The sequence below is a fragment of the Ictidomys tridecemlineatus genome, chromosome 2 (genome assembly GCF_052094955.1).
Source record: "Ictidomys tridecemlineatus isolate mIctTri1 chromosome 2, mIctTri1.hap1, whole genome shotgun sequence".
Lineage (NCBI taxonomy): Eukaryota > Metazoa > Chordata > Mammalia > Rodentia > Sciuridae > Ictidomys > Ictidomys tridecemlineatus.
Window position 1 is genome coordinate 73,390,935 of NC_135478.1, and position 71,862 is coordinate 73,462,796.

General features: G+C 44.7%; 1 protein-coding gene and 2 long non-coding RNA genes across 10 annotated transcripts; 2 read left to right on the forward strand and 1 right to left on the reverse strand.

Annotated features, from left to right (window-relative positions):
• Positions 1 to 28,073: 28,073 nt before the first annotated feature.
• Positions 28,074 to 59,561, reverse strand: LOC144375158 (uncharacterized). 7 transcript variants are annotated; one of them, XR_013434635.1, is made up of 4 exons: positions 58,418 to 59,561; positions 34,323 to 45,220; positions 32,407 to 33,244; positions 28,074 to 31,661 (listed from the first exon to the last, which is right to left on the reverse strand). It is a non-coding gene; the product is annotated as an uncharacterized LOC144375158 (long non-coding RNA). The 7 variants fall into 7 exon arrangements; XR_013434633.1 differs by having other exon boundaries at positions 28,074 to 30,630; positions 31,573 to 31,665; positions 32,407 to 34,395; positions 58,418 to 58,884; XR_013434632.1 differs by having other exon boundaries at positions 28,074 to 30,630; positions 31,573 to 31,661; positions 32,407 to 34,395; positions 58,418 to 58,876.
• On the forward strand, positions 30,212 to 33,493 carry LOC101964591 (glutathione S-transferase theta-2B). 2 transcript variants are annotated; one of them, XM_005334467.5, is made up of 5 exons: positions 30,212 to 30,416; positions 31,030 to 31,117; positions 32,388 to 32,538; positions 32,624 to 32,797; positions 33,122 to 33,493. In XM_005334467.5, the coding sequence occupies exons 1-5, from the start codon at positions 30,212 to 30,214 to the stop codon at positions 33,329 to 33,331; spliced, it is 828 nt and encodes a 275-aa protein (XP_005334524.2). In that variant the 3' UTR covers positions 33,332 to 33,493. The 2 variants fall into 2 exon arrangements, with proteins under 2 accessions (XP_005334524.2, XP_077894999.1); XM_078038873.1 differs by lacking the exon at positions 33,122 to 33,493 and having other exon boundaries at positions 32,624 to 33,010.
• Positions 38,685 to 45,595, forward strand: LOC144375160 (uncharacterized). Its single transcript, XR_013434639.1, has 3 exons — positions 38,685 to 38,808; positions 40,527 to 40,716; positions 45,394 to 45,595. It is a non-coding gene; the product is annotated as an uncharacterized LOC144375160 (long non-coding RNA).
• Positions 59,562 to 71,862: the final 12,301 nt, after the last annotated feature.

The following is a 71,862-nucleotide window of genomic DNA, read 5'->3' on the forward strand; positions in this document are numbered from 1 at the left end:
CATTAGGTCATTAGTACCATAAACCACATTATTGTTTAGAGTATCAGTAAGGTTGCTTATTCTGCAGTTACATTTCATAGTTAGCAATAAGCAATGTTAGGAGCTTTGTGCAGTTCTCAAGAAGGTCCATTGTCTGAAGTTACTATTAGGCAGGCAGCTCCAGGAGCACCTGATCTTGGTGAAACATTGTAGTTATTAAGCAAATAATATTCCCAGGAGTCATGTGCCTAAGATTAAGATAGAAGCTGATAAGACTCTAGCAAAGGGGCTGGGGATGTGGCTCAAGCGGTAGCAGGCTAGCCTGGCGTGTGCAGGGCGCTGGGTTCAATCCTTAGCATTACATAAAAATAAAAATAAAGATGTTGTGTCCACCAAAAACTAAAAACTAAATATTAAAATATTCTCTCTCTCTCTCAAAAAAAAAAAAAGAAAAAAAAAGAGTCTAGCAAGGAGGGCACTACCATAGCAACCCGGCATCCTATACCTTTGCACAGAAACTTTCCCAGGCACCAAGCATGCCACAGCCATGAAGTCATCAGGGACCCAAATCCCAAACACAGAACCCCTACAACAAGCCACCATTCTTCAACAATTTATGGAAAGATAAAATGCTCAGGAGTAACTTAAATGACTTGCAAAAGGTAGATTCTTTTTTTTAAACACATCTGATTCAGCATCATGATCGGACTATTACATTCAGTAATCAACAGTATGGTATCAAAAAAACAATCTCATTAAAACCATTATGGTTTGGATCTGGATACTTTTTTTACCCCCAACCCTCACCAATGATTGTGTACATTCCTCTTTACTGGGCTACAAATGTATTCAGAACACAGTGATTATGAAATACAACAGAGACTAAATAATTAACTTTTGGGGCAATCAATGTCCCCCACAAGCTTATATGTTGAAGAATTAGTCAATGCAGCAATTGCTTCCCAATGCAGCAATTTCCAGAGATTGGACATTTGGGAAGTGATTAGATCATGAGGAGGTCTAACTTCATCAGTGGATTAATCCATTTGATAGATTAAATGGACTACTGGGAAGAAGTGGAAAGTGTTGGGAGATGGGCATAATTGAAGGAAGTAGGCAGCTGGTGGCATGTCCTTGGGAATTACACCTTGTCCCACCACCTACCCTCCATCCTGGTTTCATGATCTGATCAGCTTTCCTCCACCATGTCCTTCCTCCATAATGTTCAGGCCCAGAGCAATGGAGCCAGCTGACCATTGACTAAAACTTCTGAAAACGTGATCCAATAAGTCTTTCCTCTTTTAAATTGTTTGTGTTGGGTATTTTGGTCACATTAATGCAAAGCTGACTAACATAAAACCCTCTACAATTTTCCACAGAACAGAAACTAAAATAGCCTGTTGTACAATTAGTCACAAATACAGTTCTCAAGTGTTCTTTTTTGCCCATATACACGAGTATTGTCTAAAGTGCGTCTTCTCTGCTGTAATCAGATCCTGCCACCACTGTACTTGGCTGAGTTCACATATGTGTTGCAACTCCCTTGTCACTTCTCTGGCTCTCCTCTAATGCTAACGTTTCCTGGCAATAATTAAAAATTTCTGGCTACTACTACCGTGGGAACTATCAGAGTCACTGTGGTTTGGCAAAGTATTGGCTTCCACCATCATATAGGCCAGAGCTTCTGCCTCCAAAGTTTCATCCTTTCATGGGTCCAAAATTTGAAAACTGATGTTGTAGTTGCCAAAATCATTGTCGCTTCCACCAACTCCAAATCTGCTTTCATCAATACCAGATCCATTATCACTATCCCCATTGCCACCACATTTACCTCCATATCTTACCACCATCACAGCTGCCATTCAAACCACCACAACCACTGAAGTTTTTCTCCATGACCAAAAGACTGGCTTTGAACTTGCGATCCTCCTGCCTCCGCCTCCTGAGCCACTGGGATGTAGGCATGTGCCAGCACACCCAGCTTCCCTGTCTTTTTGATAGTCTCTTGTTCCTAACTCATGTTTTTGACTCTTATTTCTTTAAACACTTTAGCATATTTATTATATGTTTCATATTTTATAATTTTAATACCTGACACTTTGGGGGTTCTGTTTCTGCCTTTTGTCTTATCCTTAATTCTCAGTCATATTGGCCTGTAGTTTGTGACTTGGTTGAAAGGTTTATGCAAGCATCTGGAGCTTATAGGTATTGAGGCCTGGTTAAGGGGTCGGGTGTGGGAGTCCCTCTAAAAAGGATTTATGCCAGCTTCTGAAAAGTGCCTGACAGGTCTGCCAACCTGGGACCATAGAAAATTAACTTGTTATCTTCGATTGTTCAAGGGGTATATAACTGAATCCCAGACCCAATGAGTGTGGGCTTTGGTTTCAAGTGCTTGGGATGATTTTTGTTTGTTTGTTTGCTTTCACCAAAAGTTCAGACCAAGATGAACAGTTAGTTGCCTTGCATCTGCCTCTGCCAGTGGGAAGTTTCCTGAGTCCTGGATTCTAGGTAGCATCCCAGTCCCGCAGCCCCACATAGCTCACACCTAAGATTCTAGATGGGAGAAGTACCCTCAAGGACACTGCAGCTGCAGTCTCTGCCACCCCCCATTCAGATGACACTGCTTTCCAGCCTTCTATTAATCTTCATCCCTGGAGAGTCCCTTTATCATTTGTGAGCCCATCTATGTCTTTATGAGCACATACATATATGCTGTCACAATTCATACACACACATATACAGATGCACACGTGCACACATGTATATACATATCTATCTACATTTCCATATACATATACACACATACATACACTCATACACACATGTAAACACACACACACATACCCTCCAACCTTGAGCCTTATTTCCTCACATTGTTTGCAGGTAGGCATCTGCTCTGAACTGAGGGATGGGCATCTCTTCCTCAGAAGTCAGGAACTCTCTTCAGCCTGGCCGCTGCCTAAACTTTCTCTATTCCAGAACACCCCAGGCTCCTGATTCACACCTTATCTTATTATCAATCAGGGTCTGCTCTGCTTGGTTCCTAACAGCTAATATTTGGAGCTAGAAGTTAGTGGGAAGAAAATCAGGTTTTATTATGATAAGCTAGCTGATAAGAAAAATGACTAGACTTAATCTTCATGATCATTTTGAAAGGATTCCAAGTATGCAGATGGGTTTTTATTAAGATTAAGAAAGGAGGGTAGTGGGTTAATGAACAGGAAGGCTGCATTCTGATCTACACATCCAGATGCTTGATAGCCATCCTTATATTCAGAGAATGTTTTCTTTTCTCTTTGTTGGGAATGCCCCCGCTTCCTGACACACACTGATGATGGAAATGAGGGACATTTTACTAAGGAGCCACATCCCTTTGAATTTTGAAACGGGGTTTTGCTAGTTGCCAAGGCTGGTATCAAATTTACAGGGGTGTACTACCTGGCTTCAGTGGGAACATTCCTGCAGTTACAAATTATTTTCCTCTCCTGAGCACATCCCAATATCCTTTATATAAGCACATTCTCTTCAGGCAAGTTAAAATTATTTTTTTTAAGATTAGAAAACAGGATTAATAAACCATTGGCCCACAGTTTGATATTATTTGAATATTACCAGCAGTTCCGGGTTCTGAAAAACTAAAGGAAGATTACTGATTAGGAGATCTGAGGACAATTGTTTTTCTGACATCTTTTTCCTGAGATAGCTAACTCTAGAAGTTAATATCTTAGCCTTTTAAAGGGGGTTTTCTTTAGAAGGTACAGTACTAGGCAAAGGGAAAGGCAAAGAATAACTTTATGACCAGCAATTTTGCAAAATAAATTGAATGTTGAATAGGGTAGTGTAAAACAAAATGATGTATCATTACTGCTGTTGTACCCTCTGCTCCTAGTGTTCCAGAAGCTACAATTTCAGGGGATTCAACCTCCTTTTTTTCCTCTGCTTCTCTGTATTCCCTAGTTGTGGTATAATCATCATCTACTATTACAGCAATTTTTAAATGAACTTAAAGAGTAAAAAGAGACTGTGTAGAAAACAGTTAACATAGCAGACCTCATCACTGCCCCTTGAAAGTCCTCTTTATATAAAGTGGGTCCTTAATAGAGGATTGGTATAAAATCCACAGCCCAATTGTGCTTAAGACAATGGTGATAAGTTGCCAAGAGACCAAGGAAGACACTTGGAGATGGGGTGTGAAACATAAAATTTATTGGGAAATGCTTATGGAGTGGGTCTAATGGCAATGGGTTGGAAAAGAGATTTGGCCAGAGAGTCTAGTGGTCATGGCTGAACCATGAGCACCTCTGTTCTTTCATGCTTCTCCTTCACAATGCTACCCCAGAATATAATACCTCCTCTCCCTCACAGTGTTTTGATCAGTGGCAGACATCTGTATGAGGGACAGGTATTCTTTCCACAGTACCCTCAGTTCTGCAAGGAGAGAGGTATTATAAGTTAAACTATAGAAGCAGTGACATTATCAGCATTAGCTTGTTTTGTTTCTTGTATGACCCGTATCCCAAGGAGTAGCTACCCTTGTATACATGCAAAAAAGCAGCTTTTTATAGATAATACTAACTTTCTAGCATACATTAAGGAAAGACATTATCCTTTTGGTTTATCTAGGCATTTCTGGCCAGGTCTGCTCTCTTTGTTCCCTTAGCCAGGTTAATGGGTACTAAAAGAGCATTCCAGAGACATGGTGTCTTTCTCTCCTCTTTTTTTTTTTTTTTTTTTTAGATTAATACATTGGGAACTTAGACTTGGGGAGGGTTCTCATTAATTGATAGGAGTGACTCAGCATGCCTGAACTGTTTGTACAAACAAAGTAGTTTATGCTGAACACATGCTTTCCTTCTGGGAATGTGGAATTGGGGCACATGCCAGGCAGAGGGTACCTACATGGTTGGGAAGGAACAAGGACTAAAAACCCTGACATCTGGCACCCCAACAGGTACACAAAGAAGTCGGTTCACCAAGAGTGAAAATATCAGCGATACTTTTTTTCCCCCTGAAAATGGGGCAATCTCACACTAAGCATGATGCTCCAGCTCTTAAGGCGATGAGATTCATGCTCAAAAGCCGAGGTTTAGAGACCTTAGATGCCCAGACCCTGCACCCTGGTTGGTGGCTGCCAATCCTTTTGATTGGGCCACCTGGGACCTTGCAGAACAATTGGTGAGGAAGAGGGAGATTAACCTGGGAGAGGACCCCCCTCTGGGGGTCTACCCAACCCTATTTGCCCTCAAAGCCTGTTTCTCCCCTGGCCCCTCAGAAGAAACATCTAGGGGTGGTAAAGACCCTTTTAAGACACCTACTCCTCCTTCAAAGGGCGACCCGGCTTGGGAAACCCTTGAGGAGGAGCGACTTGTGTCACAGCGAGTCAGTCCTCTTGCTGCTCAGGAGGAGAAAGGCTTAAAGCCTCACTCTGACAATGGCCTCCTAAGACCTTTTTTGATCCTTGGCCTGGTCCTCTGAGTTCTGCACCAAGTGTTCCTCTCCCGGAACACATGGTAGACAGTTGGGATGAGGAGCAGCCTCTGCCATATTGTCACCCCCCATCCCCCGGTGGAAATTCTCCACCATCTTGTGCAAACCTGGAAAAGCTGGTTAAGCCACCATCTTATAAGACCACCGATGACTTATCCCCATCCTGTATGGCTTTCCTGGTAAATGCTAACCTTGGGGGCAATAGACTAGCCTTATGGTATCCCTGGGAGGCCCAAGATTTCAAAGAACTCAAAAAGGCTGTCTCCGAGGATGGACCTAATTTGCCCTGGGCCGAAACCATCCTCCAGGGTCTGGTCCACAAACAGTGTACCATCCAAGAATGGAAAAACTTAACCAAGGCTGTGCTTCCTGGTCCCCTGTACCTGAAATGGTGTGCCTTTTTAAATGAGAAGTGCCATGCTCAGGCTGAGAGGAATCAGGCTGTTAATCCCCTGGTTCCTGTAATTTATGGGATGCTGTCAGGGTCCAGTGATCAATTTTCCACAGGCCTTCAGCAGGCTGCTATCCCTGGCCCCTACCAGGAACAGGTACTAGCTTTAGGGCTGGTGGCTTGGAAAAAGTTGGAGGAAGGCTCCTTAAAGCCCCCGGTAGCAGGAATTACTCAGAGGGCTACTGAGGATCTTGCCACCTTCATCCAGAGGGTGGAAAAGAGCCTCCAAAGGAAATTCCCCCCAGGGCCCCTTCAGGACCAGTTTGTCAAGATGCTAGTCTGGGAGGGGATGACCACAGACCATAAACTAGCCTGTGTGAGGATGAAGGACAGATCTATGGAGAGGCGGATAGTGGCCACTAAGGATGTCGGTACTCAGGCCCATCAATCACAGTTGTTGGTCATGGCCTTGCAGGCCCAAACAGCTTCGCTTGTTGAGGCCTTTACTACCACCCTCACTTCTTCCAGTGGCACTGGGAAAGGGGTTTGTTATGGGTGTGGTCAACAGGGCCACTTTAAGAGAGAGTGCCCTACAGGCTGAATAAGAACCAGGCCCAGCTAAGGGGCAAACTCTGCCTAAGACGCCTTGCCCCTGGTGTAGAAAGGGATTCCATTGGCGGAGGGATTATAAGTCCAAATTTGATATTGAGGGGAAGCTTTTAAACTAATAACAGGGCACCCTCCAGCCCCATCACCCAAAGGAGGCACTCTGCCTAGTGGCCCACCTCACTGGACAGTCCCAATAATCCCGGGAATTAGGCCAAAAATGGATATCTTCATAGTGAAAGAGTAAAAGAAACTAAAGTTAAAATGTAAAGGACCACGTATTGTAAAGTTTCTAAGCTGCAAAGCCTGAGTTAAAATGTAAAGGACCAGGTATTGTTAAGTTTCTAAGATACACTCAAAGCCTGAAATTCCTATAGCTGTTAAGACAATTCCCGGGACTGCCCATTAGATATATGTGTAGGAATCCCCCCTGACTACTTAGTTGCTTAACAACTTGGACCCAGTGCAGCTCAGCATGTAGGCACCTCAGGGCCTAAACCAATCAGTTTGTATACCCCGCTTTAGGACTGACCTATCGCCCCCCCCCCACCTGTTCCCGCCAATGAATGTACTAATCATGTTTTAGAGTCGTTGTTCGATTTTCCCGTGCCTCATGATGATTTGCTCTGATGTATGCAAAGCCCCCGCCCTCCCCAAAAAGTGTACTTAAGCACTGCTTAACCCCTGCTCGTGGGCTCTGGGCCACTCTCCCTTCTTGAGTGAGCACGGAGCCCCAGTGCGATGGATCTTCAATAAACCCCTTTTGCTGTTGCATGAGACGGTCTCTTGGTGATCTCTTCCTCTGTCGTTCACCGGTCCCTTATAATAGCAGGGAAAAAGTTCCTCTGCTTGATTGACACTGGAGTGGATTGGACAGTATTAAGGAAAGAGGAGGTTCCCCCACAATGGAAGCTGATTCCCGGACCTCAGATATTGGGGGTGGGGGGTGATACAAGGTCTGAAGAAATCAAGGATTGGTTTACTTGGAAGGATGTAGATGGTAGTCAGGGAGAGGTACACCCCCTGGTGGCATCTGGCCTGACAGCTAATCTGCTGGGACAGGATATTTTGGGGGAAGCTGAGGTGTTCATTATCACAGATCACAAAAGGATATATGATATCCTAGAGGAAGAGGAGTACCACGACAGTTTGGCCTATCAAGTTCACTTAGCAATTACTGGGGGGATCCACTTTTTGAGACATCAAGGCGGAACACTCCTGCACCCCGTGTGAGACCTCACCCCCAATCCTAGAGGCCACTGTTCCTACCGTCCCCACCATTCCATGGCTCCTGGGCCCTCCAGTATGGGTGGAACAGTGGCTGCTTCCCCTAGATAAACTACAAAAGTTAAAAGAGATAATATCAGAACAATTGACCCTAGGGCATACTAGGCCCTCCCTGAGCCCTTGGAATAGTCCTGTATTTGTCATACAAAGGCCACAGGGAAATGGAGAATATTTCAGGACCTAAGAAAGATTAATGAGCGGATGATTCCCATTGGTACCCCCTTGTGAGGGCTACCGTGGATCCCCTCCATCCTTCAGGATTTGACTCTCATTGTGATTGATATCAAGGATTGCTTCTTTTCTATTCCCCTTGATCCCCAGGATGCAAAAAGTTTGCCTTCTCTGTTCCCTCTGTTAACTTCAGGGGCCAGACCAAAGATATGAGTGGGTGGTATTAGCCAAGGGTATGGCTAACAGCCCAGCTTTTTGTCAACATTATGTTTCACAAATCCTGCAACCCCTTTGGAGGCAATCGGACATAATTCTATATGTTTACATGGATGATATCATTATTGGGGCAGCAGAAGCCAAAGCATTGGGCTCCGCCTATAAGGAACTCCAGACTCTCTTACAGAAGGGAGGATTACATATATCTAATGACAAGGTCCAGACCTTACCCCCCTTTTAAAATTCTAGGGGCCAAACTTAGGTTGGACTCTGTCTGTCCCCTTAAGCCTCAATTACTTTTCCAGTCTTCCTACACCTTGGTGAAATTACAAAGTGTTGGGTGAACTCAATTGGTTAAGGCTTTGGCTTCACCTGCCTACAGAAGACCTGCTTCGGCCTTTTGACTCTTTAAGAGATAAAGTCCCCACAGATGTCATCACAATGACTCCACCGCATCAATTGCTATTCCAAAAGATTCAGTCAGCCTTAAATGCGGCACAATTGGCTTGCTAGAGGCCCCAATGCCCCCTCTATCTTTGGATCCTCCCCAGCTCGGAGCTTTCTTCTGCCACCATTACCCAGTTAGGTGAGCCTCTTCAATGGATATATGCGTCTGTGGGAGGGGCCCCAGGGTCTATTCCTGTAAGACTCCGCACCGCACTACAAATAGAGGACACCACACGACACAAATCACCAGAGAGGTTCCACTTTATTACAAAAGGCTGTGGGCTTATATAGATCTAAGGAGAGGTGGCAGGGCTTAGGTAAATGACGGGTCACCCATTTATTGGTAAGTTTTTCCAGATGTCAGTTCCAGAACCCAAGAAGTTAGTTCTTATTGGGGCTAAGGTTTCCCGCCAGTGGGATTTGAATATTGGCCTGGAGGGAAAGGGAGAGGCAGGAAGAGAAGCCCCTCAGGCGCCACGTTGGGGTTTTTGGGGTGTGGCTGCCGTTATATGTTTTCCCAACAATTCCCAGCTTGACCAGTTGGCTGACCTGATAGTTAAGGGTAGGGATATTTCCCTGAGACATTATGGGCAGGATCCTGATGTGCTAGTAATCCCCTACTGGTTGTCTGACTTTGAGTGGGTTAGAAGAAACCATAGTCAGGTATCCAATGCCTTGGAGGGTTTCATGGGAAAGATGGATTGTCATTTTGGTACTTCCAGATGGATGACATCATTTTCGAGGTTACAATGGACCCCCCACCATACTTTTTTCCACCAGACCCCTTATTGTAGGGACAAACTAGGCAAGGCATCGAAGACAGCAGGAAACAGTTTTCTTTGGCTGCAGCCAGGTTCAGAGGGTACAGCCTTTGCTGTAATCAATCAATCCCCTGAACCCCGAGTTCAGGGAGTTTCAGAGTTTTATACCCAGCATGTAAGGGGAGGGGCTCAGAAGTTCACAGTCTGCAGAAGTTCACATAAAAGCAGCTTTTTCTTTCACTGTTCTGGGCACGTTAACTCTTCAAGGACAATACCTGAGAAGGGGGGAGCTTCTTTTTATCCTCCTCCTGCCAGCTGTTACCATGGAGCCCATTTATAACTTATCTTAAAAATGTAGACATCTCTGTGAAGCCCCAGCTCAAGGCCAGAGGCCTTGTTTGCACATTTCTTCAAAGTACTATATTGGATACGTTTGTGAAAAACTAGTAAGGGGGTGTTCAGCACCTGGAGTGCTGGTATCTTCTTGGTCAGTGGCCAAGTAAACAGGGTGACACAAAAATAGGAAGTTTATCTACAATGGACTCTTTTGCTGACAGTCCTAAATTTATCCATGGTGAAGAGGGCTTTTCTGTGGAGAAAGGGGATGCCACTTCACCCTCACTAAAGCGGTAAATGTCTTTACTGATAGGGGGAAAGCGGGATCTGCCACAGTGGTGTTCTCCACCTCTTCCCCTGCCAATGAAGGGGAAAGTACCCACTATTGTGAGCCAGTTATGGGGATCTGCACAATTTAAGAAACTATATGCAGTTGCCCTGGCCTTAACCCATGTCCATGGACCAATGAACTTGTTTTCTGACACTTTATATGTAGTCAACTTGTTACCAACTCTAGTGTCAGCATATATTAAGTTGGACAAAAACCCAATTACTCCTCTAATGATTCAAGCCTGATCCTTGTTGAAAGAGCAGGCTGAGCCCATTTTTCTGCAGCATCTTAGGGGACACCAGAAGTTACTCAGAATCTTGATATGGGGGAACCAAATGGCTGATCAATTGGCTACCAATGGGACTATCATAGCTATTGCTCAGTCTCAACAGAACCTTCATATGGCACAAGGACTTCATGAACTTTCTCACTTAAACTGGAGAGGGTTACATCAGAGGTTTCCCCTAATTCCCATAAAAGATTTTAAAAAGATCATAAGGACATGTAAATCATGTATGCTGTTTTTTACAAGTCCCACCTCTTCAATCCCCTGGGGTCAACCCTAGGGGCCTCAGACCTAATGTCATCTGGAAAACTGATGTGACACGCTATGCATCTTTTGGAAAATTAAAATATATATTTATGTCTATAGATACCTATTCACATGCCTATTGGGCAACTGCTCATTCGGGCGAAAAAGCTCGACATGCTGAAAGCCATTTTCTACAATGTTTTGCCATTTTGGGATTACCCCTACAGGTTAAGACAGACAATGAGCCCTGCTTTGTGAACAAATCATTACAAGAATTCTTCCAAACCTAGAATATTAAACACACCACTGGAATACCATACAATCCAAAAGGTCAAGCTATAATTGAGAGGCATAATAAGACCTTAAAGGACCAACTGATTAAACCAAAAGGGAAGCAACCCCCTGACCAATTAAGGACAGCCATGCTTACATTAAATATTTTAAATTTTCCCAAAGACCAACCTCTAACTGCTTCCCAGAGACATTGGTGTAATCAGACACCTTATTTGAAGGTAGAGGTCCGATGGGGGTATCCCCTTACTGGATCATAACACAGTCCTGATCCCCTCATTAGTGTACGGAGGGGATTTGGGTGTGTATTCCCAATTGGGGAGCCAAGTCCAATTTGGGTACCCACTAGAGATCTAAAATACTGTTCGCCAGAACAAAAATGATTACCCAAGAGCACCCCTTCTTGAGGTATGATTCTTTATTTTCTCATTTGTAATAAAAAGACCATTCTGGAGGCTTTGCCTGGTTGTGACCGGACTCCTCATTGTCTCCATCCTGGCATTCATATTTGTTGGGGGAGACGCGCTTTGGGGAGGCACACTTTGATGCTGTACTTCATATCCTTGGCTTCCCCTGCAGGCAGTGTGTCACTAAGGCCCTTCTCAATAGTTGATGCTATGGGACCAAATATGATTGTGGTAATGGCTTAGGGGGAATATGTAATCCGCGATCTTGAAGTCTTTGAAGCTGATTCAGGTCACCTCGCTAAACCAGTGGTTCTTTCTTCTAAGCCTAAGGCCCCCCCTACATGCCCGTGCATGACATTAGAGTCAGGTGTGGTCCACACTGCTTGTTATAAATCAGCATTTAAATGTACTCACAAGGGTGTAACTTACTGGATGGGCCACTCTGAGGGGTCCCATTCTGGGTATCAGTGTCCTGGTAAGCTAATTTGTTGGTCCTTATATGCCTCCCCCTGGGGTCTCTGATGGGGGGCAGGAGCTCAAGATCTGGCCAGGCAGGCTGCAATTAACAAGGTTGTACAAAAACTTACTGAGCTCAACTTGGGCCTCCCTACCCAAGCAATGGGGCCACTCCGTTTAGACCCTGAGACTCAAAATATTCTATAAAGTGCATTTGATCTTTTAAATGTGACCAGCCCTAAGCTTGCTCAAGACGGCTGGCTGTGCTTAAAGAATAGATCATTAAAGGCTACACCATTCCTGTTTGGTGGAATATAACTTGACCTTTTCCTAGTAGATGCCCTATACTCCCACCCCCCTCAGAAGTCTTTTTGCCTTTGGTGACCATGCCTCACTAGAAATGGCACTCAAGATGTGGGGATGTTGAATCCCTTCTGGTGTGGAGGCAATGGGTTTTTTGAAGGATCAGTAGGTGGTATGTTCTGTCCTCCTAATGGTACTGCCTTCTTCTGTGGGGATATGGTGTACAGTGTCTTACTAGGTAATTGGAGTGGGATCTGCATTGTGGTCCTCCTCCTTCCTGACATTGGGGTCTGCTCCCTAATAACCAGTCCCTGTCCATATCTGCTGTTGATTATTCCCTTTCCAGGCCCCAAAGAGCTATTCATGCTATTCCTTTGCTGTTGGGTCTGGGGGTGGCCACTGGGATGGGAACTGGACTTGCTGGCCTTGGTACTTCTTTATAGATATACAATAAGCGTTCTCAGCAGATGATAGATGATATGCACCATGTTGCCAGAACTATCTTGGACCTGCAATCTCAACTCGATTCCTTGGCTGCAGTAGTCCTCCAAAACCATCCTGGCCTGGATCTGCTTACTGCCAGAGAGAGAGGATTATGCCTGTTCCAACAGGAGGAGTGTTGCTTCTATGCCAATCCCTCTGGTATTGTTCAAGATAAGATAAAAGATAATAGGAGGATTTTGAAAACTGTTGGAATGAGCCGCAATCACGTTTCTATGGACTGGGCTAAATGGGTGGCTCCCTTATCTTCTCCCCTTTGTAGGCCCCTTGGTTACTATATTGCTTGTATTTACATTTGGACCTTGTGTAATCAACAGGCTCCTCCAGTTTCTCAAAGATCGAGCCAAAGGTGTTCAATTGATGGTGCTCTGGCAGCAATATGCTGTCTTACAAGATACTGACTGGGATCCCTATGAGGTTGGCCATGGCCCCTACCAGGATGTGCAGGTGTAAGTCAGAGGCAAGAGGGTTTTTCTTCATAGGCCTGAGTCACCTCCCTTTCTTGAGGTTTCCCATTGGGTCTGCTGACCCTGCAGTGAACTGCCTGAAGAGCCAGAGTGGTAGTCAATAACAGGTAAGATCCCCAGAGGGGAGACAACCTAAGACAGGCACACTCTTGAGTAAGGCAGACACCCACCAATAAAACAAAAAGGGGGAGATGTAGGGAACATTACATCAGAGAAATAGAAACCTATGATGGAGAAAGGGAAACCTAACTTGCAGACTGATGCTCACTTCCTGGTCTTGGGGCCACACATGGCTAAGATGGTGCCTAGTGATCAGCCAGAAGGCGATACCATGGGATGTGATGAAAAATTGGACCACCTCTAGGATAGGCTCAGAACCCTTCCACCCTCGTGGACAGCCGGTGTCTCTCCTTACTTCCTGTAGAACGGGTGTGCACATGAACTCTCCTCACCCTGCTGACCTTTATCCTGATTGGCTCATGTGCCTTGTATTAGCTGTGTGTGCTTCCTCAATAAAAGAGTTCCATCCTTGACTGGTCTCCCTGACACCTCTGATTGTCCTCCGGCGAGAGAGGGCTGGGTGTGGGCTGTCAGTCGACCCTCTCCTTTCTTGGCTTATCCTGGCTGGGGCGTGTTCTCCGTATCTCTCCTGCAGATTGGGAGGGAACGAAGACTAAAAAGCCCAACATATTTCATAACATAGCTGCAAATGTGACTACTTGCTGAGTCCCATGCATCATCCGCATGAATCACTAAACCTGGAGGTTGCTCAAGGGACTTACAACACATTTGGTGTCAGAAATGAGATTTGCTTAAACATAATCCTATCTCATATAAATATAGTGAAACCACCATATTTCACTGCATAATCCACCACCACCACATATTCACAAATATTCTGGGCATATTAATCTTGCACAAAAGAGTTTAGTAATAAATGATTTTTCAGTAATATTGGCACAATTTAAAAAATCTTCACATAATGGTTGCACCACACTTATTTGCAAAAAAATAATTGGCATAAAATATGTGATGATTATGCTGAGAAATATGGAACTTCTTGGAGAAGGAAGCATTGGGGATGGTAAACTTCTGTTGTCTAAATAGCTATAGAATCATTCATGGGATGAAGCAGCAGCTGAGTTGTGAGAGATTACCTAAGATTACCTGAGAGATCTGTTGTGAGAGATTACCTGTGGAATTTGAAATGATTGATCCATGTATGGGAGAGTGGGTTTGTTGGATGCACTGGCTGATTTTGGCCACACTGGCCAAAAAAATGGGAAAAATGTACAGCTCAGATGATGCCTTTGGTTTTTGTTCTGTCCTCGAGGGTGGGAGGAGAATGGGCCCCTAAAATTTTCAAAAATCAGCTTTGATTTTAACAAAAATATTAAAAGTTTGTGTTATTTGTTCCTCCAGGTGGGAGACACAGAGAATGCTACAGTTGTTTTTCAACCTGGCTGCAGCCATTTCTGAGTAGCTTCTCCAATACCACTTCCAGGTTCCTCTTACCCTCTCAAATTCCAACCTGGACCTTCCCTAGGACTTGTGAAATTAACCCAGTAAATACTGGATTTATCGCTAGGGGTTTGACCAAATTTGCAATGAGGGGGATTAAAAAGAAGGAATTTTTAAATTAAGTCTTTGCATTTTGTGGCTGTTTTATCTGGATCCATGATAGAACTGATGTGAAATGTTATATGCTTTAATTTTACAGCTAATAGACGAATTGTCTCAATCAATGACAACTGAAAAAAAAAAGTGTTGGTGAACCAAAGCTTGTTATCTTTTTGTGGAAAGACATGTTAAAATTTAAATTCTTTGAGTATTGAAAACAAAACAGGCCTGGAAAAAGAAAGATGATGTGAAAAACAAAGGCAATCTCTAAAGAGATACCCTTTGGGAGTATGAGAAAGGTCTTTGGTTTGCTAAAGAGCTCTTGTGCAACCAGATGTTAGGTCCTTTGAAACTGGAGATTCCCCAGCCCAATGTGGATATTTTTGAGGGAGTCAATTTAGCCTCCAAGGTGGACAAGATAAAAAACCTTGTATGCCACTTGGAAGCTGGTTGCCTTGCCCATCATTTCTTTTTTTCTTTCTATACATGAGGATTGAACCCAGGAACACTTTAACCACTGAGTTACATCCCCCACCTGATTTCATTTTATTTGGGACAGGGTCTTGTTAAGTTGCTGAGACTAGCCTCAAATTTGTGATCCTCTTGCTGACACAAGCTCCCAAGTCTCCAGGATTACAGGTGTTTGCCACTGCATCCTGGCTGTGATCTTATCTGGGTTTATTTTTGGTTTGTTTGTTTTTTGCAGTTGGAACATTGAACCTAGGGCCTTGTGCATGTTAAGCAAGCATTCAAGTGCTGAGTCACATCCCCTCAGTTCCCTGTAATATCTTAAAGAAAAACTACTGGCTTTTTTAAAATTCTGAATTCACAATCCAATGCTGATCACCTGGACCTGAACTTTATGTTATTTTGAAGTGTAGGGAACTGAACCCCAGGTGCAATGTTAAATAAGCGCTCTGCCACTGAACTACACTCCCAGCCCTTGACCTGAACTTTCTGTGTGTGGTATTGGGGATGAACCCCAGGGGCATTCTATCACTGAGCTGCATCCCCATCCTATTTATTTTTTTATTTATTATTTTGTATGTTCCTGAGGGCATGAACCCAAGGCCTCAATCATGTTGGGCAAGCACTCCACCACCAAGCCACATCCCCAGACCTAATTTTTCTATTTTGAGACAGGGTCCCACTAAATTGCCTAGGCTTGCTTTAAATTTCCTATCCTCCCGCTTCTGCCTCCAGGGTTGCAGGGATTATAGGCCAGTATGCCCTGTTTACTTTGACCTGAACTTTAAAATGACACATAGTACTGTCTGCTGATTAAAAGCTAATCAATGGATGCCAAATTACAAGCTAGTGTGAAATTGCTCCATGCAACGAACAGGCCATGGTGTTGTGTGACCAGAGAGGGAATATTCCAGGAACTATATTCCTTCTGCTCAGATTAACTCCTGTCCCCTCTCTATTATGCTATTGATTTAGGACTTTCATGATTCCTTAAGTTTGTAGCAAGGGTTTTAAACCCTATCTTTCCCCAAGGGCACACACCTGAGAATGGTAGTATGATTATGAAATGCAGCTGTTCTCAGACAAAGATTGGCCTTTCCTAGTCTGCTCACTGGATAAATGATCAGGACAAAAGCAAATCCATCTGAAAGCTGTCAGAAAGGTCAGAATTTCATCCTGACCAGTTCCTGAACATGACATGCCTTTCTGGTTAAGTTGTATAAAAATATTTTTCTCTGAAAATACTTTTATCCCTCCATGTATATAAACCTTCTAGAAAAAGATATGATTGAGAAAATAGGGGATGTAAAGCCTAAATGGGGCATACCAGTTTCATGAGAGGTTACAAAATAAAACATAGGCACTGTGTGGAGTTGGGGGTGGGGATAGAGGAGGTACTAAAAGAATGGAGGGAAGGAGGGCATTAATGGTTTTTGCTTTTCACAACTATGCTCAGGGGTACATTACCACTGAACTACATCCCCAGCCCAATTTATTTATTTATTTGATTTTGAGATACTGTTTAACCAAGTTGCTTAGGGCCTTGCTAAATTGCTGAGGCTGCCTTGAACTTCTTTGCTATAGCCTCTCAAATGGCTGGGATTACAAGTATGCATCAAATCATCCATCCTTTCCTCTTTTCTTGAAGAAAGACTTTCCAAGCTGCTGTGAGTGCTTTAATTTCAAATTGCCGAGCCTCTGCTAACACTTGACCTGCTGATTACGACACTAGGTTACAGTTTAAGTGTGTCCCGAAAGGTGTCATGTTTTAGAGTTAAATCCCCAGTATGAAGTATTAAGAGGGTGAAAAGTTAATTCAACTATGGTGTTAAGAGGTGAAAGCTTTGTGAGGGAATTAGGATTTTTATGTAAGATCATGAAGGTAAAGTTGCCATATTTGAATGTTGGCTTTATAAGAGAAACCAAACAATACATGAACACATATGCCCTCCTTATTTCTTGTGATATCCCATGCTGTCTTTGGACTCTGATAGTAAGAAGGCCATCACTAGATGCAAACCCTAGACCTTGGACCAGAACCATTGAAGTGGCACCCCCTTTCTGCACTGAAAAGTCTTAACTGGGCCTCTCCAGAAATCTTCACCCAGATGGATTTTAGGACTGTCAGCAAAAGAGTCCCTGAAAAAGAGTTCAATATAGATAAACTTCCTCTTTTCATGTCGCCCTATTTACTTGGCCACTGGCCAAGAAGATACCAGCACTCCAGGTGTTGGATACCCCTTACTAGTTTTTCACAAATATATTCGGTATAGTACTTTGAAGAAATGTGCAAACAAGGCCTCTGGGGCTTCACAGAGATATCTACATTTTTAAGATAAGTTACAAATGGGCTCCATGGTAACAGCTGGCAGGGGGAGGAAAGAAAGGGGAAAAGATGCTCTCCTCTTCTCAGGTGTTGTCCTTGAAGTGTTAACTTGCCCAAAACAGTGAAAGAAAAAGCTGCTTTTATGTGAACTTCAGCAGACTGTGAACTTCTGAGTCCCTCCCCTTACATGCTAGGTATAAAACTCTGAAACTACCAGAACTTGGGGTTCAGGGGATTGATTGATTACAGCAAAAACTGTGCCCTCTGAACCTGGCTGCAGCCAAATAAAATTGTTGCCTGCTATGTTTGGTGCCTTGCCTCGTTTGTCCCTACAACATTTTGTCGACCCAGATGGGACTGAGGAGGTAGGGAAGGCTATTCTGCCTCTTTTGTCTCTGGGGACTGGCTTCCCTGGGGCGATGGGGGATAGTGGTCCCCTTGACCTTCCCAGGCCATTCTTGGCCTGAAGGAGGATTGACTCACCCAGGGCCCTGGGGCTGCCACCCTGGAGCACAATGGAACCCACAGGCAGCAGGAACCAGAATTAGGGTTTTGGAGCACCACCCAGCTGAACAGCTAGGACTCGGGTCCTTTTGGTTTTGCAGCCCACCTGACTTCCCCTTTGAGGCCTAAGCAGGTGGAAGAGAGGCTTGATCAACCTCTGTTGGGTCCCAAGTACCCTCCAAAGTGGTTGGAGCTGAAACGGACCTGGGGAGTCGCCCGAGTAGTCTCTGTTTGGGGTCAGCGAGCAGAGGGGAAACTGTGACTCCCTTTTTGATTGGTTTGGAATTGTTGGAATTTGGGCAGTATAGAAATTTTTTTCTGGCCATGTCTGTGTGAAAGTGTGAGAAAGTGTGTGAATGAGCTGGACAAAGGGAAGGGTTCCTACCCAACCCGAGGGCCCAAGCGAGTGCAGAGTCCTTATCTGAGGTTCTGTGGCACCTTATACAGTCTGTGGTGGAATTTTACCAACCAACGTCTAGGTTAAAGCGCTGAGTTGGGGGTTGATGCTGACCCGAAAGGCTAAGAGGGCCCTAAGTCCCTGCAAGGGGAGCGGCCAGAGATGGACCAAGCGAGTCTTGCCCTAAATGTGTTTTGTTCTGAGTGTGCGACACCGATGCAGGGTGGGACATGGGAGGCATACTAAGGAAACCGGGCCTTCTGAAATGTGTTAGAAACCTTTAAGAATGTTTTCCTGGTAACTGTGGGGTGAAGCTCACTTCACAAAAGTGGCATACTCTCTGAATTAGAATGGCTCACCCAAGAAGTGGGCTGGCCACCAGAAGGATCTTTAAACGAGAGAGTCATTGCTGAGGTCCTTTTGATTGTTGTTGGAACCCCTGAACCATTTATGATTGCTGGCAAGAGATAGTACAGAAACAGTGCCCTTGGTTGAGAGCCTATCTAGATGGACAGTCTAAGTTGATGTTAGCCAGAAGCATAGTGGTCTCTAAGACCCAGTGGAAAGCAGCTAACCAGAAAACCTGATGGAGGAAAGACAGCAAGGGAAACAGTTTTCCCCATGAGCCAGAAGAGGACCCACCACCTTATGTGCCACTCTACCCAACTTTGACAAGACCACTGGGACAACAGACTGTCCCCTCAGCCCCCTTGTCCTCAAAAGCAACAAATGATGGCCCCCAATACTGGATATTCCTTCCTCTGTGGTGTTCTCTGAGCCAATGGCTTCCTAGAACCAAAGACTCTTTCACCTCCCAAGATTAAGGTGGGATATTTGTCCCAAGACCAGAGCCACAACCCAGATGAGAACTTTCCAGATGCCCCTACAAGGGACTAAAGGACCTGCCCATAATGACCAGAGGGAAACATCTGAGGGAGACAAGGCAGTTTTGTGTGCCAGCCTTTCACCACCATTGCACTCATAATCTGGAAAAATCATACTCCCTCCTACATGGAGAAACCCTGGACCATGACTGATCTGATGCAGCCCATTATCCAGACCTGGGATGGGGCCCCAAAAAAGAAGAAGAGCTAAAGGTAAAGAGATATCAAGAAGCCCTTGTAGGAAGTCTAAAATGAAAGAAAAAAGAGAACAAAACACACCGTCTATGCCCAAGAGTTAGAAGGAATCAGAGGAGGCCCTGAGCCCTAACCTATGGCTGAGATAAGCCTCCTGCTGCCCCAGCATCTCCCTCTCACACCCTTGAAAGCCCTGAACATTTCTCTCAGCCCCACATCTGCCTAAGGCCCCTCTGCCCTATGAAACTGGCAGCAATGATCAAAAGAGGTGTGTCCAACTGACTTAGAGCTACATGTCTAGGCCACCGCCGCTGCTGCTCCTCTCCCTGCCCAGAGGTGCCCGGGGGAGGAGGGGCACCATACAAATATTGCTGCTGCAGTGCAAGTTTGTCAGTGAAGAAATACACAGGTGCAAGCAATAGATGATCAATGCAGCCTTTGAGGTACAGGCTCAGAGAGTCATTTGCCAAAAATTACAATTCTAGAGGGCTTCACTGAGAAGTGTGCCAGTGACGTGATTAAGGTGGCCACCACAGTTTTTGTCAATCGAGATCCAGAGGCTCAAAGACAGGCAGACCAATAAAGATAAAAAAGGAGGATGGATCTCCTTACAGCTGCCCTCACCACAAATTCAGAGTTCACTCAAAGGAGGTCTCACTAGAACAAAGCCAATGGTTCAAATATTTATAAGAAAAAAAAAAAAAAAGCATGACCAGCCTCCAATGGCCCCAGCAGACAAGTACCCACTGCATGCTCAAAAACTAAGACTTGAACAGAAAAGGAGCGAATGTTTTCCCTCTAGCTTTTGGCCCCAGCCCCACCTTTCAGTTGATTTCCACTTGCTCGGAAGTTGATGATTGACAAATATGGCAAGGGTCCCATAGACACACTCAACTGCATCTGATACATGGGACTCAGTACCTCAGGAGGGATCAGCTGCTGCCAGCCCCCAAATGAACCAGGAATATGTTCATGTTAACAGCCAATAGTGGGCCATAGGATGCTCACTCCAAAAGGACATGCCATCCTGGCTCCAAGCCACAGGCTGTGAGCCACCAACAGGAAGGGCCACAGAGGCCCATGTACAGAGGCATAGTGAACAAATACACAAACAGGGCAGCTACTATATACAATTAGAGTAGGCTCCCACGTGACAAGAGGAGAAAGCCACACAGACAAAGAGCAACACCTAAGTGGAGCACAATGTGGCTGCCACTCTAGGACCTGCACAGGACCACACCACTGCCCTCCAATCTTGGCACATGGCCCACGGCGAGATTTACATAGGTGCCTTTTACACGAATGATGTCCCAGGTCATCAATCTCTGCTAAGATTTACATTAGATTTAAGAGTTGGAGAATCCCAGCAGCCAAGATTCTGCACTGGGAGATAACAAAAAATTCCTCGCATCTTAAAGGGCCAGACGCTCTATGTATGCCTCCCTTCCCTAAATGACAGTTCCTCCCAGGGGCTTAAGTACACCATCCTTGGGACAGCACTGGACTCTGACTTAAAAGCCCATATCTATCCAGAAAACAGTCAAATACTTTGGTTACCATCCGACTCAGCAACAGATCAGAACAACCACTGGGCCTCAAAAGAAACAGAAGCTCTGCCCAATTCCAGTCCCTTCAACCTGCCATCAGACTAGAGAATTCTCGGGGGCTACTGGGTTCAGCCATATATGGATCACTAGCTTTTCAGTTATGACAAAACTCCTCTTTGAAGCCACAAAGGAAGGAAAATGGGATCCTCTAATATGGGGGTCAACTAAGCAAAAGGCCTTTGAGGACATTAAAGGAGCCCTCCCAGTACATTTGGACTAGGGCTCCGTGACATCACAGAAGCTTTTCTTTCTGTATGTCCATGAACAGTCTGGAGTGGCTGTAGGAGTTTTGACTCAAGTCCTGGGGACATGGATATCTATTCAAATAGCTGGACTTTCTAGCCCAAGATTGGCCGCCTTGTTTCTGGGCCCTTGCAGTCATAGATCTTCTGGTGTTGAAAGCTGACAAACTGCCTATGAGATAAAAATTGGTTTTCAGGGTTCCTCATTCAATTTTGACATAAGAGTACAAAGGACAATATTGGTTGACTAATGACAGTTTGGTCAACACCAGGACATGTTATGTGAAAACCCACATTTCCATGTTGAAGTCATCTGGATTCTAAACCCAGCAACCTTGCTGCCCATTGGACCTGGACAGCCTGATCACAACTGTATTGAAGTCATGGATGAAATGTTCTCCAGCAGAACACAGCTGGCAGACCACCCCTCAGGGACCCTGATGTGGAGTACTTCACAGATGGAAGCAGTTTCATAAAAGATGGGGTATGTTTTGCTGGATATGCAGTAGTCACTCTGGACTGAACCTGGCTGCAGCCAAATAAAACTGTTTCCTGCTATCTTCGGTGCCTTACCTCATTTGTCCCTACAACACCATGAGCCAAATAAACTTCTTTCCTTAATAAGGTTACCCAGCCTTGGGTATTGAATTTTAGTGCAATGAAAAATGGATATGTATACCCCAACTCTTGCATTTTTCCCATGAAGAACAGCTCCAGATGTCACCCACACTCATGAGAAGGTGAACTGATGCCATGAACAATCAAAACTATTTGGAAGTGAACTAAGAAATCAGGAACTAAACTGAATCATTTGGAAGGAACAGAGAACTCTCAGTCAGAAGTCCCCAGCATGGAAGGCTAAGAGCCCCACTGCTTGCCCAGTGCATTAACTTTGTACACTCTGTGTTTCCAGGGGGCCTCATGTACCCTTGGGGATTGTACCATGGTGTGTGGGTCCTGACTATCACGACATTTCTGGAAGGCATTAAGTCAGCTTCACCATAGTTTTGTGCCCAAATCAATGCCTTTGGCCAGGTAAGAAGGAAAAGTAAGGAGGAAGCCATTGAGCCTTGTAAAATGAATCTTATGGTTAATGGGATTTATTTTCATAGAACTGCTAAAAGTCATAAGTGAGATCAATATTATAGGCTGGTCTTGTTGTAGGGACAGACTAGGCAAGGCACCAAATATAGCAGGAAACTATTTTATTTGGCTGCAGCAATTAGAGGGCACAGTTTTTGCTGTAATTAATTAATCCCATGAAACTCGAGTTCAGGTAGTTTCAGAATTTTATTCCCAGAATGTAAGGGGAGAGGCTCAGAAGTTCACAGTCTGCAGAAGTTTACATAAACGCAGCTTTTTTTCTCACTGTTTTGGGCAAGTTAACCCTTCAAGGACAACACCTGGGAAGGAGAGAGCTTCTTCTCTCCCTTTCTTTTCTCACCTTGCCAGCTGTTACCATGGAATCCAATTAATATCTTATCTTAAAAATGTAGACATCTTTGTGAAGCCCAGATAAAGGCCAGAGGCCTTGTTTGCTCATTTCTACAAACTAATATACTGGATACATTTGTGAAAAAATAGTAAGGGGGTGTCCAGCACCTGGAGTGCTGGTATCTTCCTGGCCACTGGCCAAGTAAAACAGGACAACATGAAAAATAGGAAGTTTATCTATATTGAATTCTTTTGCAGACACTTTTTTGGACAGTCCCCAAATCAGCCATGATGGAGATTTCTGGAGAAGCCCAGGTAAGATTTTTCTTTGGAGAAAAGGGGTGCCACTACAGTCTCACCTAGCTGAATGAAGTCCTACTGATAGTAATTTTGCTTTAAAGATTCCTTGGCCAAGGGCTAAGAGAGTGAATTGTACAGAAAAAGAGTTAACTTCACAGGCCTAACTACAGTTTCTTGGAATTCCCACTTAGAAAGTTGGCTGTTGGCTAGTGATTAGGAGCTTAGATTTTCACAATTAACATAAAGGAGTGTCTCATTAAGCCTAAATTATTTGTGCAATCCCCTTTAGGGATTCTAGAGTTTCAGTATGTGTCAGGCAGAGGGGTCTACATGACTGGCCCCCCTAGCCAAAACTCTGGGCAAGAAGGCTCTAAAGAAATTCACAAGTTGGCATCATTTCGAATGTGTTATCACTACTTGTGGCTGGGGAAATTATGCATGTGCTGTGTAACTCCAATGGGAGAGGACTTTGAAACTTTGTGCTTGGTTCTCTGTACTTTGCTCCATGTGCTATTTTGCTTTTTGCTGATTTTGCTTGTAGTTGTTTGCTATGGTAAACATACTCATAAGTATGACTATGTGAGTACAAACCACTGTGAGAACAAGTCAGCAGTGTGAAATCATTGAACCCAGAGGTGGTCTTGAAGACCCTAAGGCAGAAAATGGCCTATTTCCAGACATATTCCATCTACAGCTTAGAAGCGTCCTTTGCTCATTACCACGTTGCACTGTTAAACCAGGAACATAGAGTGAATCTTACCAGAGCAATGAGGAAAAGTGACACTGGGGTCTCATGTTAGGAAAATAATGTGTGTCACATACAAAGGACAGAGGATAAATCTGTGCCTATTTAGGAAATCAAATATAATGATAAATTAAATATTAATAAACCAAGGTCATACATCACCTTGGTAGAACACTGGGCAGCTACTTAAATTACAAATAAATACACTATACAGCAATATGGAAAAAGGGCACACAAAATATTGATCAGAATAAGGTATGAAGAAGCTGACATCAAATCAGGCAATGTTTTTGGTTATTTTTACAGATATTTTGAAAATTATGCCTCATGACACATCTGTGAGAGTAGGAATTATCATTTCATTTGACAGCAAGAGATACCAGAATTTAGAGGAGTTAATGATATATTGAAAGTAACACAGATAATGAACAACAGAGTCAAGATTTTAAACACAGCCCAGAGGGGCTGAGTTCCTGTGGATCAAAGTCCTCAGTGAACCCCAGGATAGAATTTACTTTCCAAATAGTGAATTTCCTAATTTTTGCAATCTGGACAGGCTGATAATTTCCCAAACTGGGCTGGGGTTGTGGCTCAGCATTAGAGCATTTGCCTAGCATGGGCAAAGCCCTGGATTCGATCCCCAACACCACATAAAAATAAATAAAGAAAGATATTGTATTCAACTATAACTAAAAAATAAATACTAAAAAAAAAATTTCGTAACCCATCAAATAATGATTCTGATTCTTCCTCCCCTCGTCCTCCTCTTTCCTCCTTTTTCTTCTTCTTCTGCTTAATAGATTTTCCTTCAGTTAATCTTTTTTTTTTAAAAAAAATCTCGATTTTCAGTATAAACAAGAAGAAATGAAGCTGCATCTTCAACATTTCACTTGGAACTCTCCTCAGCCAAAAATCCAAGTTCATCATTTCAATTTCTGCCTCCCATACAACTAGAGGACACAATTAAGCTAAGAGTTTTGCTTGTATGTAGGTTCCCCTTCTAAGGAATGATTCCCTTTACTCCAGCATCCAAAAACATGTTCCTCATTTGTTCTGAGCCCTTATATTTTTTGTTTGTTTGTTTTGTTTTTGAAAACAAGGCCAGAGGGCTGGGGTTGTGGCTCAGTGGTAGAGCACTCTCCTAGCATGTGCAAGGCCCTGGGTTCAGTCCTCAGCACCACATAAAAAATAAATAAATTAAATAAAGGTATTGTGTCCAACTAAAATTAAAAAATAAATATTAAAAAAAAAGAAAACAAGGCCAGGGATCCACCCAGGACCTTGTGCATGCTAGGCAAACACTTTTCCTCTGAAATAAACCCCCAGCCCTCAGCTGTGTTTTTAGTGTTCATGTTTTACCAATAGTCTGCTTATGGTGACTTATTTATGCCCTAGGCAATACAGGCTTTCTCTACTGCTTCTCACTCCTCTGGAACCCTCCCAGGCAGAGTCTGTAACATTCATATTTCTACTAATAGTCTGTACAAGGTAATTTAGGCTTTTTGTATTAAGGGCCTCAAATCTTTTCCAGCCTTTCCCCATCACCCAATTCCATACTTACATACAAGGGTTTGTTGATTTGTTTTCACAGCAGTAGCCCATTTTCTGTTGATAAAATATGTGTTACTTCTCTGTAGCTGGCACGATAGATTACCACACACTTGGTGGCCTAAAATAACATAAATTTATAATCTTAACAATTTTGGGGACCAGAAGTCTAATTTATTTCACTGGTGCCAGCAGGGTCACTTGCTATCCAAAGGCAATAGGGAAGCATTGGTTTTCTGACTTTTTCCAGTTTTTTGAGTTGCATTCCTTGGTTATAGCACTTTCCTCCATTTTCAAAACCAGCGATGTAGCATCTTCAAAACTCTCTCTGCTTCCATCTTCTCCCGTCTTATGTGTCAAATTTCCCTCTGATTCCTTTTTATAAGGACACTTACAGCCTGGCATGGTGGAGCATACATAATCCCAGTGATTCCAGAGGCTGAGGCAGGAGGATAGCAAGTTTGAGGCCTGCCTCAGCAGCTAAACAAATTTAATGAGACCCTCAAAATCAATCACTCACTCACTCAATCAATCAATCAATCAATCTGAGGATGTAGGTCAGTGGTAGAGCACCCCAGAATTCAATCCTCAATATTGGAAAGAAAAAAAAAAACACTTGTGATTGAATTTAGGGCTCAATTAGATAATTTAGGATTTCATCTTTATCTCAGTATCCTTAACTAAATCACTTCCGTAAAGTCTCTTTAGGTGTAAAGGCAATCTTCACAGGTTCCAGAGTGTTATGCTTTGGATATGAGGTATCCCCCCAGAGCTCCTATGTTAGTGTAGGAATTTTTGGAGATGAAATGATTGGATTGTGAGAACTGCAACCTAATCAGCCTACCTGGGTGTGAATGGTCTGAGCAGTAATTGTAGGCAGGTGGGGAGTGACTGGAGAAGGTGGGTCACTGAGCTGAGCAGCTTCTCCCTGTTCACCAGGCCCTTCAGCCATGGTCTGCCTTACCCCTGGCCTGAAGCAATGGAACTGGCCCAGATGGACTCAACATCTGAAACCAGAAGCCCAAATAATGTTTTCCTCCTCTAAAATTGTTGTTTGATGATATCAACACAAAGCTGACTAACACAGGGGATTAAGACCTGGATATCTATTCAATCTATTACAGGGAGGAGATGTTCCTCCCTCTGATGTGTTTTGAATTCATCCCCCACAAAGAATGTGTTTAAAAACTTAATCCCTGATGGAAGAACACTGATAGGTTGGGCCTGATGGGAGGTATTTGGGTCATGAACACACAACCCTTAAGAATGAATTAATACTAATATTAGAAGAACTTGAAGCTATGACTTCAACTTCTTGCCCTTGCACACACTCTCTTGTTCTCTCTCTCTCTCTCTCTCTCTCTCTCTCTCTCTCTCTTTGACCTTCCACTTTTGTCATAGGATGATACAGCAAGAAAGCCCTTGACAGATGCCTATCCCTAGATCTTCTCAGTCACTGAAACTGTGAACCAATAAATTATTATAAGTTACCCAGTTGGTAGCATTTTGTTATAGCTGCACAAGACAGACTAAGACATCTTGCTTACATTAGTTGGGTGCTGGGCCAGCTTCTTCTAGAATCCATGTCTTTCCCTGCTTCACTCTTCAACAATTGTTCATAGCAAAGACGTGTAATTGTCACATCACCTTCCCCTGTCGCACACCACTGCCTTTGAATTTAAGGTCTAGATTTTAGCATTCCCTCCCCTTCGCCCATCTCTTCACTTTCTGGCTTAGCCAAGGCTTTTCCTTCTCCCCAGTCTCTCCAGAGGTGAGGGGACAGCAAGCAGTTGGCCACAAGAGACCACCTTAGGCTGCTGGCTTCAGAGATTTCTGGAGTTTGGGGCCTCAGAACCAAGTTTCAGGGGGCAAGGGGCAGGTGAGTGATGCATAGATATTGATAACCTTGCAATGAAGCCATCTGACACCTGATAAACAGGAGAAAAATGTGTATAAGAAGGAAGACAAGGATAAAGCAAGAGGATTTTTAGGTCAAGACTCAATATTTGTAGTGGGGGAAAGAAGGAGAAAGGTTAATAATCTTGAGAACTGTTTGCTAATCTTGTTCCCAGAATGTGCTGTCCTCAACTGCAAACTGTTTGCTAATCATGTTCCCAGAATGTGCTGTCCCCAGATGCCAAACTGCAGAAAGTAACTTCCCTCCCTGCCCTCTCCAGGAATGTATATAAGCTCTGCGTAAGCTGTTCTCAGGGCTCTTTGCTCTATTCAAGTGAGCTCTGAGCCCCAGCATGCTGGACCCCCAATAAACCCTTTGCTGTTGCATGAGACAGTCTCTTGGTGGTCTCTTCCTCTGATGCTCACTGGACCTTTACAAAGGCCATAGAGGGGAAGAGGTTGAAGGTAGAGGATTGTTAATGGTTTGAATCTGGAATGTCCCCCAAAGTCTCATTTGTTCAGAATGATTGAGTCATGAGGACTCTAATGTCTTCAGTGGATTAATCAATCCATTGATGGCTAAATGGACTATTGAGAGGTAGGACCTAGTAGAAAGAAATGGCCTATTGGGGCATGTTCTGGAAGGGTTTCTTTCTGACCCTTTCTTCTCTTTCCCTCTTCCTCCTGGGTGTCACAAGCCAAGGAGATTTCCTCCACTACACACTTCCACCATGATGTTCTACTTCACCTCAGGCCCACAACAATGGAATTAACCAACCATGGACTGAAATGTCTGAAACTGTGAGCCAACATAAACTTTTCCTCCTCTAAGTTGCTTTTGTTAGGTACTTTGGTCACAGCAACAAAAAGTTGAATAACCTAATGTTATAGTTGAAGCTTTGTCCCGGGGTTTCATACTGACTTCCAGGCCACTCATGTATAATCAAATCAAGCCTTTATTGAAGCACACCGGGGCAACTGTCTAGAACAAAAAGCTGTTCCCATGATCAGCCTTGAACAATTGCAAGGGCACTTCCTTATAAGCCTGAAAACTGCAAAAGGGATGTTCGGGGGTGGGGGGTCTAGCCAATGCAAGCAAGCCAGGTTACAGAAACAGGAGAGTGCAGTCAAGCGGCAGGAAGCCTAACTAAACACAGTTAGCCCAATCACTCCAGTTACAGAAACAGAGCCCCATGACCCTAGTTACAGAAACAATGCCCATTAGGTAGTTTTGTGTTCTTAAAGGTTTCTGTAGCAAAAGGAAAAGAACATCTTGCCCCAGTCATGACCCTTCTACTTGGCATGGTTGTTTTAGAGAATGGAGTCACAAAACAAAATGGAATCACATTTGTTTTTACTGTTACACTAAGAAGAGACAAGCTAAGTGGCCAAGTGAAGTCCTTGCCAGGGGTACATGGCCAAGGGTAAAGCATAATTAGGCACCTGAGCCTGAAGGTGGGAGGCCCTATCACTGTGGACAGGGTCCAGAGGAATGCAGAGGCCCATCAGCTTATAAGCCAGGTGTGATTATGAGAAGTGACCATCCCAAGGAGAGCCTGCCTATCAGAATCTGCATGGACTAATGCAGGAAACTCTCAAAATCTTCTGGGACCAAATCAGGTCCTTTAGTAGACATAAACTTCTATTTGGCACATTTACTCTTCCAACTTCCCTCCACACAAGATGAATCCTTAGCCAATTAGAGCTTCTGAAGCTTCACCTGGAAGTTTTTTTGTGTTTGTCAGAATTATTTTCTGTGGAAATTCAATGCCAACTGGTTTAGACTCAAAAAAGAGCCCCCCGCTCCAAAAAAAAAAAGAAAAAACATTGGATTTCCTGCAAACATTCAATCCTAGGAGAGTAGAGGTATACAGGACACCGGAAGAACTGCAGTCAGAACCTTCTCCTCACTCCCAAGTTTCTTTTTCTGTGTGTTAGCTTCTCCCTCTGGGACCAGCCTGCTCAGTGAACTCTGGAAATGTCATTGGAGGCTACCCCAGCCCACAGTTATCTCTCCAAAGGGACTGCCTTTCTCCTGAGTTCCAATTTCAAAATTCCTGGGTAAATCAGGCAATATAGTGTTCACCTGCAGTCCCGGCTATTTGGAAGGCTGAAACATAGTCTGAGAGCATAGGGAGAACAGGATCTCAAATAGGAAAACAAACAAACAAACAAACAAACAAACAAACAAACAAACAAACAAAAAAACCACAACTCCCAGGGAAGTGTTCAGATTCCCGACTTGGGTCATTGACCAGAGGGGAAAAGATACTCAGAAATAATCCGCTAAAATCAGTGCCCAGCCAGGTACTATCACTGTGGCCCTTGGGAAGATGGGAGGGTGGGGTGAGGAGAGTCAGGAAGGAGAGGTTCCTGTGCAGTCATTCTAGCCTGTCCCCTGCTTCTTGGTCTTTCTGACCCCATCCTGTCCCTGCTCCAGCTTTCTGAGCACAGCTGCTCTGCTGGGGAACCATGGAAAGTAGAAAGTTCTTCCATAAGGCAAGGTTCCCACCAGGCTGGGACACACCTGCACAGGTGACTCCCTACTGAATAAGCTTTAGATCCCTTCCAGCGACACCTGACAGCTGGGAGTGAAAGAACACATTTCCCCGCCCCTTGCCTCCATTCTTCCTTTCGTTGCGGAATCCAGAAACAAAATTCTGAAAGTAACCTCTAAAGTCTGGGCCCTGGAGATTTTCCAGGAGGACAGAGCCCGCCCATTTCCATTTCCAGGGTTCCAGTGAGGTTAGCAACTGGGGTTGGGTCCCTGGTACTCGGGGTGGCCAGGGGTGGGGGTGGGGGGAAATAAAGCCTCTACTCTCTATCCAAAGCCTTGCTGTCCCCGAGTGCACCCCCACCACGTCACTGCACAGTATCCACAGTATCCCTCCAACTTGGGCCTTCCCTTCCTCGCCCAGCGCCCAGAATGGGTCCTCTTCAGGAATCTGGTGGCGGAGCCAGGTCAAGCGGGCGAGGAAATGACAGACCTGACACAGAATCGGAGCGGGCGTAGACAACTGCCTGGGTGGAGCGGGATGCGCCCCACTGACAAAAGGGGCGGGGTCTGGGCCCTTATATGTCGGGGGCCACCCGGAGTCTCCCTGTCCTGCTGCTCCAGAACACTGTCTCCGTTTTCCTTGCTGTCATCGCTGTCCGCGCCAACCCCGCCATGGGCCTGGAGCTCTACCTGGACCTGCTGTCCCAGCCCTGCCGCGCTGTCTTCATCTTCGCAAAGAAGAATGGCATCCCCTTCCAGCTGCGCACGGTGCACATTCTCAAAGGTGGCCCAGGAGCGACTGTCAGCATGTTTGCAGACCGGGTGCATCCTCAGGCCCAATGCCAGGCTCCTCCCTGAGCGCCCTCCACCCTCCCAGTCTGTACAGCAGCCACTTCTCCTTCAGGGCCGCCTTCTACTGGGTGGCCTTGGACAGGTCCCAAGCCTCTCTGAACTTTAGCTTGCCCTGCTGCAAAGGAGGAGGAGGAGGATATTTTCTCCTGTGTGGAGTAGGGAGAAAAATCACAGGAGTTTTCAGATTTCCTATATTGAAGGCACTCATTTAATCGTTGAGGCCTTGGAAGAGCTGAGCCACCCACTGTGCTGCCCCTCCTGTTTACCCATCACCTCCCCATCCCTGCTAAATAACTTTTCTTGACGCACCCACAGCACCTGGCTGTCCCTGGAAGGCAGGGAAGGGAGGCCATCCTCATTCCCAGGGCACCAGGCTCAGCCTAGGAGGCCCAGAAAGGGGGGTGGGACTGATAGGCCCTCTGGCTACAACCCAGCCCCAGTAGGACCTTGGTTGGAGAGAAAGAGGGAGGGTAAGGGGTCCAATTCCTGCCCCAGCCCCAACATGTTTTTTTTTTTTTTTTTTTTTTTTTAAACTTCTTCCTCAGGGCAGAACTGCAGCAAGGAGTTCTTGCAGATTAACAGCCTGCAGAAGGTGCCTGTGCTCAAAGATGGTGACTTCATCCTGACTGAAAGGTGTCTTCCTTCCCTCTCTCCTAATTCCTGAGCCTTCCAGCCTCTCCCACCCCTCCTCTTGTGGGCTCTTGCAGACCCTGTGGGGCAGTGAGGGAAAAGGTTGAGGGAGAACAGGATCTGTTACTAGGGACTGACCCACCCTGTCCCTGCTTCTGTCTATAGCCTCCTCTGCTTGTCCCTAGTGCTTCTCCACTCCCAGACTGAGGGGTATTGGAGAAGAGGTCAAGGAGACATTTGTCCACTGTTGGACAGAGAGTAGGTTCAACAAATGGAAGCTGGAAAGGATCTCTCCAGACTTTTCAGATATTCCCTGCCCCAGACTGCCCAAGCTGGCTCTGGAGACCAGTGCCAGGGCTTGAAGGCATAGCTCCTGCTGGGTTCTCCCATCATGCAGGAAGAGGACAAGAGGTCAGGGGACTATGAAAATAATGACTCCTGAGCATGGTGGCACATACCTGTAATCCCAGTGACTTGGGAGGTTGAGATCATGAGTTCAAAGCCAACCTCAGCAACTTAGTGAGGCCCTAAGCAACTCAGTGAGGCCCTGTCTCAAAATAAGAAATAAAAAGCGCTGGGGATGTTGTTCAGTGGTTAAACACCCCTGGGTTCAATCCCTAGTACTTCCTCCCCCCCCTCCAAAAAAAAAGCAATGGCTAAGGAACCTGTCCAAGGAAACCTGAGAATATGCTTTCCCTTCTGATTGCTGACCCATGCATGTGTGGATATTCAAAAGCCTCCATGGAAGCCCACTGTGTGTCTGCTCCATGCAGGATTCCAGGGGCCAAGAGAGTCAGTTTTCTGAGCTGTGAAGCCTTGGGATAATTTCATTTAACTGTCTGGAGCATTGGTTTCCTCATATACAAAAGGGAGAACAAGAGCCTCTACCTTATAGGGCAGATGCTGAGATAAGCAGGAAGCAGCCTAGACTTGTCCCAGAGAAAAGTCTTTGAAAGGACAAACAAGTCTGGCTGAGAGATGGAGGAAAGCGCTAGGGGTGTAGCTCTGTGGTAAAGCATTTGCCTAGGCACAAGGCCCTGGGTTCAATCCCCAGAACTTAAAAAAAAAAAAAAAAAAGAGGAAGGAAGGGATTTTGAGGTCAGGGTCAGGAAGAAAAGGAGAAATCAGAGAGGTGGGAATAGGGAAGAGTGAGGACAGAAGTATCCATCAAATGCAGAGAAGCCCCAAGGACCCACTGGGGGATGGAAGCAGCTGGGAGGTAAAGGTTCAGAGGCAGGGTCCTTACAGCCCCTCTTCCTATCCCTGTTTCCAGCTCGGCCATCCTGATTTACCTGAGCTGTAAGTACCAGGTAGCAGACCACTGGTACCCATCTGACCTGCAGACCCGTTCTCAGATCCAAGAGTACCTGGGCTGGCATGCATACAACATCCGAAGCATCTTTGGGGTGACCCTGTGGAGCCGGGTGAGGAGAGCCATCTGGAGATAGTCTCCTTCAGGGAACTGGGAAGGGGAAAGGTCACGATTGAGCCCAACCTCTTCCACATCAGGTGCTTGCACCACTTATTGGGATCCAGGTGCCTGAGGAGAAGGTGAAACGCAACAGGACCTATATGGACCATGCTCTGCAGCAACTGGAGTCCAAGTTCCTGGGGGACAAGCCCTTCCTTGTGGGACAGCAGGTGTCGCTGGCTGATCTCATGTTGCTGGAGGAGCTGATTCAGGTAGGAGATAGGCCAGTAGAGCAGTGGCTAAGGGCAGAACTCTTTCTATTGCCACTCCCACAAGTCAGAAATAATATGGACTGGGGAAAGCCAGGATTTGCCCAGAATCACAGAGAAGGTCTCTGGCTATACTGGGACCAGAACTTGACCTTCTGCTTCCTGCTTGGTGGTGTTACTCTGGCTGTTGTCAGGCCCTGGGGTTCACTTCACTGACCTGGGCCTCACGTAGAGGTTGGGGAAGGGATCATGTCCCTTACGTCTGTGCTGTGTTCCCAGCTCTGGGTCCTCAGTATCTTCACAACTTTCCCATCCTTGTCCCCGCAGCCCGTGGCTGTTGGCTATGATGTGTTTGTGGGACGGCCACGACTTGCAGCATGGCGTGGACGTATTGAAGCGTTCCTGGATACTGAGCTGTGGCAGGAGGCCCATGGCCCCATCTTCAACATTCTGGAACAGATGGCCAAAAAAACACTTCCTGTGCCCCCACCAGAGACCCAAAAAAATATGCTCTTTCGTATTTCTAAGATTCCTTGAGTGAATCGTATTTCTAAGATTCCTGCTTCTATGCTCTCCATCACCTGTGTTGTGGCCTTGGTGTTCCCTGTGCTTATTCTATGACAATTTTGTGTCATTCCCAGCCTGGAGTGCTCCAATCTGACTAGAATAAAGACTCATTCTGTTTTTTGCCCCCTTTTATATTTTTCTTTTTGTTCTAGTCCCTTGTCTCTGGCTCCAGGAGGAGCTCTGCACAGACAGAACATCAGGTGTGTTTGACAATAATTCTCAGGTGCAGCATAAATAACCAAATAAGAGACTAAATCCACAATATATAAAGAGCTCCTAAAAATCAATTACATGAAGGAAAACAGACTAAAAAAATTGGCAAACACTATCTGTGTTTTAAAAATAGTAAAGATTCTGGTGGGCATGATTGTGCCTGTAATCTCAGCCATTCTGGAGACTGATATACAACATAGCCATATTCTATCTCAAAATAAATTTTTTTTTTAAAAGGGAGGCTGAGAATATAGCATCCTAGCATGCAGTACTGGGGATTAAACGGAGGCCCTCGGTTTAATCCTCAGTACTAAAAAAAGACTGTGAATAAGAAACAAAGAATAATTGCTTTTATTACATTGTTCTATTATATGTATGGGATAAAGTTTTGTCCCATTGACCCATATGATTAACTAAAGAAATCTCACAAATATCAAACTCCATATAAAACTATTAGCAAGGCAACAAAATATTAAGTAGCCAATTAGAATTGCAGACTATTACAGGATGATGATGATGTTTCACAGGACATACTAGTTGTTTTTGAAGTCTAGGAAACTTGAAAGATTTCTTTCGACAAGCACTAGTCTTCTAGGACAGTTTCACAGTAACAGCAAACAGTAGGATTTATACATGGTTACACAAACCTCCATGTGTATCACACCAGTTATTTTAACAGAGAGAATTCAATATAAAGAATTAGTATCCAGGGCTGGGACTTTTAGTAGCTCAGTGGTAAAGTACTTGCCTTGCATGTGTGAGGTACTGGATTCGTTCCTCAGCAACACATATAAATAAAGATTCTGTGTTTTCATCTACAACTAAAAAAATTTATTAAAAAGAATTAGTATCCAAATACAGACAAACCAGATTATCACAGAGAGTATCACTGCAAGAAGGCCCACCCTTGGTCCCCATTCCTAGGACTAGGAACCAAGGAACGACATTGGAATTATGAAAACCTAGGTGCTAGAGGAGGGGCTCCTGAGAACTCAGACTTCCAAGAATGGTAATACTTAGACCCATGGTATCATCTCCTAAGAGTGCTCCAGCTTCTCAAGAGCTCTTCACAGGAAGCCATGAATACATTCTGGTAGGTGATGGTAGAGGTCACTGACAACCTATAATGGACTTCCTAACAACCTGCTATTATGCTCTTCATTACCTGTCTTGTAGCCTTGTTGTTCCCTGTGCTTATTCTATGACAATCTTGTGTCATTCCCAACCTGGAGTCCTCCAACCAGCAACCAAACTATGGCTGTACTGCCCTGGGGGTGGCTGGTGTGTGGCTGCCTTTTAGATGTAATTCTGGCTGCCTCTTCCTTTCAGAGATTCCTCGTACTTGCTCTTCTAGGCTTTTTCCTGCATCCCCCTGGGGTCGAGGATGAGTGGTGGCAGCCTGAACCTTTTTGATCCACCCTGTGTACTTTTCAGTTGTTTACAATTGGATGATTTTACTTTTAACAGACACTCCAATAAAGAATAAAAAAATAAGCAATAAAGTTAATCAAGACTCCTAATACCACTTCCTTAACAAGACTCCCAAAGCACAAGAAATAAAATCAAGAATTAATAAATGGGATGGACTCAAACCAAAAAGCTTCTTCTCAGCAAAAGAAACAATCAATGAGGTGAACAGAAAGCTTACATTTTGGAAGCAAATTTTTGCCACACACAAAAGTCAGATAGAGCACTAATCTCCAGAATATATAAAGAACTCAAAAAACTTAATGTCCCTAAAACAAACAAACCAATCAATAAATGGGCTAAGGATCTGAACAGACACTTATCAAAAGAAGATATATGTTCAATTAACAAATATATGAAAAAATATTCAGCAATTCAAGAGTAATTAGAGAAATGCAAATCAAAACTACTCTAAGATTTCCTTTCATAGATATTAAGAATACAGACAACAATAAATGTTGGCAAGATGTAGTGGGGGGAAGGCACAACCATACATTGCTGGTGGGACTGCAAATTGGTGTAACCAATCTGGAAACACTATGGAGATTCCTTAGAATCTTGGAAAGGAACCATCATTTGACCTAGCTATCCCACTCCTCAGCCTATACCCAAAGGACTTAAAAGCAGCACACTACAGGGACACAGCCACATCAATGTTCATAGCAGCTCAATTCACAATAGCTAAATTGTGGAATCAACCTAGATGCCCTGTAATAGATGAATGGATAAAGAAACTGTGGTATATATACCCAATGGAATATTATACAGCATTAAAAGAGAATAAAATCGTGGCATTTGCAAGTAAATGGATGGAGTTGGAGAATATCATGCTAAGTGAAGCAAGTCATTTCCAAACAAGCCACAGTTCGAATGTTCTCTCTGATAAGTGGATGCTGATCCATAACGGGGATCGGAGAGGCATGGGAAAAATTGGTGCTGCTGCAGGAATTCTTGGAGTGGCAGCGTAGTGTCCATCCACTCCCCTGCCTGGGTTGCTTTCTGGCCTCCTGCCTGCCTCTGATAGAATCATTCTTTGGCTTTTTTTTCAGATTCTGCAGCTGTCACCCTTCTCAGGTGCAGGTCAGGGTGATGTCCCTGCATCTTGTGCTATTGTCTGAGGAGTCCTTATCACTGGTGCATCCATGTCCAGCAGCCTATGACCCTTAGCTGTGATGAGAGGCATGACTGGTAGAATGACATGGGCAAGTGGAGGCTTTTTTAGGTAGAGAACAAACCCAGAAGGCCCATAACCCTATCCTGAGTCTCTGAGGCAGGTAGAGTCTCTGAAAATGTTACATTTGGAGTCCTCTTCAAGGAATAACAGACACAATAAAGACTTCTCTCTTGTCACCTGTCCTTGTCCATCCCCTCCATTGATTATTTTCTGTCCCTGATCTCACTCTCCACTGAATGAATGAATGAACAAAGGAATGGATGTTTCTCTGCTCTCTTCTTATCCCTATTTCCCCTTATTGCTTTCCTTTTTCTCTGGCTATTCTTTTCATCTCCCATTTCAGTGTGTGGCCCCAGATCCCTGATGGCAAATCTGGATGAGGAGCTGCCTGCATAGAGTAGATGCAGAGTCGATATGTTGGGCCCCAGGGTATCAGGCCAAGGGTTTCTGGCACTCCTGGGCATGCCAGATCTGGGACCAGCTTCCCATCACAAGTCTTGCTGGGAAACAGATGATTCTGCTGCACCTATCTATTTTCTGTTCCTGCCTGTCTGGGCTCCACATCAGCTAGTTCATGAAGGATGCTGATTCCTAGGGGGCTGCCTGGCCCTGGGAAAGGGCTCATGTTTATTGTGTTCCCAGTGACTCCTAGAGAGTACTGATGGCCCAGCCAGGGGTCAGACTTGCACGTATGTCTTGGTCTCTCACTCTCAAGAGCACCAACCATGGTCCCAGAATTTCTCACAGTGACTCTACAAACACTTTAAGAATGGCCAAGGATTGCATGGTATCCACCCACCAAGCTAAGCCATGTGCTGTTTCTGAAACCAGACATAGTATCAGCCCCATGCAAGCCACAAAACCTGTGAAAGAGTAGGGAAAGCATTATAGTCCGCGTGTGTGGGCCAGGAAGGTGTGGCCAGAGGGTGGCACCTGTTTCCTCAGGTTCCAGAGTAGGCCCCTGACAACTTCCTGGGAGGCCTTAGCTGGATTCCAGAGGACAACACCCTGTGAAGGAGGATGAGAGGCAGACTGGGAAGACTACCTTTGGAAGAACCAGTGACTGTTAATACCAGATTCGCGGGACCCCAGTAGACCTCCAGGAACCAAATACGATGCAATCACACAAGAGTCTTTATTGCAAGCTCAAGCCTGGACTCACAACCATTCCCAATGCAGGGTCCCAGAGAGTGTGCCCCGGTCCTTTGTTCAGTGAGATTTTATAGGTTTTGGGGAGATACTCTATGGGTCACAACATCACACAACAAATCATTCCATACTGTGGGAAAATCAAACATGTGTGATTAGCACATTCAATGGTGGGGACAAGTTGGGTAGGGGTGATTGGCTAGTACAAGAAGGGGGTTCGTTTGAACTGATTGGTTTAGGCCACGAGCGGTGTACATGCTAAACTACATGGTTTCCCAATATGTTATCAACCACCATAAATTACTTGGGGGTCATCTGGCATTCCAGGTATTTTCTGTCTCATGCTGATTGGAGGTTGCTAGGGGGGTTGCCATGGGTCCTCACCTAGCCTAACTGAGTCAGGGACACCTGGCACTGCAGACCTTTCCCATTACTTACAGACAAACAACTCAGCAGGTTGGGTATGTACCTAGAGTGCTCTGTGTGTTTTTCCAAGGACAAGGGTCACGCCCCCTTCTTTAGGACAGGCCTTGAGTTAGAAGCTGCTGTTATTTATTTATTTTTTAAAATGGAGTCACATTAGTTTCTCATGACCAATCCTCAAAGGGTGATACCCCTACTTCCATTCCAAAGGACAGGGAGGGGTGTTGGCCCAGTGGGCACTGGGTCACCAGCCCACTGGGTCTGGAGGAAGTAGGTTTTAGGGAGGAGCACAGAATACTGGACCCATTTTGGGAGAAGGGGCACTGGTCCAGAAGGGTGAGCAGCCAAGTCATGTACAAACTTCCCCTCCTCTCTGCCCTGGATTCCTAAAGGTGAACCCCATGGGAAAAGTGGCCCCCCCCTCAGGGATGGTGACTTCCTGAGGAAGCTAATGATGAGCTGGTACCCACTGTTGGGTGTGTGGGAGACACCCCACTGAAGTTAAGTTTCTGACTCTCATGGGATCCCTTACCCCTACCCCTCCTCGCTGAAGGGCGCCAAATTCAAAAATTTTCTCCACCAACCCCTTGGGACACAGTGTCCATTCCCCCATTCCTGAGTCACCCTGCCAATCCTCACCTGCCACGTCACCTATGCAACCCTTCTTAAGTCAAAGCTGCATGCTCTCTGCCTTCTTCCTCTCTGCCCTCTTTCTCTTCTTTCTCTTTCTCTCTGCTCTCTTCCCTCTTCCTCTCTGCTCTCTGCTCTTTTCCCCTCCTTTCTTCCCTTTTGGGAAAACCCCAATAAAATCTCTTGGTTGAATCTCTGTCTCAGGTGAGTCACTTGCCTTTCGCACACCTTGAGCCAGCATCAGGCTCTGTCACACTTCTAGGGCTCAGGATGTTGGGAACAAGTAAAGGGGATAGAAGAGAGCTGATCACCCCTGGCCTGCAGATCTTTCCAAATTACTGGCAGCCTGCCCAGCTCAGAGACAAGGGCTAGACCCAGGGGCCACTTAAAGGTAAGAGCCTGGAGCCTGGAGCCTGGCTAGAGCCTGAGATGGCTAGAGCTGCAGGCTGGAGGGGGGCATAGGTCAACTAGCCAGATCTGGATAACTTGGAGCCAGTGGGCAAGTTCTGGGCTGAAGGTTAGTGCCTCCCTGAATGTCCCCAATATATTCGTTCAGAGTCATAAGAGCTAGGCACTCCCAGGGTCAGATTGCACTTTGAATCCCAGCTCCCCACTTTCTGTTCTCTATGTCCTTGGGCAGGTCAAAGAGCTTTGTGCCCTAGGTTTTCCCTCTGTAAAATGGGAAAAGAAATGTCACCACCTAAAAAAAAGAGAGAGAAAGAAGAAGAAGAAGAAGAAGAAGAAGAAGAAGAAGAAGAAGAAGAAGAAGAAGAAGAAGAAGAAGAAGAAGAAGACAACAAACAGAAATATCACCACCTCACAGATATTGCCTTAGGATGGAAAATGGATCCCAATGCTAGAAATCCAATGTTAGAAATCAAGAAAGCAGATCCTCTGAGCCCCTCCCTCTGGCCTGAGGCACTAGGAAGGGAACTTGGAGACTCTCTGGACATGGCCCATGTGGCAGAACTGCCTTCCTCACACTGAATAGGAAACTTGATACCAAGGAGCAAGGCTTGGACCCAGAGGGCAAGTTTGGGCCACAGCTGGGAGGGAAGGCTGAACTATGAGCCTTGAGAGGAACTGAGTTAGATATAGAGGAATGGAGTGATCTGGGGAAGATGCTTCCTGGAGAAGCATGAAGTTGTGGGGAGGTTCTCTGGAGATGGAGTTGGGGAGAAACCTGGTCAAATCACCCTGGGTATGAGCAAAAAAGCTTTCTCCATCCTGATAGGGCATGGAGAATATCCCTGACTTCCCTGCCTCCATTCTGTCATCCTTTTATACTTGAGCCACAAGTATGAGCCAGCAGCATACAGAGACTCACTGCTCAGAACTGCAGGCCTGTGTCAGCAGGTACCTGGTATGTCAGCATCCATACAGATGCCAGAGACCAGTGTCTACCTGTGCAAGGTGAGCCTCCTTGGCTCTATTATGCAGCTGGGGTAGGAGCCAGGACCCTAGAGCAGTAGATACCTGTTGACACACATACTGCCTCATTTCCATTGTCCTGGGCAGATAATCACCTATTCATCAAAACACTTTCCCCACTGAGTTTGAATGAAACCTCAGAATCCTGAACACTCAGTTCAGGAGGCATCACTAATCAATGGTGGCAGGGAAGAAATAGAGAGGAAATTGTTGGTAAAGATGGTGCCCAGAGTACTTCTCTTCTGGGAGCTCAGGTCTATGATACACTGAATGGCGAACGAACGTCACCTCCAATCCCTGTGAATGGCGCAAAATTTGAATGGCGCTTCTCCAATCCCTGAAGTGGCGTGAACTCTCAGCCAATGAAGAAGTAACAGCCCACTCACCTTGCTCCTCCTCGTCCTGCGTTGAGCCCATAAATATCAACACCCTGTTCATGTTCACTCTCTTAATCTATCTCTCACTTTCCCACTCTCTTACTATCCCCCTCTCCTCACTCTCTCCTCTTCCTCCTCCTCCTCTTCCTCCTCCTCCTCTTCTTCTTCTTATCTCTCTCTCTCTCTCTCTCTCTCTCTCTCTCTCTCTCTCTCTCTCTCTCTCTCTCTCCCTCCCTCCTTCCCTCCCTCCCTCTTCTCCAACTGGCCACTAAGGTCCTGCTAATAAAATCTCTTTTGACAGGTAAACAGTTGTTTTGGTTTGTTGAGTTTATGGAGCTTTTTCACCTTTCCTTACATTGGTGCCAAAACCCAGGACGGGGATCCAAGTCGCTCAAGGTGGAACCCCATTCCCATACTCCGAGCCCAACCATTCCTGACGTAGTCTACTCCTCTGATCACCTGCCTGACATCCACCATGGGCCTGCAGATTGGTGAGTTCCCCATCCCATGAGTGCCTGAACCCTAACTCACCAGAACGAGGGAATTGGCCACTGAGTGCCCGGCAATCCCTCCCGGTGTTTTAGGGGGGAACATACCCCACCCAGACTCATCAGGGTCACAGTAGACCCTGGGCACTTGCTAGGACACCCCTGGAAATCGACCGCCTGGGACAAAGGATTAATTCTCCCTTTCTGACTCCTCCTTCTCTCCTCACTCTCAGCTCCTGTGGATGGGTTAGTGCAATTGCTACAGCCCATTTCACCCAAGTTCTGCCTCCATTTCTCCCGGAACTCCGTTCCTCCCAGAACTCCTTCTGACTCTTTCATTCCAGTCGAAAAATTGTCCTGACATCAGGTTGCCCATGGCCCTGGCCCTATTTTGGCCTCACAGATCACACTCCACAGGTGACGACCGGGCAGTGCCCTCTGTATTTCCCCGCGGTGGTCAGTCATTTTGGGGACACCCACTTGATCCTCCGTCTACTCTTGAACTTCCAGGAAGCTCATTCCGGCCCAGGTTTTCTCTCTCTCTCCCTCTCTCACTCTTTCTTTGACTCCCATCTTGCCCTTCCATCATGGGAAATTTCTTGTCCCTCCCAGCCGATTCTCCCTGCAGTGCCTCTTAGATAATTTGAAAACCTGAGCCTGGCCCCTGATATTAAACTGAAAAGGCTCATAAAATTCTGTACCCAGGACTGGCCTACATACCCTTTAGACAACAAAAAAGTTTGTCCCACGTGTGGGTCTCTGGATCCCAATTTATTCTGGGAATCTTTTAAATTACTGTGACCCATCAAATAAGTGGAACTAGATTCCCTATGTGGAGGCTTTTTCCCTGCTTCCATCTCATCCAAATCTCTGCACCCAATGCAAGCCTCAACTAGCTACTCCTTGTTCTCAAGCCTCCTTCCTCCTCTTCTCCATTCTCTGCCTCCACACCTTCTCCTCCTTTCCTCTTCTCTGCTCTCTACCTCCATTTTCAACCTGGCTGATGAACCGTCTCCATACCACTCTCCCCCGCCCTCAGCCCCACTTTCCCCACTTTCATCCCCTCCTACTCCTCCTCTTCTTCCCAACACTTCTGCACAAACTCCTCCCACTTCTGTTCCTTCCGCTCCATCCCTCCACCTCAGTTTAGTCCACCAGCCACCCACTCAGCCACCCGTTCACGCACTAATACAACACCTAACCCACAAGTCACCACATCTCATCACCTGACTCAAATTTCACATGTTGTGGCCCCCCTTCGGGAGGTCGCCAGGCCAGAGGGGATTTTAAGGGTTTATGTTCCTTTTTCTATGCTTGATCTTTCTCAAGTAGAAAAAAATTGGGATCTTATACTGCAAACTCTGTCTGTTATATTAAAGAGTTTCAATACTTAACTCAAGCCTATAGCCTCACCTTTCATGATCTCTATATGATTCTGTCCAATACTCTTCCTCCCTGAGGAAAGGAGAAGGATCTGGGACCAGGCTAGGGCCTATGCAGACCAGGTTCATCAGAATAATGCCCACAATCCCCTAGGGGGAGGTGGTCCCAGACCAAGACCCCCATTGGGATTATAATGACCCCCAAGACCTGGGATGTAGGGACTACCTTGTTACCTGTCTGATAGCTGGCCTAAAGGTGGCAGCACAAAAGACTATTAACTTTGATAAACTCCAGGAAGTCATCTAGGAGAAAAATAAAAATCCCTCAGCCTTCCTAGACTGACTAACAAAGGCTTTCCTTCAGTACACTAATTTGGACCCTGAATCCCCAGATGGGAGGCAACTTCTTATGATCTATTTTTTCTCACAAAGCTACCCCGACATCTAGGCAAAGCTAAAAAAATTAGAGAGGGGACCCTTGACTCCTCAGACTAAGGTGTTGGCCGTGGCCTTCAAGGTCTACCACAACAGAGATGAAAGAGCTAAACGCCAAAAATGCCAGATGTTGGCCAGATGTTACAGGGCTCCTTCCAACCTATGGAAAGGGGGACACAACAACCCCCACAACGAGGACCCTCTAGGCCCTGATTCCAACCTATGGAAAGGGTGAGACAACAACCCCCACAATGAGGACCCCCTGGGCCCTGCTTTAAGTGTGGTGATGAAGGACCTTGGGCTAGGGCTTGCCCTAACCCCAGGGCACCACCCAGACCATGCCCCAGATGCTGACATCTGGCCACTGGTGATTGGACTGCCCCAATTCCTGGAGGGGAGCTGAGGTCAGTCACCCCACCAGTGACTTGCTGGGCCTAGCAGCCAAGGATTGACGGGGCCCTGGGTCTTCTGTTCTGACCTATTCAATCACCAAGCAGGAACACAGGGTGGTTATCCAAGTGGATGGGCGTCCCATAAACTTCTTGGTAGACACTGGGGCCACATTCTCCTTTCTGAGAGAGTTTTGGGGGAACTTCCTATCCCTCCAAATCTCCTATTGTTGAGGTAGGGGGTCAAACCATCATCCCACGCAGAACTCTTCCCCACACTTGCTCCTTATCCGAGTTCTCCTTTTCACACCATTTTTTGGTTATGCCTCAGTGTCCGGTCCCCTTGGTGGGAAGGGATATATTATCCATCTTGAAGGCATCCATAACCTTACCCTTATGGTCCTCCCCTACTTATATCTGCATCATGGCTTTACTTTCCGACCAAGAAGAGACTTTACCCCTTTGTGTCTGGTGTGGAGACCCCAATGACCACCAGAACACACATTTTCCCCTCCCCTATAAAATAGTAGATCCAATTGTATGGGACACTTAAACCCCGTCCTCTGCAAATTGCTCTCCCGTGGAAGACCCTAACCACTCCAAACCAGGCCCAATACCCACTGCCAACTACCAGTCTTAAGGGACTAAAGCCAATCATTCAGAGCTTACTAAGAAAGGGGTTTCTCCATCCCTTGCAGGAACCCCCACAATCACCCAGATTTACCTGTGAGATATCCCCAGATATTTACCTGTGAGATAGCCCCAGCTCTGTTTTTCAGTCACGCACCACCCTCCATCCCATTCCAGAGAAGAATGTTCATAAGAATGGGCCTCCCAATGGGATCTAGGAACCGACAGCAACACAGTACACCCACACCCTTTTTAGACTTATGTCTACTGGCCTTATATCTGCTAACTCTCTTTCAAACTGTAGTGTAGGGAAAGTTAAACCCTGTACCATCTTGTCCCCAAACTGTAGCCAAACTCCTCCTAAGAAGGGTTTTAAATTCTTTAATGAAACCCTTCCAAAAGACTGTTACCAGGGTGATCCCCAGGCCTGTGAACACAATAACAATAGATACTGGGAGGCCATTAGGAAAAACCCAGGCCTGGCTCCACCCACACCATGCCCAAGTGGCTGGACATTCAATAGGAAGAATTGCTGGAAGAGGACTATTGATATACCCAATTGGCTGCCTGATTTGGTTAAGGCAAAAACAGTCAAATTACTTCTTCTCTCTCTTAAACTTGTCAATATCTCTCTCAGTCTTTTAAAGTCTACTAATATTACAAACTATGTACAGGGATGTTGGCTGTGTTTGCAGGCTAAAACTGAATACCTGGTAAATAGTTCTCAGGCTGCGCTCAAGGAGGCCTCTTTAACTCAAGACACCACAGCCAAACTCTCAGGTGTCCCTCTCTACAGGCTGCTCCATTATGTTTTCAGTCATCAGGAAACATACCAGTAGGAGACTTATCTGAGAAGCAATGTCAACAAAAAACCTCTCTACCAAAAGGTAGTAAGGCCCACTGCCCACCAGTCTCTGAAGCATCACTCTTATGTGGGATGACTGTATACCACTGTCTGCCCCCTGACTAGGCAGGCACATGTACTCTTGTTCTATTATTTCCCTATGTAGACATAAATCCAGGAGACACAGAAATACCAATCCCCGTCATGACACACATAAGACCCAAATGGGCGACCCAATTCATACCTCTCCTTGCTACTTTAGGAATTACAGCAGGTTTGGCGACAGGTACAGAGGGTTTGGCTACCTCCCTCACATACTATGATCAATTGTCCAAATTGTTCATAGATGACCTCCAACAAGTGACTGAGTCCATACTTACCCTCCAAAATCAATTAGATTCCCTAGTGGCAGTAGTCCTACAAAACCCAGAAGGCTTAGATATACTCACAGTGGAGAAAGGAGGCCTCTGCCTGTTCTTACAGGAAGAATGTTTTTTTTATGCTCATCAGTCAGGGATAGTGAAAGATAATATGAAACAACTACAGGAACAACTAGAAAAAAGAAAGCACAATTGGCACAACACTTCTATCGGGACCTCTTCACAAACCTCATCAGCTGCTGGATTCTACCGATACTGGGACCTCTAGTTGGGGTCTTTTTATTTTGTACTTTCCTTCCTTCCTTGCATTTTTAAATTCCTTCAAGGACAAATTAACAAAATCTCTAACCAAACTTTCAATCAGCTCCTCCTCAGGGATTACCAGTTACTTGCCAACGAGCTGGATGACACTCATGTCCACACATCCCAAGAAGCCTCCACCAAGTGCTGAAAGATGAAGATGCCAAATGACAACTCCACCGAAGGGCCATCTCTAATAAATAAGCTCTGGGTTTTCAGCTTTATATGTTCTAATCTGCCTTCTCCTGGGCATAGGCTTTTTCTATCAGCCCTACAGACTGGACAACATGACAGAAATTAATGCTCTTTTTTTTTCATAGCCACAAGGCACGTTCATGGACTTCTCCCCAGAGGAAATTCATGCCTTCAACCCATGGATATGGGGCCTACTGGCCATCCTTCTCCAACCATCCTTCTTCATCCCTCTAAATGACACCCCTACTCAACAGGAAGTTGCCAGATGGAGTACGGCGCCCCCAAACAAAAACAAAAAAGGGAAGAATGTTGGTAAAGATGGTGCCTGGAGTGTTGAGAGCCACAGCCAAAGGGGCCCCAGCAAACTTCCAGCTGCCAGCAAGCTTCAGACTGCCCCAGCAACATCTAGCTGATTGGCTCCTCTGCGGTGATGTTCATTGGGCTGTTTCCCTGCCCTTCAGACTGCCAGCTGATGATTGGCTCACAGCTGCCCCAGCAACATCTAGCTGATTGGCTCCTCCACGGAGCTGCTCATTGGGTGACTTCTTTGGCTCTGCCCACGCAACCCAGCCAATCGGCCTCAAGAGGAGGAGGATTGTGGGAGGTTGAAAGGCTGGTGTGGGAGAGAGAGGCTTGTGGAAGCCGGTGGTGGCAGTTGGGCTCTGAGGGTTTTTCCCTGGAGCTGTTTTGTTTGGCGTTTGTAGTTCTAGAAATAAAGTTAGTTTCTTTTTGACAAGTGGCTCCTGATTTGTGCCAAGCCAGACTTCGGCATTTGGTGGCCCGTACGGGGAGCAACTGAGGGTAAGTAAACTGCTCGCCCCTGAGGGCAGGGCGAGAGGATGGGTAGCCATTCTAAGTTTACTCTTTTGTTTTGCTTCGTTTTTGTTTTAACTTGCCTGTCCCTGGAGATGAGTGAGAGGGAAGAAAAACCACTCACATCTGAGGAAAAACTATTTGCGTTTGAGGAACAGATAGGGAGAAAGGACGGATACATATGTCAGGAGGATAGAAAGGCTGTTATAATGATTTTGTGTGGTTCCCTTTTTATTGGATTCTGTCTCGGTTTTGTTTGGCGTCATCTTGTTGGGTTGTATTATAGTAGAAATACGGGATCAGCAATTAGTAAAAAACAAACCGAAAGAGTGTTAAGTAAATTGTTAGAGGAAGGAAGCTTCCCAGTAAAACCAAGAGCAGTCAGGGCATACGTTGATGTAATACAAGAATATAGCCCATGGCTTTTTAAGGAGGAGTTGTTAGATATATCACAATGGAACCATCATGGTGAAGATTTAAAAAGAATAGAAAAGAACTACCCAGGGACTCTGCCAGTTGGCACATTGTCATTGTGGACGTTGGTATCTAGTTTGCTTAGTCCAAAGCCTTCCGTTCAGACAGAGGTAGAGGAAGAAGAAGACATATTGATTCAAGTAGAAGAGGAAGTCTCTCAAGTTAGTCAGAAAGAGGAAAAGATTCAAGTAAAAGAGAAGGTCTTTCGAGATAGTGAGACAGAGGAAGGAAGTTTAGAGCAGAAAAATCTATCAGGGGAAAAGTTAAAACAGGTGACTGCTAATAAGACCCTTTTATTAGAGAGCGTAAGTGTCCAACCAACAGCACCGCCTCTACAGGAGACTGCTACTAACAGCATTCTATCACCAGAGGGCGTAAGTGTTCAACCAACAGCGCCACCTCTACAGGAGACTGCTACTAACAGCACTCTATCACCAGAGGGCATAAGTGTCCAATCAACAGCACCACCTCCATATGCTAAGAGACTCCCAACCCCCGCAGTTGATAGTTTGGATCCTGAGACAGGATCTCAAGTATGCCCTGTATTTGAGGTAGGAGGGCAGCGAACTTACCAGGGTTTAAATTTCAAATCAGTGAAGGAGCTAAAAGAGGCTGTAACAACCTATGGTCCTCAAGCACCCTTCACTGTAAGCTTGGTCGAATCCATTACCAACTTAAGCATGACGCCAGCAGATTGGGCTAGTTTGTGTAAAGCTGTGCTAAATGGAGGACAATACCTGTTATGGAAGGTTGCCAATGAGGAATTTTGCAAGGAGACGGCTAGTCGAAATGCAGCAGCTGGTTATCCTCAGAGAAATCTAGATATGTTGTTAGGAAAGGGACCTTATGAGGATCGGCAGCAACAACTTGCATATGATCCTGGTGTATATTTACAAATTGCTGTAGATGCAGTTAGGGCATGGAAGTCTTTACAAGAACCTGGAGGTTTACAAGGTCAATTATCTAAGATAATACAAGGAGCTAATGAACCTTACGCTGAATTTGTAGATAGGCTTATTCAAACAGCTACCAGAGTTTTTGGGAATACAGAACAAGCAATGCCATTTATAAAACAACTGGCTTATGACCAAGCGAATCGTTGGTGTAGAGATATCATTAGACCATGGAAACATGAAGATTTAAACACATATATTAAATTATGTAGAGACATTAATGAACAAGGGCAAATTGTGGCAGCTGCAGTAAAACAAGCTTTAGATGCCAGAGACATTAATGAACAAGGGCAAATTGTGGCAGCTGCAGTAAAACAGGCTTTAGATGCCAGAGACATTAATGAACAAGGGCAAATTGTGGCAGCTGCAGTAAAACAGGTTTTAGATGCCAGAGACATTAATGAACAAGGGCAAATTGTGGCAGCTGCAGTAAAACAGGCTTTAGATGCCAGGCCAAGAACATGCTACAATTGTCAACAAACAGGACATTTTAAAAGGAATTGCCCCATAGGAGGAGGGTTTAACAAAACTAGGTATCAAACAAGTAGAATACCGGGTATTTGCCCACGATGCCGTAGAGGGAGACATTGGGCTAATGAATGCCGTTCTCAAACCACCATAGAGGGTACTCCATTATATTGGGCTAATGAATACCGTCCTCAAACCACCATAGAGGGTACTCCATTATCAAAAAACGAACAAGGACAAGGTGTTTATCCACAATATCGTGGACAAAGGCATCGGGCTCCGTTGCCAAAAAATGGACAGGGGGCCCCAATGCTCCGGGGCCCCAAACCACAAATATACGGAGCACTGGAGGAACCCAGCAACCCCAGCAACCCCATCAGGGTAGTGCCCAGCACATCAGATCCCTCATCAGACAAACCAGAGGGAGCGCAGGGTTGGACATCTGCGCCTCCACCAAATCAGTACTAACTCCAGAGATGGGAGTTCAAATCATTCCCACAGGGGTAAAAGGACCTCTTCCCAAAGGAACAGTAGGCTTATTATTGGGACGCAGCTCTTCTACTCTAAAAGGACTTTTGATAAGTCCTGGGGATTCCAATTATGAAGGTGAAATAAAAATTATAGCCAGTTCTCCAAAGGGTATATCAGTAATTTCACCAGGAGATAGAATAGCACAGTTACTAATAATACCAAGCCTACATGATAAATTTTCCAGTCATGTTGTAGAAAGAGGTTCCAAGGGATTAGGCTCCACAGGTGTAGATTGGGCTATGCTTTCTTTAAATTTAGATTCTCGCCCCATGCTAAAACTAAATATTCAAGGACATGAATTTAATGGGCTACTGGATACAGGTGCAGATCTTAGCATCATCTCTCGTCAAGAATGGCCAAAACATTGGCCATTACAACAAGCCACTCAATCGCTTCGAGGCCTAGGAGTGGCGACTAATCCCGATAGAAGTGCAATGCTATTAGATTGGAAGGATCCTGAAGGATGTGAAGGAACTATACAGCCATATGTATTGGATCATCTTCCCGTAAATTTATGGGGACGAGATGTCTTAGATCAATTAGGTTTGACATTAACAAATAATATCAATCAAAATGCACCCACTATTATGGCTAGACAAGGTTTTAGGAAAGGAAAAAGATTAGAAAGACAAGAACAATGTATAGCAGCACCAATACAAATAGATCAAGGAACAGACAGACATGGGTTGGATTTTCACAAAGGGCCACTGAGACAATAAAAATTACATGGAAATCAGAAAGACCAGTATGGGTTCCTCAGTGGCCCTTGACTAAAGAAAAGACACAAGTAGCCCATGATCTGGTCAAACAACAATTAGCGGAAGGACATATACAACCTTCTGTATCTCCCCATAATACTCCCATTTTTGTCATCAAAAAGAAATCTGGTAAATGGAGATTACTGCAAGATTTAAGAGCCATTAACAATGAAATGGTCATTATGGGACCTGCTCAATCGGGGATTCCTCAATTGTCTGCTTTGCCAAAAACTTGGTATGTTTTAGTTATAGATATTAAAGATTGTTTTTTTTCAATTCCAATTCATCCTGAGGATAGTCCACGTTTTGCATTTACTATCCCTGCACTAAATCATGAAGGTCCTGATCAGAGATATGAATGGAAAGTACTCCCTCAAGGGATGGCTAACAGCCCAACTATGTGTCAAATTTATGTTAACAAAGTAATCCAGCCACTTAGAAATCAAAATCCTGAACTACAAATATTTCACTATATGGATGATGTGTTATTGGCACACAAAGCTAAAAACACATTGCTAGAATGTTATGCCACACTTACAAACTTATTAAAAAATTATAATCTAGAGATAGCAATAGATAAAGTACAATTAAATTTTCCAATTAATTATTTAGGAGTTCTATTATCCTCAACCATGGTCCGTCCACCAAAAATTCAAATACGAGTAGATCAACTCAAATCACTTAATGACTTTCAAAAGTTATTAGGAGACATAAATTGGATAAGGCCTTATCTAGGTATTCCAACAGGAGAATTGGGACCTTTATTTGATATCCTAAAAGGTCCATCAGATCCAAATTCACCCCGAATGTTAACGCCTGAAGCAAGAAAGGCATTAAAAATCATTGAAACATATATGGAAAATATGCATTTGGATAGAATTGATATAAGTTTGCCTTTATTATTTATTGTACTACCAACAAAAAATATTCCTACAGGAGTATTTTGGCAAGAAGGTCCATTATTATGGATACATTTATCTTATTCTCCTAACACTATTCTTACTAGATATCCTGAGGCTGTAGGACAATTAATACTCAAAGGAATAAAAACAGCAAAGGCAGTGTTTGGAATTTCTCCCCATAAAATTATTACTCCATATACTATGAATCAAATTGATGAATTAGCTAATGAGTTAAATACTTGGGCAATAATAATGTGCAAATCTAATGTTTCATTTGATAACCACTTACCATCTAATCCTTTATTGTCTTTTTGGTCATTGCATCCTGTAATTTTTCCAAAAATGACAAGAAAAACACCTATCATGAATGCTCCAAATATATTCACTGATGGGTCAAATAATGGTACAGCAGCAATAGTTACACCTGATCAAACTTTTACATTTTTAGTACCCAAACAATCAGCTCAAAAGGTAGAGCTTAATGCAGTATTACAAACTTTTGTGATGTTTAAAGATTCTGTATTTAATTTATTTTCTGATAGCCAGTATATAGTTAATGCTATAGTATCCCTTGAAGATGCTGGTAGGATTTCCCCTTCTTCTACTGTTTTCTCTTTGTTTTCCACTATACAAAGTTTAATCTGGGACAGAAAAGATCCATTCTTTATAGGACATATCAGGGCACATACAGGATTGCCTGGAGCCCTTAGTTTAGGCAATGATTTAGCAGATAAAACTACACGTGACATACATATTTTCTCTGTACTAGAAGAAGCTATAAATTTTCATGAAAGATTCCATGTCAATGCTAATACTTTACAAAAGCGTTTTAAAATAACTAAGGAACAAGCTAGACAAATAATAAAACAATGTCAAAATTGTGTGACCTTTTTACCACAAGTTAATCTTGGAGTCAATCCTAGAGGATTGATGCCTAACCATATTTGGCAGATGGACGTCACACACTTGCCAGAATTTGGAAAATTAAAATATTTGCATGTTACAGTTGATACTTCTTCTGGATTTTTGATGGGCTCCCTTCATGCCGGCGAAAAAACTAAAGATGTTATAGCTCATTGCTTACAAAATTTTGCCACTGTGGGCATTCCAAAACAGTTAAAAACAGATAATGCCCCTGGTTATACGTCTACTTCTTTTAAACAATTTTGCTCATCATTTGGCATTACTCATATAACAGGAATCCCATACAATCCACAGGGACAAGGCATAGTTGAAAGAGCTCATCAAACTATTAAAATGTACTTATTAAAGCAAAAAGATGGAATTGGGAAGGGGTATATATTCCCCAAAGATAAACTTAAAATAACGCTTTTTACTCTAAACTTTTTAAATTTGGATTCATCAGGACTTAGTGCTGCAGAAAGGCATATGTGTCCAAAAAATGTACATAAGCCCAAGGTACTTTGGAAAGATATTCTAACAGGACAATGGAAAGGTCCTGACCCAGTAATTGTCTGGAATCGGGGGTCTGTTTGTGTGTTTCCACAGGAAGAACAGCAGCCGATTTGGATTCCAGAGAGATTAACCAAGGTTCTGACCCAGAACAGCAGCCGATTTGGATTTCAGAGAGATTAACCAAGGTTCTGACCCAGTGATTGTCTGGAGTCGGGGGCCTGTTTATGTGTTTCCACAGGGAGAACAGCAGCTGATTTGGATTCCGGAGAGATTAACTAAAATCCTGACCCAGTGATTGTCTGGAGTCGGGGGTCTGTTTTTGTGTTTCCACAGGGAGAACAGCAGCCGATTTGGATTCCAGAGAGATTAACTAAAGCGATTTCTACAGACCAAAAAGAAGATGATTTAGCTCAAATCCATAATAGCTGATATCCAAAACTCCAATTTGGCTATCCTTACATCTGCGACAGAACCAGGATGCTTTTTTCAATATCTATTTTATTATTGCCCTTTCCCATATCATGAAGTTCTATTTTATTTTTTTGAGCTCATACAGACCTAGGTTAATGTTTTGCTGATCAGTTCTATTTTTTTTTGACTATAGAGTTTTTAAACATTGCAATAGAGATTTTACCTGTAAAAAGTTATAAGGCCTTTATTATTATGTTATGTGTTGTATGTATTATATTATGTGTGCACACTTGTGTTTTGTGTTATATGTTTGAATGTACGTATGTCCAATGTACGTATTTCCATATATCATATATGATGAGCGCTCATGAAAAGATGGATCCAAATTTTTTTTTATTCACGTGATTTAAATGGTTTAATTTAAATTGGGTAAATAACTGTTAAGAATTGTTTTAATATGTAAACAAAAAAGGAGGTTAACAGATCTGTTTGTTTACTCTCACCTTTCGTTTTCATTATATTTAATAATTCTCTTCACTATAATGTAAATTGTTAAGAAAATTGTTTTCTTTTAGTGCCTTCTGAAATGTTACCTAATTTTTTCTTTAGCCATTATTGCCAGAATTTCTATCTTCAGATGAAGATAATATAAATTGTTAAGAAAATTGTTTTCTTTTAGTGTCTTCTGGAATGTTACCTAATTTTTTCTTTAGCCATTATTGCCAGAATTTCTATCTTCATCCCAGTGCCGATGAAGATAATATAAATTGTTAAGAAAATTGTTTTCTTTTAGTGTCTTCTGGAATGTTACCTAATTTTTTCTTTAGTCATTATTGCCAGAATTCCTATCTTCATCCCTGTGTCGGTGAAGACAAAGATAAAACTAATCTACAGTTTCTGCAATAGCCATCACTGAACTGCTTACAGAACTTGCACTGAACTGCTTACAGAACTATGTGTCACTTGTATGCATTGTGAACTATCTGTTGGTGCAGCGACTTGTGGTAGTGTTGGGGTATTTTTGCTGATGATATCATCGGTGGTACAATTTTCCCAAAAGGAGCCGTCAATTGACTTGGTATATCTTCCTCGCTTCTGCTTGTCATGATCATTCAGCTAAAATTTGGGGGTCAACAGAGGTGAGGCAAAGAACCTCACCCCCCCCCCCCCCCCGCTGAGACCTCTCCACAGGTGTGGCTGTACTGGACCGGTAGTCAATGACGGGTAAGATCCAATTACAATGGTACCAACCTAAGACAGGAGGCTGACGCCCTGAGGTCAGCTCATCCGAAGACGGGTAAGGACCATATGTATTGGACAACCTAAGGCAGGCACGGTCCATAAGCCACATGCTTGTTGTTTAAACAGAGAGGGGGAGATGTTGAGAGCCACAGCCAAAGGGGCCCCAGCAAACTTCCAGCTGCCAGCAAGCTTCAGACTGCCCCAGCAACATCTAGCTGATTGGCTCCTCTGCGGTGATGTTCATTGGGCTGTTTCCCTGCCCTTCAGACTGCCAGCTGATGATTGGCTCACAGCTGCCCCAGCAACATCTAGCTGATTGGCTCCTCCACGGAGCTGCTCATTGGGTGACTTCTTTGGCTCTGCCCACGCAACCCAGCCAATCGGCCTCAAGAGGAGGAGGATTGTGGGAGGTTGAAAGGCTGGTGTGGGAGAGAGAGGCTTGTGGAAGCCGGTGGTGGCAGTTGGGCTCTGAGGGTTTTTCCCTGGAGCTGTTTTGTTTGGCGTTTGTAGTTCTAGAAATAAAGTTAGTTTCTTTTTGACAAGTGGCTCCTGATTTGTGCCAAGCCAGACTTCGGCACTGGAGTGCTTCTCTTCCGGGAACTCATGTCCATGACTCACTGAATGGAGCGCAAACCATCACCTCCAATCCCTGTGAAGGGTGTGAACTTTGAATGGTGCACCTCCAATCCCTGAAGTGGCTCAAACTCTCAGCCAATGAAGAAGTAACAGCCCACTCGCCTTGCTCCTCCTCATCCTGTGTTAAGCCCATAAATATCAACACCCTGTTCGTGCTGTCTCTCTTACTCTTCATCTCTTACTCTCCCCCTCTCTCTCCCTCTTCTCTTCTCTTCCTCTCCCTCTCTTCTCTCTTCTCTCTTGTCTCTCGACCTCCTTCTCTTCTGTGACTGGCTGCTACAGTCCTGCTAATAAAATCTCGGACAGGTAAACGGTTGTTTTGGCTTGTTGAGTTTACAGAGCTTTTTTGACCATTCTTTACACTAGCAAGGATCTTGCCACCTTCATGGAGAGGGTGGAAAAGAGCCTCCAAAGGAAATTCCCCCCAGGGCCCCTTCGGGATCAGTTTGTCAAGATGCTGGTCTGGGAAGGGATGACCACAAACTAGCCTGTGCGGGGATTAAGGACAGACCTATGGAGAGGCGGATAGTGGCCACTAAGGATGTCGGTACTCAGGCCCATCAATCACAGTTGTTGGTCAAGGCCTCGCAGGCCCAAATGGCTTCGCTTGTTGAGGCCCTTACTATCCCCCTCGCTTCTTCCAGTGGCGCTGGGAAAGGGGTTTGTTATGGGTGTGGTCAACAGGGCCACTTCAAGACAGAGTCACCTACAGGCTGAATAAGACCTGGTGCCCCACAGGGATGACCCTCAGGCCCAGCTAAAGGGCAAACTCCACCTAAGACGCCTTGCCCCTGATGTAGAAAGGGATTCCATTGACAGAGGGATTGTAAGTCCAAATTTGATATTGAGGGGAAGCTTTTAAACTAATAACAGGGCACCCTCCAGCCCCATCACCCAAAGGAGGCACTCTGCCTAGTGGCCCGCCTAGGGCCCACTGGACAGTTCCAATAATCCCGGGAATTAGGCCAAAAATAGATATCTTTATAGCAGGGAAAACGAAGCCTCCACCAAGTGCTGAAAGATGAAGATACCAAATGACAACTCCACCGAAGGGCCATCTCTTGATTGACACTGAAGTGGATTGGACAGTATTAAGGAAAGAGGAGGTTCCCCTCCCCAATGGAAGCTGATTCCCGGACCTCAGATATTGGGGGTGGGAGGTGATACAAGTTCTGAAGAAACCAAGGGTTGGCTTACTTGGAAGGATGTAGATGGTAGTCAGGGAGAAGTACACCCTCTGGTGGTGTCTGGCCTGACAGCTAATCTGCTGGGACAGAATATTTTTGCGGAAGCTGAGGTGTTCATCACCACAGATCACAAAGGGATATATGATGATATCCTAGAGGAAGAGGAGTACCAACAACAGTTTGGCCTATCAGGCTCCCTTAGCAATTACTGGGGGGATCCACTTTTTGAGACATCAAGGTGGAACACTCCTGCACCTCGTGTGAGACCTCACCCCCAATCCTAGAAGCCACTGTTTCTACGGTCCCCACCATTCCTTGGCTCCGGGGCCCTCCAGTATGGGTGGAACAGTGGCTGCTTCCCCTAGATAAACTACAAAAGTTAAAAGAGATAATATCAGAACAACTGACTCTAGGGCATACTAGGCCCTCCCTGAGCCCTTGGAATAGTCCCATATTTGTCATACAAAAGGACAGGGAAATGGAGAATATTACAGGACATACGAAAGATTAATGAGTGGATGATTCCCATTGGTACCCCCTTGTGAGGGCTACCGTGGATCCCCTCCATCATTCAGGATTTGACTCTCATTGTGATTGATATCAAGGATTGCTTCTTTTCTGTTCCCCTTGATCCCCAGGATGCAAAAAGTTTGCCTTCTCTGTTCCCTCTGTTAAATTCCAGGGGCCAGACCAAAGATATGAGTGGGTGGTGTTACCCCAGGGCATGGCTAACAGTCCAGCTTTTTGTCAACATTATGTTTCACAAGTCCTGCAACCCCTTTGAAGGTGATCGGTCATAATTCTATATGTTTACATGAATGACATCATTATTGGGGCAGCAGATGCCAAAGTGATAGGCTCCGCCTATAAGGAACTCCAGACTCTCTTACAGAAAGGAGGATTACATATATGTAACGACAAGGTCTAGACCTTACCCCCCTTTTAAAATTCTAGGGGCCAAACTTAGGTTGGATTCTGTCTGTCCCCTTAAGCCTCAATTACTTTTCCAGTCATCCTATTCCTTGGTGAAATTACAAAAACTGTTGGGTGAACTCAACTGGTTAAGGCCTTGGCTTCACCTGCTTACAGAAGACCTGCTTCCGCTTTTCGACTCTTTAAGAGATAAAGTCTCCACAGATGTCATCACAATGACTCCATCGCATCAATTGCTATTCCAAAAGATTCAGTCAGCCTTAAATGCAGCACAATTGGCTTGCTAGAGGCCCCAATGCCCCCTCTGTCTTTGGATCCTCCCCAGCTCGGAGCTTTCTTCGGCCACCATTACCCAGTTAGGTGAGCCTCCTCAATGGATACATACATCTGTGGGAGGGGCCCCTAGGGTCTATTCCCAATTTGACCAGTTGGCTGACCTGATAGTTAAGGGTATTGGGTGCAAGACAGGCTGAGTAAGCTGTCTGCAGGGCATGCCAAACAAAGTTAGCTGCAGGACGACATAACCACTCAAACCCTCTGTCTGGTTATCACCTGTTTGCTTCAAGCCCAAATGCCCAAGCCCCCCGCTTCACTGAACACTTCACTTCACCCCCCCCCTGCTCAAGGCTGAACAGTCAACCCACAGCTCAAGGCTAAGCACTTAACCCCCTTGTGTGCCAACAAGGCAGTTGCAAACTCAGAGACCCTATTAGATTTGGGGTGTAAAAACTCCCTCTTGCTGGGCCCCTCTCTCTTGTGCTCTCTCTCTCTCTCTCTCTCTCTCTCTCTCTCTCTCTCTCTCTCTCTCTCTCTTCTCCTTTGTTGCACTACTGCAATAAAGCTCTCTTGGTTTCTCTGAGTGTTGTGGTCACTTTCCTTTCATTGGTGCCAAAACCCAGGAAAAGGGTTCAAACCCACTTTTGGGTCCCTCTTCCTTTGGAAGTGGCACTTACCGGATGGCCTGAACCCATTTTTTCAACTACCAGAAATCCATCCACCTCTGGCCTTCAATTGGTGAATTTCCCCTTCCTGGAGTCCTAAACCCAATGGTGGTGTTGGGAGGATTTGACCGTTGATTGTTTGGCAAACCTCTTTGCCCACCCATAGGGAGGAAAACACCACACCACAGCCTTCAAGGCTATGGTGGCCTCAGGGACTCCTTCCTTGGGCAGATTAGACTTTTGGGTTCAAAATTATCCCCTTCCCTTCCCAGCTGGTAGTTTCCCAGGATGAAAGCTTCGACTGTCAGGATTTGGTGACGACCAATCTATGCAGCTCAAATCTGCCACTAAGGCACTTCTGATTTTTGGCTCTAGCGGGGATGCCTCTTTTGCCAATAAATCAATTTCCTCCTTCTCTCTTATACTCTCTTTGTGTCTCCTTCCCTCTCTTCTATGCTACGTTTGTGTTTTCTTCCCTCTCCCTTATACTATGTTTGCAACATGGGTAATATGTCCTCTCTGCCGGTTGACTTTCCTCTACAATGTCTCTTGGATAACCTCAAAACCTTCTCCTTGAAACCAGATATCAAACCCAAAAAATTGATAAAATAGAGCACCCAGATTGGCTCACTTATCCCTTAGACAACCAAAATAAATGATCCCCTTTTGGGTCCCTGGATCCCTCCATTCTAAGGGATCTCTACAATTACTGTGAGCATTCAAAAAAAAAATGGGTAAACATCCTTTATGTCCAGGCTTTTTTCTTGCTCCAATCTAATCCTGCTCTCTGCACCTCTTGCAAACCTCTACAAATTCTTCTAGCTTGCAAACCAACTCCCCCAACCACCGATCCCCAACTTTCTCCTCCTCCAGACTCATCCACTACTTTTGACCCTGCTAATCAACCTCCACCCTATCGCCTGGCTTGAATAGGTCCTCACCTTTAGCCTTCTGCCCCAGACTCTCCACCAACACTCCCACCTCAGTAACCTGCTTTTTCCCCTCCAAATACTAGATCAAAAACTTACACCATCACCCTTCCTCAAACCATTGCCCCCTTGCTAAGGTAGCAGGTACTGAGGTACCCCTCCACCCACTCACTCCTCTCTTCTCCTGTCAGTGCCCACACCTGGGTCCCACCAGGTCCTCTTAGTAGCTAACCCAAAGCTCAAATGAGCTGAGGAGTGCCCTCAGACCCCTATTGGAGATCTGGTGAAAATGGCCTTTAAAGTTGTTTTGTCATCACTGAAAACAAGGTTACTAAGTATTGTCCTTTATAAGCTTTTTAAGATATTCACTCCCATCCTCCCCTCTGCACTACCTGTTCTACTGCTCAAGTTTTTGTTGCTAGGGAAAATCCCAAACCCCTTTCCCATTTTTCTTTTACATCTCCTTCCTCATTCTCAGATACACAGGAGCTGCTCTCAGCCCTGCCTTCCCTTCTTCCCCCTCCCTACCAGGCCCACAGAAAAGTCTTAACTGACCTTCTCCAGAAATATTCACCATGGTTGATTTAGGACTTTCAGCAAAAGAATCTCTACAAAAGAGTTCAATGTAGATAAACTTCCTCTTTTCATGTTGCTCTGTTTTACTTGGCCACTGGCTGGGAAAAAGCACTCCAGGTGCTGGACACCCCCTTACTAGTTTTTCACAAAAATATGTAAACAAGACCTCTGGCCTTGAGCTGGGATTCACAGTAATGACTACATTTCTAAGATAAGGGTGTTACCAACTGGGCTCCATTGTAACAGCTGGCAGGGGGAGGAAAGAAAGGGAAGAAAAATCTCTCCCTTTCCCAGGCATCCTTGAAGAGTTAACTTGCCCAGAACAGAGAGAACAGAAAAAAAAAAAAACCAACAACTGCTTTTTGTGAACTTCTGCATACTCTGAACTTCTAAGCCCCTCCCCTTACATGCTGGATGCAAAATTCTGAAATTACCAAAACTTGGGGTTCAGGGAATTAATTGATTACAGCAGAAATGTTCCCTCTGAATCCGGTTGCAACCAAACAAGACGGTTTCCCTATCTTTGGTGCTATCTTAGGTGCCTTGCTCTGTCTGTCCCTACAACAGTATAATTCTATATACTTAAACATTGTTCATGTTTTCATGAAACAGTAAACAGATGTGATTAATTGTGTACTGCAATAACAAAATATCTCTTATTAATCTTATGAATTGCCTAAATTCAGAAATTTACAAGGATTGTTTCAAAATGTGAATAAAGAAGAGGTTAACAGATGGGAAAGAGAAATTAGAAGGTTCTAGGTATGGATTTAAAAGAAGGAAAATGTGTTTCTGGATAAAAGAGTCTATATGATTAAGTAAATAAGAGGGTTTAAGCAAGTGATAAAGAATGTCTGTGTATATTGGCTATATAGGTTTAAACTTACACCACCACACTTCCTCAAATCATTGCCCCCTTGCTAAGGTAGCAGGTACTGAGGTACCCCTCCACCCACTCACTCCTCTCTTCTCCTGTCAGTGCCCACACCCAGGTAAGTTGGTTATATATGTAAAGAAGATCTGTGTAAGTTGGTTATATATGTAAGTTTTTTGAGTAAATAATCTTGAAGGAATTAAGGATTATACAACTATGGTTAAACAACAACTGTTATTTTGCAATATTGTAATATGTTATTTCTTTAAGAGCTAAACTTGATTAATATAAAAATACCAATGTAATTGTGGTACTATTACTCTTCTTCGTATATTAAATGTGTTCATATTTTCCAGGTATGTAAGTCTTTAAGATAGAAGCTTTAAAAAAATGATATCAAGCTGGTGTTCTCCAAAAGGTTGCATGGTAATTTTAGGCTTATAAAAATAACATATTGGAGATTTATTTATACCATTTAATGTTCTATAACTGGACCTGTTATCAATAGGATAAGTATAAAGTTCTATACACTGGGTACAATTTAAATGTAATAGCATATTGTGTTAGCTAGTATTCATGTGACCTCAAGCAACAATATATAAACTTTGTAAAATGATATTTAAAAACAAAGATCAGCTTCAATACTAGCACACCTTACCTAAGATTTGTAAAGAGCCCTGCCTTCCCTGAGATAAGGCTCTGCCTTCCATCTAACTACATGTCAGAATGACTCCAAAGTAGGCCAGACTTCAGGTAAAGCCCAGTACTCTTAATTTAAGATGAAACTGACTTTGATGGATGTTTAAGATCAAGACTTAAAGTTAAATTAAAATGGCAAAAAAAAAAATTGGCTCTGGCCCTCTGAGTCAGTCTGAATCCAGGGAACAGGGAACTTCTCTAAAGAGCCTTGCAACTCTGGACCACATAACCTCCTGATCAGGGAGATTAATGAGACCACTGGAGAATGAAAAGACAATCAGTGCACTTGCTGCGAATAGGAGGGTCATTGGAGACAGGAGATATTCCTGATGCTTCCAAGGGAAGCCACATGGTCAAGCAAGACCTGAACCCATCCTAGCACAAATGGCACTAGCAGAACTAAGAAGCTGTTCTCAAGTGCCCCCACGGGTGACCCCTATGGGAACTTGGCTGACTCTTAACAAGATAGAAACAAAGTCAATTTTGACCAGCTTGATCTTAAACACCTACCAAAACCAGTTAAGCTAAAACATAGTCATTCCTGGGAGTAATGAAGGACAAGAACAACTAGAAAAGAAGAGACAGCAACTAGGCAAAAAGGCTCCACAAGGAATGTTCAGTCAAGTATGGCCTTGGCTCCTCCCCCTCGCAGGACCCCTATTAGTCCTCTTTGTGTTTCTCCTAATAGGTCCATGTCTCTTAAGTTGCCTACAGAAGTTCCTACAAGAACAGATACACAAATTCACCAGTCAGTCAATCAACTACCAGCCCCTAATGCCCAAGTTGGAGACTCATGCCTCATGATCAACTCCTCCAGCTCCAGAGACTTTGCCCCCACCTAAAACCCTCCCTAACCCTTTTCCAGATTTTACAACTCCTCTTTCACTTCCTAGGAATGAGAACTACTCTCCAGCAGGTTCTCTCTCATTGTTCTGTCTGCTCTACAGTATTCCCACAAGGAAGCATCAAACCTAAACTCCCCACACATCAGATGAGGAGCCACCAGCCAGGAGAAGACTGGTAAATCAACTCCACCCACATGCCTATGCACAAAAAGTTTCACTACCTACTTACTTTGGTTGATACTTTTTCAGGTTGGATAGAAGCCTTCCCTACATCCAGGGAAACTGCTGACATTTTAGCCTCCATCCTCATTGAGGAGATCATTCCCAGGTTTGGACTTCCCATCACCATACAGACAACAGTCTGGCTTTCACTTCTCAGGTTTTTCAACTAGTCTCCAAAGGCCTCAACATCACTTGGAGGCTCCACATCCTCACCAACCCCAATCCTCGGGCAAGGTTGAGACGCCTAATGGCATTCTCAAGGATCATCTCACTAAACTTGCTATTAAACTCAGGCTCTTCTGGCCCAATCTCCTGCCATTGGCCTTCACCTGAATTCAGGCAGCCCCAAGGGCCCCCTCAGGCCTTAGTCCCTTTGAGCAACTCTATGAGTGCCCTTTCTTAACCACCTAAAGCTTTCTAGTCACTCCTCCTCCCCTTGTGTCCTATCTGTCCTATCTCACACTTCTACAAAAAGTCCTAAGGAACATGCAGACTGATACCTTCCTTCGCCATTCATTTCCTCAATCCCAGCACAACCACAAATTGAATTGGACCCTCTTCAACTGGATGACTCAGTATTAATTCAGGAACTGCATTCTCAATCATTGGAACCTCGATGGACAGGACTCCATACAGTCATACTTACTACCCCAATTGTGAACAAGCTTTTAGATATTCTCCCTGGTACTATGTCTCCCACCTTAAAAAGGCACCTGTTCCAAATGTCCAGTCCTGGACTTCCAACATGCCCGCTAAACTCAAAATTTCTTGCCAACTCTCTTCTTCTTTTACTAATCATTAACCTCTCTCAAGTTTTTATCTCAAAACACAGATGCCGCTTCTACATCCAAGCGACATGACACCAGGATGACACCACCCACTCTCAGTTTATGGGTCAAGGCAATTGTCCTTCCACTGGCTGCAATCAGGCTGTCACCCTTAACATTACTGGATTCAACCAAGCCACCTCCAATAGTTCCTAGAGTCCCTGCTACAGGACCAGTGGCTGATACCAAGAATCTCCTCCATCCAGGACTGGTTCGATGCCATCGACGACTTGTGGCTTCAAGGAACTTTTATGGACTTTACTTCTACAGAAGTAGTTGTCTATAGCCACTTGGTGTTATTAATGGCTGCCCTGGTGTTCTCAGACCTGTCCCCTGAACATTCCTCCACTTCCCTTTCTAGGTCCTACACTGCCCACCATTAAGCAGGAAGTAGTTAGAGGACTTTAAGCTGTCCCCCATGTCACTTAGAAAAACAAAAAGGAAGGAATGTTAGGTGCAGGATAGGCTGAGTAATCTGTCTGCAGGGCATGGCCAAACAAAGTTAGCTGCAGGATGACCTAACCACTCAAACCCTCTGCCTGGTTCTTTATCACCTGTTGGCTTCAAGCCCAAATGCCCAAGCCCCCACTCAAGGCTGAACACTTACTTCACCCGCCTGCTCAAGGCTGAACACTCAACCCTCCTTCCCACACCCCCCTCAAGGTTAAGCACTTGTGTGCCAACAAGGGAGCTTGCAAACCCAGAGACCCTATTAGATTTGGGCTGTAAAAACTCCCTCCTGCTGGGCCCCTCTCTCTTGCTCTCTCTCTCTCTCTTGCTCTCTCTCTCTGTCTCTCTTCTGTTCTCTCTGTCTCTCTCTCTCTTGCTCTCTCCCTCTCCATCTCTCTTCTCTTCACTTTCCTTCCTCTCTCTCTCTCTCTCTCTCTCTCTCTCTCTCTCTCTCTCTCTCTCTCTCTTCACCTTTGTTGTGCTGCTGCAATAAAGCTCTCTTGGTTGCTCTGAGTGTTGTAGTCACTTTCCTTTCAAAAAGTAGGGATATTTCCCTGAGATATATGGGCAGGATCCTGATGTGCTAGTAATCCCCTACCAGTTGTTGGACTTTGAGTGAGTCAGAAGAAACCATAGTCAGGTATCCGATACCTTGAGGATTTCATGGGAAAGGTGCATTGTCATTTATGGCACTTCAAGATGGGTGACATCATTTTCAAGATTACAATGGACCCCCCATACTTTTTTCCACAAGACCCCTCACTAAAGTGGTAAATGTCTTTACTGATGGGGGAAAAGTGGGATCTGCCACAGTGGTGTACTCTGCCTCTTCCCATGGCAATGAAGGGGAAAGTACCCACTATTGTGAGCCAGTTAGGGGATCTGCACAATTTAAGAAACTATATGCAGTTGCCCTGGCCTTAACCCATGTCCATGGACCAATGAACTTGTTTTCTGACAGCTTATATGTAGTCAACTTGTTATCAACTCTAATGACAGCATATATTAAGTTGGACAAAAACCCAATTACTCCTCTAATGATTCAAGTCTGATCCTTGTTGAAAGAGCAGGCTGAGCCCATTTTTCTGCAGCATCTCAGGGGACACCAGGAGTTACTCGGAATCTTGACATGAGGGAACCAAATGGCTGATCAATTGGCTACCAATGGGACCATCTTAGCTACTGCTCAGTCTCAACAGAACCTTTGGATGGCTCAAGGACTTCATGAACTTACTCACTTAAACTGGAGAGGGTTACATCAGAGATTTCCCCTGATTCCCATAAAACATTTTAAAAAGATCATAAGGACATGTAAATCATGTATGCAGTTTTTTTTTTACAAGTCCCGCCTCTTCAATCCCCTGGGGTCAACCCTAGGGGCCTCAGACCTAATGTCATCTGGCAAAAACTGATGTGACCCACTATGCACCTTTTGGAAAATTAAAATATATATTTATGTCTATAGATATCTATTCACATGCCTATTGGTCAACTGCTCATTCGGGCAGAAAAAGCTTGACATGCTAAAAGCCATTTCCTACAATGTTTTCCCATTTTGAGATTATCCCTACAGGTTAAGGCAGACAATGAGCCCTGCTTTGTGAGCAAATCATTACAAGAATTCTTCCAAACTTGGAATATTAAACACACCACTGGAATACCATACAATCCAAAAGGTCAAGTTATAATTGAGAGGCATAATAAGACCTTAAAGGACCAATAATAAAATAAAAAGGGGGAAGCAACCCCCATGACCAATTAAGGACAGCCATGCTTACATTAAATATGTTAAATTTTTCCAAAGACCAACCTCTAACTGCTTTCCAGAGACATTGGTGTAATCAGACACCTTATTTGAAGGTAGAGGTCCGATGGAGGGATCCCCTTACTGGATCATGACGCAGTCCTGATCCCCTTATTAGTGTAGGGAGGGGATTTGGGTGTGTATTCTTGATTGGGGAGCCAAGTCCAATTTGGGTACCCACTAGAGATCTAAAATACTGTTCACCAGAACAAAAATGATTACCCAAGAGCACCCCCTCTTGAGGTATGATTCTTTATTTTCTCATTTGTAATAAAAAGACCATTCTGGAGGCTTTGCCTGGTTGTGACCGGACTCCTCATTGTCTCCATCCTGGCATTCATATTTGTTGGGGAGACGCACTTTGGGGAGACACACTTTGATGCCGTACTTCATATCTTTGGCTCCCCCTCCAGGCAGTGTGACACTAAGGCCCTTCTCAATAGTTGATGCTATGGGACCAAATATGATTGTGGTAATAGCTTCAGGGGGGCATATGTAATCTGCAATCTTGAAGTATTTGAAGCTGGCTCAGGTAGCCTCCCTAAACCAGTGGTTCTTCCTTCTAAACCCAAGGACCCCAGTACATGCCCATGTATGATATTCGAGTCAGGCGTGGTCCACACTGCTTGTTATAAATCAGCATTTAAATGTACTCATAAGGTTGTAACTTACTGGATGGGCCACTCTGAGGGGTCCCATTCTGGGTATCAGTGTCCTGGAAGTGGTGATAAGCCAATTTGCTGGTCATTTTTTTCTTTTTCTTTTCTTTTTTATTTTTTTGCAGCTCTCTTAGGTACTTATTTTTTTCTCTTTACATTTTTTAATGATGCATTATAATTGTACATACGTGCATACAATATAACAATATAATTTTGCCAACATCCTTCCCTAGCACTTCCCTCTCTCTCCTCACCTTCCCCCTCCCCCTGCTCCCTTTTCTCTATTGACTTTCTTTTCTTTTTTTCTTTTTTTTATTGGTTGTTCACAACATTACAAAGCTATTGACATATCATATTTCATACATTATATTGAAGTGGGTTATGAACTCCCAATTTTACCCCAAATGCAGATTGCAGAATCACATCGGTTACACATCCACAATTTTACATAATTTCCTATTAGTAATTGTTGTATTCTGCTACCTTTCCTATCCCCTACTATCCCCCTCCTCTTCCCTCACATCTTCTCTCTCTACCCCATCTACTGTAATTCATTTCTCTCCTTGTTTATTTTCCCATTCCCCTCACAACCTCATATATGTAATTTTGTATAGCAATGAGGGTCTCCCTTCATTTCCATGCAATTTCCCTTTTCTCTCCCTTTCCCTCCCATTTCATGTCTCTGTTTAATGTTAATCTTTTCTTCCTTCTAGAAAAAGATATGATTGAGAAAATAGGGGATGTAAAGCCTAAATGGGACATACCAGTTTCATGAGAGGTTACAAAATAAAACACAGGCACTGTGTGGAGTGGTGGGGGGGAGATAGAGGAGGTACTAAAAGAATGGAAGAAAGGAGGGCATTAATGGTTTTTGCTTTTCACAACTATGCTCAGGGGTACGTTACCACTGAGATACATCCCCAGCCCAATTTACTTATTTATTTGATTTTGAGATACTGTTTAACGAAGTTGCTTAGGGCCTTGCTAAATTGCTGAGACTGCCTTGAACTTCCTTGCTATAGCCTCTCAAATGGCTGGGATTACAAGTATACACCAAAACACCCATCCTTTCCTCTTTTCTTGAAGAAAGACTTTCCAAGCTGCTGTGAGAGCTTTAATTTCAAACTGCTGAGCCTCTGCTAACATCAGACCTGCTGATTATGACACCAGGTTACAGTTTAAGTGTGTCCTGAAAGGTGTCATGTTTTGGAGTTAAATCCCCAGTATGAAGTATTAAGAGGGTGAAAAGTTAATTCAACTATGGTGTTAAGAGGTGAAATCTTTGTGAGGGGATTAGGATTTTTATGTAAGATCATGAAGGTAAAGTTGTCATAATTGAATGTTGGCTTTATAAGAGAAACCAAACAATACATGAACACATATGCCCTCCTTATCTCTTGTGATATCCCATGCTGTCTTTGGACTCTGATAGTAAGAAGGCCATCACTAGATGCAAACCCTAGACCTTGGACCAGAACCATTGAAGTGGCACCCCCTTTCTGCACTGAAAAGTCTTAACTGGGCCTCTCCAGAAATCTTCACCCAGATTGATTTTAGGACTGTCAGCAAAAGAGTCTCTGAAAAAGAGTTCAATATAGATAAACTTCCTCTTTTCATGTCGTCCTATTTACTTGGCCACTGGCCAAGAAGATACCAGCACTCCAGGTGTTGGATACCCCTTACTAGTTTTTCACAAACATATTCGGTATAGTACTTTGAAGAAATGTGCAAACAAGGCCTCTGGGGCTTCACAGAAATATCTACATTTTTAAGATAAGTTACAAATGGGCTACATGGTAACAGCTGGCAGAGGGAGGAAAGAAAGGGGAGAAGATGCTCTCCCCTTCTCAGGTGTTGTCCTTGAAGTGTTAACTTGCCCAAAACAGTGAAAGAAAAAGCTGCTTTTATGTGAACTTCAGCAGACTGTGAACTTCTGAGTCCCTCCCCTTACATGCTAGGTATAAAACTATGAAACTACCAGAACTTGGGGTTCAGGGGACTGATTGATTACAGCAAAAACTGTGCCCTCTGAACTGGCTAGAGCCAAATAAAACTGTTGCCTGCTATGTTTGTTGCCTTGCCTCATTTTTCCCTACAACATTTTGGTGACCCAGATGGGACTGAGGAGGTAGGGAAGGCTATTCTGCCTCTCTTGTCTCCAGGGACTGGCTTCCCTGGGGCGATGGGGGATAGTGGTCCCCTTGACATGCCCAGGCCATTCTTGGCCTGAAGGAGGATTGACTCACCCAGGGCCCTGGGGCTGCCACCCTGGAGCACAATGGAACCCACAGGCAGCAGGAACCAGAATTAGGGTTTTGGAGCACCACCCAGCTGAACAGCTAGGACTCAGGTCCTTTTGGTTTTGCAGCCCACCTGACTTCCCCTTTGAGGCCTAAGCAGGTGGAAGAGAGGCTTGATCAACCTCTGTTGGGTCCCAATTACCTTCCAAAGTGGTTGAAGCTGAAACGGACCTGGGGAGTCGCCCGAGTAGTCTCTGTTTGGGGTCAGCGAGCACAGGGGAAACTGTGACTCCCTTTTTGTTTGGTTTGGAATTGTTGGAATTTGGGCAGTATAGAAATTTTTTTCTGGCCATGTCTGTGTGAAAGTGTGAGAAAGTGTGTGAATGAGCTGGACAAAGGGAAGGGTTCCTACCCAACCCAAGGGCCGAAGCGAGTGCAGAGTCCTGATCTGAGGTTCTGTGGCACCTTATACAGTCTGTGGTGGAATTTTACCAACCAACGTCTAGGTTAAAGCTCTGAGTTGGGGGTTGATGCTGACCTGAAAGGCTAAGAGGGCCCTAAGTCCCTGCAAGGGGAGCGGCCAGAGATGGACCAAGCGAGTCTTGCCCTAAGTGTGTTTTGTTCTAAGTGTGCAACACTGATGCAGGGTGGGACATGGGAGGCATACTAAGGAAACTGGGCCTTCTGAAATGTGTTAGAAACCTTTAAGAATGTTTTCCTGGTAACTGTGGGGTGAAGCTCACTTCACAAAGGTGGCATACTCTCTGAATTAGAATGGCTCACCCAAGATGTGGGCTGGCCACCAGAAGGATCTTTAAACGAGAGAGTCATTGCTGAGGTCCTTTTGATTGTTGTTGGAACCCCTGAACCATTTATGATTGCTGGCAAGAGATAGTACAGAAACAGTGCCCTTGGTTGAGAGCCTATCTAGATGGACAGTCCAAGTTGGTGTTAGCCAAGAGCATAGTGGTCTCTAAGACCCAGTGGAAAGGAGCTAACCAGAAAACCTGATGGAGAAAAGACAGCAAGGGAAACAGTTTTCCCCATGAGCCAGAAGAGGACCCACCACCTTATGAGCCACTCTACCCAACTTTGACAAGACCACTGGGACAACAGACTGTCCCCTCAGCCCCCTTGTCCTCAAAAGCAACAAATGATGGCCCCCAATACTAGATATTCCTTCCTCTGTGGTGTTCTCTGAGCCAATGGCTTCCTAGAACCAAAGACTCTTTCACCTCCAAAGATTAAGGTGGGATATTTGTCCCAAGACCAGAGCCACAACCCAGATGAGAACTTTCCAGATGCCCCTAAAAGGGACTAAAGGACTTACCCATAATGATCAGAGGGAAACATCTGAGGGAGACAAGGCAGTTTTGTGTGCCAGCCTTTCACCACCATTGCACTCATAATCTGGAAAAATCATACTCCCTCCTACATGGAGAAACCCTGGACCATGACTGATCTGATGCAGCCCATTATGCAGACCTAGAATGGGGCCCCAAAAATGAAGAAGAGCTAAAGGTAAAGAGATATCAAGAAGCCCTTGTAGGAAGTCTGAAAGGAAAGAAAAAAGAGAACAAAACACACCGTCTATGCCCAAGAGTTAGAAGGAATCAGAGGAGGCCCTGAGCCCTAACCTATGGCTGAGATAAGCCTCCTGCTGCCCCAGCATCTCCCTCTCACACCCTTGAAAGCCCTGAACATTTCTCTCAGCCCCACATCTGCCTAAGGCCCCTCTGCCCTATGAAACTGGCAGCAATGATCAAAAGAGGTGTGTCCAACTGACTTAGAGCTACATGTCCAGGCCACCACCGCTGCCGCTCCTCTCCCTGCCCAGAGGTTCCCCGGGGGAGGAGGGGCACCATACAAATATTGCTGCTGCAGTGCAAGTTTGTCAGTGAAGAAATACACAGGTGCAAGCAATAGGTGATCAATGCAGCCTTTGAGGTACAGGCTCAGAGAGCCATTTGCCAAAAATTACGATTCTAGAACGCTTCACTGAGAAGTGTGCCAGTGACCTGATTAAGGTGGCCACCACAGTTTTTGTCAATCGAGATCCAGAGGCTCCAAGACAGGCAGACCAATAAAGATAAAAAAGGAGGATGGATCTCCTTACAGCTGCCCTCACCACAAATCCAGAGTTCACTCAAAGGAGGTCTCACTAGAACAAAGCCAATGGTTCAAATATTTATAAGAAAAAAAAAAAAAAAGCATGACCAGCCTCCAATGGCCCCAGCAGACAAGTACCCACTGCATGCTCAAAAACTAAGACTTGAACAGAAAAGGAGTGAATGTTTTCCCCCTAGCTTTTGGCCCCAGCCTCACCTTTCAGTTGATTTCCACTTGCTCGGAAGTTGATGATTGACAAATATGGCAAGGGTCCCATAGACACACACAACTGTATCTGATACATGGGACTCAGTACCTCAGGAGGGATCAGCTGCTGCCAGCCCCCAAATGAACCAGGAATATGTTCATGATAACAGCCAATAGTGGGCCATAGGATGCTCACTCCAAAAGGACATGCCATCCTGGCTCCAAGCCACAGGCTGTGAGCCACCAACAGGAAGGGCCACAGAGGCCCATGTACAGAGGCATAGTGAACAAATACACAAACAGGGCAGCTACTATATACAATTAGAGTAGGCTCCCACGTGACAAGAGGAGAAAGCCACACAGACAAAGAGCAACACCTAAGTGGAGCACAATGTGGCTGCCACTCTGGGACCTGCACAGGACCACACCACTGCCCTCCAATCTTGGCACAGAGCCAATGGCGAGTTTTACATAGGTGCCTTTTACACGAATGATGTCCCAGGTCATCAATCTCTGCTAAGATTTACATTAGATTTAAGAGTTGGAGAATCCCAGCAGCCAAGATTCTGCACTGGGAGATAACAAAAAATTTCTCGCATCTTAAAGGGCCAGACGGTCTATGTATGCCTCCCTTCCCTAAATGACAGTTCCTCCCAGGGGCTTAAGTACACCATCCTTGGCACAGCACTGGACTCTGACTTAAAGCCCATATCTATCCAGAAAACGGTCAAATACTTTGGTTACCATCCGACTCAGCAACAGATCAGAACAACCACTGGGCCTCAAAAGAAACAGAAGCTCTGCCCAATTCCAGTCCCTTCAACCTGCCATCAGACTAGAGAATTCTCGGGGGCTACTGGGTTCAGCCATATATGGATCACTAGCTTTTCAGTTATGACAAAACCCCTCTATGAAGCCACAAAGGAAGGAAAATGGGATCCTCTAATATGGGGGTCAACTAAGCAAAAGGCCTTTGAGGACATTAAAGGAGCCCTCCCAGTACATTTGGACTAGGGTTCTGTGACGTCACAGAAGGTTTTCTTTCTGTATGTCCATGAACAGTCTGGAGTGGCTGTAGGAGTTTTGACTCAAGTCCTGGGTACATGGATATCTATTCAAATAGCTGGACTTTCTAGCCCAAGATTGGCCGCCTTGTTTCTGGGCCCTTGCAGTCATAGATCTTCTGGTGTTGAAAGCTGACAAACTGCCTATGAGATAAAAATTGGTTTTCAGGGTTCCTCATTCAATTTTGACATAAGAATACAAAGGACAATATTGGTTGACTAATGACAGTTTGGTCAATACCAGGACATGTTATGTGAAAACCCACATTTCCATGTTGAAGTCATCTGGACTCTAAACCCAGCAACCTTGCTGCCCATTGGACCTGGACAGCCTGATCACAACTGTATTGAAGTCATGGATGAAATGTTCTCCAGCAGAACACAGCTGGCAGACCAGCCCTCAGGGACCCTGATGTGGAGTACTTCACAGATGGAAGCAGTTTCATAAAAGATGGGGTATGTTTTGCTGGATATGCAGTAGTCACTCTGGACTCCACTGTCAGCAGAACCTCTGCCTCAGGGAACTTCAGCACAAAAAGTAAAATTTATTGCTTTGACTTGAGCACCTCAGTTGACAGCAGGTGTCTGTGTGGATATTTACAGAGACTCAAAATATGTGTTCACTACCCTTCATGTCATAGGGCCTTATGTAAGGAAAAGGGGCTAATTAACTCAGGAGAAAAAAAAAGGGGCATGATGGATGGACAAGAAATTCTTAAACTTTTGGATGCACGGTGGGCTCCCAGGAAGGTTGTGATTATATATTGCCAAGGTCATTGAAAGGGAAACACTGTGGTTTCTCAGGGCAACTGGAGAGCTGATAGACAGGCCAGGTTAGCTGTCTGCAAGAAATGGGAAGAAAATCCAGTCCCAGGTTTAAATATTGCACTTCTGCCTGGCAGACTATTTAACAGAATGGGAGCCAACATACTCCCAACATAAAAGTAAATGATTTAAGACTATAAAAAGAAATTTTTTAGGTGGATTGTGGAGATTTTCTGATGGCTGGCATAGCCATCCCAGAGACTATAGCCCCAGCCTTTATCAGACAGTTCTGCAGGAAAACATGGTGGACATACAGCACTTGAGACAGTTCTGAGTCAACGTTTCTATGTCCCTCGGCTCACAAGCAACACCTGGATGATCTGAAAACAATGTGAGGTTTGTGCTCACATCAATTCTTGTTAAGGGCCAAAGCTCCCACCAGGAATCCAAACTATAGGAGGAGCACCTTTAGAAGACTTGGAAGTGAACTTCACTGAACCACCATGCGCATGGGGCTATAAATAACTTTGGTTTTTGTATGTTACTACTCTGACTGGGTGGAAGCTTTTCCTACCTGCACTAAAAAGGCCAGGGAGATAACCAGGAAGCTTCTCTGGGAAATGATTTCCAGATTTGGTATCCCCAAAACTATTGGTTCA

Excerpts from the sequence above, each read along its gene's own strand:
- LOC101964591 (XM_078038873.1), top strand. The coding sequence starts at position 30,212 with ATGTCGGGGGCCACCCGGAGTCTCCCTGTCCTGCTGCTCCAGAACACT. Across the intron at positions 31,118-32,387 it reads GACTTCATCCTGACTGAAAG|CTCGGCCATCCTGATTTACC; the intron begins GTGTCTTCCTTC and ends CCCTGTTTCCAG. Across the intron at positions 32,539-32,623 it reads GGGTGACCCTGTGGAGCCGG|GTGCTTGCACCACTTATTGG; the intron begins GTGAGGAGAGCC and ends CTTCCACATCAG.